The sequence below is a fragment of the Mustela erminea genome, chromosome 18, assembly GCF_009829155.1.
Source record: "Mustela erminea isolate mMusErm1 chromosome 18, mMusErm1.Pri, whole genome shotgun sequence".
NCBI lineage: Eukaryota > Metazoa > Chordata > Mammalia > Carnivora > Mustelidae > Mustela > Mustela erminea.
The window spans coordinates 51,664,526-51,736,614 of record NC_045631.1 but is presented as its reverse complement, the minus strand read 5'-3'; the positions used below and the strand labels follow the sequence as shown (position 1 = coordinate 51,736,614).

At 39.5% G+C, this 72,089-nt stretch overlaps 1 long non-coding RNA gene across 1 annotated transcript; it reads right to left on the bottom strand.

The window, feature by feature from the left end:
• Nucleotides 1–22,999: 22,999 nt before the first annotated feature.
• Nucleotides 23,000–66,825, bottom strand: LOC116578498. Its single transcript, XR_004280909.1, has 7 exons — nt 66,752–66,825; nt 65,432–65,434; nt 51,519–51,633; nt 48,140–48,235; nt 41,785–41,899; nt 35,662–35,870; nt 23,000–23,091 (listed from the first exon to the last, which is right to left on the bottom strand). It is a non-coding gene; the product is annotated as an uncharacterized LOC116578498 (long non-coding RNA).
• Nucleotides 66,826–72,089: the final 5,264 nt, after the last annotated feature.

Here is a 72,089-nt window from a genome sequence, read left to right as displayed (position 1 = left end):
TCTCCCGTTTTATTACAGATATCTGTCTTTGTATCGGTTTGGCTCATATTGTCATGAGGCTGCAAATCCTTAAAAAGAAAAATGACATTTAATACTCTTTTGCATAACTCCCTCTAGCAGAGGGTCCTGCAGAAATGACACCCACATGTGTGTACATATTAAAGAAAATGAACAGTGTTGCTGTTTTAAGCCTGACCTATCCTAAAGAGATTCCAAAGCTGCTGCTCTGATAAACACAGAGTGAAAAGGAAGGACAATTTTCATTTTTCAGATGGCATCTGCATGTTAACATATGCAGTTTCCATTAAGGATGATGGGTCACCCACTGAAACCCACTGCGGGCCCTCACTGGTGACACTTCCCCCTGTTTCTCTGCTGGATTTATTATTCATCTGGCTTTGGGTTTGCTTTAATTACCAGGTGTCTTGTTTCTTTCTGCCCACACCTGATTTCAGGATGCTGGGGTCACATGTCCCCCTTTTCAAGTTCCCCGCATCCCAACGTACCCTGTTTTGAACACCTGAAGTATATAAAATCTAAGGTTAACATGGGTTTTATGTTGTCCTTTGGGGCAGGAAAATATAAAACCTGAGCTCTGGGAATGGCCTACTTCCTGTTTTTATTGGTCATAAAGTTTTCATAGTGGGAGCAGGTGGCACAGAGACCCAGAACGGACTAACTCCCAGCAATTCTCTTGCCTAGATGGGAGGGCAATCTTCCTCTTCCATACTGAAGCCATACGAGAACACCTGCAGCGGGTTCTCAGCCTCATTTTATATGTGTAATTGGATGCTTTTTTCATAAATGCACCCAGTTGACAATCTGTCACTGTGATCCTAATTCAGAACATTTCTGTTACCCCAGTAAGATTCCCCCTAACCCTTTACAGTTAATCTTTGTTTCTGCCCCATCCCCAAGTATCCACTCATCATTTCTTTCTTTCTTTTTATTTCTTCCTTCTTTCTTTCTTTCTTTCTTTCTTTCTTTCTTTCTTTCTTTCTTTCTTTCCTTCTCTCATCTCTCTAAATTTGTATTTTCTGGGTATTTCATGTACGTGAAATCATACTGCAAGTGGTCTTGGGTGTCTGGCTTACTTCATTTTGAATAGTATTTTCGAAGTTCATCTACATTATAGGCTGTGTCAGTCCTTTCTCTTATTATTGCCAAACAGTATTTGCTGTATGGAAACATCTTTTTCTATTCAGTCTTTCACTAGTTAATGAACATTTGAGGGGTTTCCAGCTTTTGTCTGTCATGAATCATGTTGCTATGAACATGTATGTACGTGTTTTTTGTGTGGCCATCAGTTTTTATTTCTGTTGGGTTGAAACCTAGGAGTGGAAACCTAGGAGTGGAAACCTAGGAGTGGAAACCTAGGAATGGAATTTCTGGCTTATATGAGAAATTGACATTGAACTTCTTGAGCCATTTTACATTTCAGCAGCAATGTATGGGAGTTCCTGATTCTCTACACTTACTATTGTCTGGCTGTCTGTTTTTTGTCTTGTTTTGTTTTGTTTGTTTTGTTTTTCTAAGATTTTATTTATTTATTTGACAGACAGAAATCACAAGTAGGCAGAGAGGCAGGCAGAGAGAGAGAGAGAGAGAGAGGAGGAAGCAGGCTCCCTGCTGAGTGGAGAGCCCGATTTGGGGCTTGATCCCAGGACCCTGAGATCATGACCTGAGTCGAAGGCAGAGGCTTAACCCACTGAGCCACCCAGGCGCCACCCCCCCTTTTTCTGTTTTTTTAAATCACCATCCTGTAGGTGTGAAATAGTATCTCACTGTAGCTTAAACTTGCATTTCCCCAACGACTAATGACACTGAGAATCTTTTCACAGGCTTACTACCCATTCATATACTTTCTTGGTGCAATGTTTCACATGAGTTCGTTTCCTTTTAATGTAAGAATGGTCTCAATGCTTCTTCCTTCATTTGGAATTTATGCATGACCTGTTGATGTAAAACTCTCAAAGACTAAGCACTCTGCAAATAGAGAAGGACTTAAGAATATTAAGGCACCTGGGTGGCTCAGTTGGTTAACTGTCTTCCTTCAGCTCAGGTCATGATCCTCGGTCCTGGAATTGAGTCCCATGTCAGGCTCCCTGCTCAGTGGGGAGTCTGCTTCTCCCTCTGTCCTGTCACCTGCTTGTGCTCACTCTTGCTTTCTTTCAAATAAATAAATAAATAAATAAATAAAATCTTAAAAAAAATAGACTATTAATAGTAAATAAAGCAGTAAATACGCTTTTAGGAAACACAAGCTTCATTTTATAGTATATAATAAAAATGCTTCACTGCCCTAAAAGTTTTCCATTAATTAACTTAAATTTCAACTGGCACAGTTCACTTTTGTTACTTTTCCTTTACTTTCTCTGCCCCAGCCCTCCCAATTTGTCAGTATTGCTGTAAACCTAAACCTCATGGAAGGCTATTATAGCATCAGGAACAGATGGTGAAAGTTTCCATAAAACAGAAAGGGAAACAGACTTGTCAGAGTGAGGTAAGTAAACACAGAGCACATGAATGGTGAGAACTGAAATCAAGTGTTAAGTACAAATTAAAAATAGAAAGCATAACTGCTACACTTGTTTTGGAAAGAAGTGATCTTTTTATAATATGGCTATTAAAAAGCGTGCATAAACCCGACGTTATTTTTATTTATCTTTGGAACATGGCCATCCTCAAGTATTTGGGACAATAAGTCAAACATTCACCAACAGCAAAACAGAGTAGAAGAGATTATCTAGATAATTTAGTAACAATCTCAAACTTAATGGGGGAATGACTTCTGTTGTGTCTTTATGAAAATTTAAAAAAAAAGAAAAGAAAACTGTTCACTTGAATCAAATAGGGAGACAATTATCCTCTTCTCTAATTCTCTTCTCAGTCTATACTCCAGACAATGACCACTTCTTTGTCTCTGTGTTTCTTCTCTTACTAGAGAGAGAGTAGATTGAACAGTCACCATTTTGCCTTTCCTATAGGCTATTGCATTGGATTGAGCCAGAAGACTCCTACCTTGTTTGCTGCTATCCTTGTGGCTTCTGTTCTTTATTTGTTTTTCCTCACTTAATATCCATTTTGGGAAGGAAATGAAAAGACTTAAGACTGGCTCAAGCGCCCATTTCCTCTTCGCAAAATAGGATAGGGAAGAAAACATGAACTCTTCTCTTGATGATGGGAGGAAACTTTTTTTTTCATCTTTGGGGTCACGTGTTGTTTTTGTGCAACACATCAAAGTGTCTCCCTTGTGTGGATGTTCACAATAACTCGTAATGAATATGATGTAGGAGAAAAGGCAGGAGGAAACATGCATGTCAAATTTGCTCACAACAGTGTCTGCAATGCAGGCTCATTTCTTGGACACCATCAATATAGTCAGCAACTCATGAATATTTGTTGGTTAATTATATGACTAAATGAGAGATAGCTGAAGGTAAATTATTCTTGAAAAACTTAAATAAGTTAGTTCATGTTCGACTAAGTAGACATTTAATATTTAAAAATAATTTATTAGAGGGGCGCCTGGGTGGCTCAGTGGGTTAAGCCTCTGCCTTTGGCTCAGGTCATGATCTCAGGGTCCTGGGATCCAGCCCCACATCGAGCTCTCTGCTCAGCAGGTAGCCTGCTTCCCCCTCTCTCTCTGCCTGCCTCTCTGCCTACTTGTGATCTCTCTCTGTCAAATAAATAAATAAAATCTTTTTTAAAAAAATCCATTAGGGGACAAAAGAGAACAATACTTCCCAAATTTGAAATATTTAACTAGAAGACATAGAAGATCCCTTTGAAGTCATCGGTCTCTGTGCTATGATTCAAGGCCCTTCGTGTTAACTGACAACTGCTTATTATGTTTTTTGGTGGCTCAGTTGGTTGGGCAGCTGCCTTCGGCTCGGGTCATGATCCCAGCGTCCTGGGATCGAGTCCCGCATCGGGCTCCTTGCTCCGCGGGGAGCCTGCTTCTCCCTCTGACTCTGTCTTCCCCTCTATCTGCCTGTGCTCACTCTCGCTCGCTCTCTCTCTGACAAATAAATTAAAAAAAAAAAATCTTAAGATTTTATTTATTTGAGAGAGAGAGTGAACAAGCAAGAGGGCACAAGTAAAGGGAGTGGCAGAAAGAGAAGGAGAAGCCGGCTCCCCACTCAACAGGGAGCCCGATGTGGGGCTGGATCCTAGGACCCTGGGATCATGACCTGAGCTGAAGGCAGAAGCTTCACTAGCTGAGCCACCTAGGGGCCCTGACAACGGTCCATGAAACAATAGTTTTGCAAACATCTTGTACATCTCTGCTCCAATCTCCAGTCCCAGCCTTACCTCTACACACACAGTCTAGAATATGGTACTTTATACTAGACAATGTACAATGGGGAGTAGAGAACACACAGAGGACAAGTAACAGACAACTTGCAATTTTTCTGTGTCTTCTGAGAATCCTATCCCCTCTCCCCAAATCCATCCCTATACACAGAGCAATTACCAGTATACACAGTAGATGTCATAGAATGAAATGATAAATTATATATAACTACATATACAGTTAAATATAATTATAAACATGTATAGCTTACTTTGGCCCACTGTCAAATAGCAGCAAACAATGATACAGACTAATCTTTACATAATTCGATGCTAACAATATGCCCAGTATTCTACTAAATTAGATTTTCTAAAGCTCTGATTATTAGTCAGCTACTAATATGCATGTGATGTCCATTCATAGATGATCAATATTTAATTGCAATAAGAGTGGGAAGAAGTAGTGATGAATTCTAATTCCAGAAGAAAATAATTTTTCTACATGTCAGTTTGGCCTTGTCATATCCAGACTTTTTAGGCTCCCTAATTATTCAATTAAACTGATGATAAGAATGAGCACATAATCACATAACTGGGGTTGGAAAAGAAAATATTTTTAAAAATATAATAAAAAGGGTGTTAGCAACAATTTATAGTTTCTTTTTGAGTCACCAACTTGGATAATCGCAGGCTTCATAGAATAACAATACACGTCACGTGTACAGGGCATCCCAGTGATGTTACTATTATTATCTGTGGACTCTTTAATGTACTAAATGCTTTCACAGGCATTATCTCACAGAATGATATATACTGAATAATTACGAGAGTTCTTGTACCCACCTACAGATTACAAAACTGAGACTTGGCTCCATGAGGCAAGTACATACCACCATTTAGGGAGGGAAGAAAGGTTTAAACCTTGCTTTATTTGATTCTGAATGCCACAGGCTTCTGTGATACATCCTTTGGTTTCACAAGTAGGAGAGTGCTTCAGAAGACGTTTTAGATAAACAAATCAATACCAATTAGTCACGCTGAGGAAAACATTTACATAAAACAATTACATCTCTCTAAGAGGTGCGATTGAAGAGACATTTCTTGCAGATGTGTCTCTTCATTAATACTCCTTAGCTGTTAACAGAGTATTTTGAGACCAAAATCCAAGACACAAAGACAGTGAGACATAGTATTTTCACTTCCCAGCCCGAATGTGCCAATTCCTTCATTTATATCAGGGACTAGCAAACCTAGGGGAAATAGGGATGAATCACTGTATCTTAAACCTCCGACATGGTATAAGGACCTTGAAATTCCATAGTTTGGTTTATTTATCTTTGCCTTGGTTGAGGCACATTTTTCGATTCCACTCTTGGCCACACCATCTTCACCTGTGTGTGAGCAGCATGGGCACCGAGAGGCCATAGACCAAGCTTTCTTGGATGGGTATTATCTTCACCATCACCTCGAAGGTCCAACTCTAGCCACTTACTTTAGATGTCCCTGCTAGCAGTCAACACAGAAATCGAGGCTCCCACAGCATGGGCTAGAAATAGCTTAAAGACAGTGACATTGGCTTTATGACAGGACCCTTTGATGGAGCTTGGAATTGGGGGTGATGTCCATCCCACAATTTTCAGGTAAAAGGACCCACATCATCCTTGAGTCATGGAGCATCTAGTTGGCAGTATGGCGGAGTACGGTGGGCACAGACTTCTTTGGTCAGTCAACCCTAAGCTGGGGTCCCAGTTCTCCGACTTTGTGACTAGTTAATTAACCTGAGTAGAATCCCAGAAGGTGATTGTAAAAAATCAAATGGAAATTTTCTTTTGTGCAGTGGCTGTCATATTATCAATAAACATATTATCGATACCAGAAAAAGGTCCTTTTCTTGTGTAGGTAAAAATAAGATGTAAAATAAAATTTCAAGGATGATACATTTGAAAAGGAAAGGGAAAGGAGCCACAGAAAGGGCTAGAAGAGGCAGTTGCTACAACATGGAAGCTGGTGTCTCAGAGATCTCACACTTACTTACATAGGATAAACACTTGGAATCAAGTCCAGAGGTCTCAGCAAAGCCAACACAACCACGTGGTCTGGTCTCTGCTACCTTTCTCACTTCATCTTCTACCACTCACCCACACTGTCTGAGCCCCTTGCCTTCCTTTGCACGAGGATATTCCTCAGGACAGCAAGTTTAAGGACATCACTGTCTGGAAAATTCTACTTTCACTTATCCACATGGTCTCTCTCCGACTACATCTACATCTGCCCTCTGATCACAGAGTACCTCTTCAGAACAACTTTCTTCACTGTCCATTTAATATTGATATCTTTGACTTCGCTGACAGAGTCTTATTCCTCTCCCCTTTTCAGGTTTTTTAATGCATGTATAATAATAGCCTGATACTATATGTTTTACCATTTTTATACTATATATTTTTTTATTGGTTTATTATCTGTCACCTCCTCATTCTCTTGCCACTGCCCTCATATCCCAGCACTGAAAATAAACACCCTTTTGTTCAATTCTATATCTCTAGACCCAAACATAATGCCTTGCCCATAGTAGACACTCGGTATAAATTTCTTCAGTGAATGAATACATACCCACCTCTTCATTTCTGACTCAAAGAGAGGAGAAGTATGCATTTGGTCAAGATGGAACAACACCCTATAATGACATACAAGTGATGACATCTTGACATCTATATATATATACATATATACATATATATACATATACATATACATATATATACACACACACACATACATATACACATATAGATGACATCTATAATGACATACAAGTAATGCATCTTGAAACCCTACCTTGAAAGCAACTTCATGAAGTCTTATAAATATAAGGGAATACGGCCATGGGATCCTGGCACAAAACTAACATTGTGTTTCCATGTTGAAGGCCTTCCTGTGTGGTCACCAGCTTCTATGTTATCAGCCCACAGGAGTCGACACCTTTTTCCTTTGAGTCACTTCCTATAAGCTGCATACTTGATTACGGTAATTAAAGAAAATGTCTTCCTATGTGAAATAAGGTGAGAAAGAACAATCAAAAACAGTAAAATGGTGAGAACATTTCTTCGAGCAAAAGCCATTTCCCCTGTGAAAGAGCTCACCTATTTTGATCTCTGTGGAGGCATCTATTTTCAGGCTATTACTTCTCCCTGATGAAGAACAAAGTCATCTCAGGGAACCGAAACGCCGGGATAAGTCATAGTGACCACGGTTTTTCATCTTTGACAATCAAAAATGCATAAGATATCATGTCGTCAAAACAAACTCAGAATAGTAACTTCCAGGAAGCTACGAAGGTTCTTGAGGAAGAAGACAGTTTTCCTCCCTATTCATTGCATTATATTAGCAGCACAAAATACATATAAATACCTCGAGGTTCCTCAATCTTTTTCTTGGTGGGACTTAGCGTGGTAAGTTCCTGAAGACCCTACATCCAGAAATGTATATAATTTCCAAATGGCTCTATTCTCTCAGAATCATGTTCACTCATTCAACAGACATTTTCAGCCTTTTTATGTGCAGGACAAATTTTAATTCTAGTGTGATCGGTGATTTTGAGAGTGTCTTGCAAACAAAGCACACATCGAATGCAACGGGAGAAACAAATATGATCGAGTCATGGTCTCCTACTGCAAAAAAAACTACCCAGCCTAAGTTGCCTGGACCATCAGAGGATTTGTCATCTAGAGGGGGGCAGGGGTAAGTGAGTAATAAACGTCAGTGAATGCCCCAGAAAAAAAGGCTGAAAACTAGGGAAAATGAAAAAGATGGCACTTAACGCCATACTGGTAAGTGGTTTATCTTGATCATCATCCCGATCATTGATTGGAGGGAAAGAAATTCCTTTTATCCTTTGATCCTACTAGGCTTGCTTCAGTATAAACCATAAATCACTCTAGCTACTCTCTCTAGTGGTGTTTCATACCTGACTACCTCTTGCTTTGAGCACACAAATCAGTGATGTTACACAACAGTAGACACATGTGTGAGAAGTTCATTTGGTAGAGTTGTGTATGCAAGGTTAGTAGTAGATATATTCTCTGCTTTGTGGCCCATCAGTGACAAAAGTCCTTATGATCGAGGTGCATCACTGGACTGTGGAGAGAGCCAATCTTTTCACTTATTACATTGACATTTTGTTCTCCTCAAAGGACTTAAACCTGAAAGTATGTCAAAAGGTAGGGATACTGAAAAGTATGTCTCCATCCCCATTTCTTCATGAGAAAAGGGGCAGGGAGCATTGGTTGCACTTTGTGTCTTAGTAAAAGAGTATAAAGTCTGATTTCCTAGTGTATCTAATCACCCTTTTAATCTGGGGGGAAATCCTAGAATCCGTAGAGTAAGCATGTCATTTATCATCTGACTTAGTCTATTTGGGCTTCTGTCCCCAACATACCATAGGCTGGGTGGCTTAAACAACAAATACTGATTTCTCACAGTTCCAGAGGCTGGGGAGTCCAAAATCAAGGCGCTGGCATGTTTAGTGTCTGGTGAGAACCCACTTCCTGGCTCATAAAAGGCTGTCTCCTCACATAGCGGAAGAGAAAAAAGAATTCTCCGAGGTCTTCAAAAAAACAAATAAGGGCATTAATGTCATTCATGATTAGAGCTCTACCCTCATGACTTAATCATCTCCCAAAGGCCCTTCCTACCAATTCCACCACACCAGTGGGTTAGGACTTCAACCTATGAAAGGGGGTCGGGGGCAGCACAAACATTGAATCAATAACATCATCTAAATCTGGATACACTTTAGAATGAGCGGAGCACCATTCATCATCACATATCAGTGGCAGACTTAAATCATGACTGTTCCAGCAACCAGGACTCTGGTCACCTAAATGATAGGTTCGGGGAGGGGATTCCACTTTCAACCACAAAGCGAAAGGAGCATCCAATACAACCAGTCTTTGTCTCTTGGAAGCTGAACTCTGGAAAGGTTACTTAGTTCAGCCAACCAGATGCTGGGACCTGCACTTGGCCCATAAGTGGAAAACAACAGGAAGTGCAGGTAGAAAGTCAGAAAACTTGTGGGGATTCCAAAGGCATAGCAGTCAAGGTCTAGACGCAGAGCAGTACAACAGAGCAACAACCCATGTCCTAGGTGAAGCACTGTGCAGCCTTAACGAAGCTCACCTGGGGAACAATGATATACTGAAGTCCACATCAGGACTTCTTGGACATCAGGACATCTTGGAGGGACCTTTCCTCCCTTGACGTCTGCCCGAGCCTGGTTCTCTAGCTTGAACCCGAAAGCTATAACAAATCGAATGAACCATCATCTTTCTCCTGAAGTGAGTCAGAATTGGCTTATTCATTTCTGTTTTAACCAAGAACTGACTAGAACTTAGACAATATTATTTTCTGATGACGATGACCATTTTAGTGTGAGTCCCTTAATTACTAACTAGGGATCACATGAACAACATAACAGCATTCCCTTTAAAAAAAAAAAAAATCTCTAACTACATCTTTAGATTGTTAAATACTTTCTAAAAATAGCCCAAAATGTTGTAATCCAAATCCTTTCCCTTTCCAATCTCATGAAAAATCAATAGGGGCATTCATGTAAGTTCCATGAAAAAAGAGCCTGAGCTATTTTAAGAAGTCACATACTTCCCAATTGAAAGAAAATATGCCAGCCTTTTGAGGTCCTTGTCAAATTATTTACCTTCATTTTTAGATGTTGCAGCTGAAGTACCGAAATAAATATTCATTTGGGAGATTACAGATTGTGAATATCAATTGCTTTATATATCAAGTTATCATGGAGCTTTGAAATTATACTCAATGGGGTTCATAATTGCTAGAGGCCTAGGGGAGGGGATAAATGTAAAGGATGCTAGAAATCTGAGGAACACAGATATTTGTTGGGATGAAGGTGTATAAAGCACTCATTAAATTTTTCTAACGTAGGAGAACATGAAAGAAGAGCACATGGTCCTTTTCTATAGACTGCAGATACCTTAATAACAAAGCAAAAGTCACCCCCTTATACCAAGAACCAATCATCATAATGCCTCAACTGGATAGCAAGAATCAGAACTTACTTCCATTAGTTTGATTTATGGGTAAATAAATCATCAAAAATCACCCAACACTTGCAACAGCATGAAGGGAGATGGAACAGTACACGAGCAGGCTGTTTTTGAGGAGAGCAACACAACAAAACCCTGGACTTGGCTTTGGACCACCTCAGGATACATCCTGCCTATGCAGATGACAACTTAGGACCCACATCAACCTCTTGGCCTGGTGAATAGCTACTGAAGATGGGGGACCAAGAGCTGCCAACCCACAGTCCCAGATAAATTGCTCAACGTTCCTTCCATGGCATATCATATCCAGCTCTAGAGAGAAAGCCCAAACTATAAGACGAGATTTCTCTGAGATCGAGGATGGAAGACAAGAATGTAGAGTATTTGAAACTACTTGTTGCTTCCAATCCAATCCATTACAACTACACCAATAGGACTTTTTATTTATTTATTTATTTATTTATTTATTTAAGTGTTAAAAATGCTGAGTTTGGTCCATGAGTGGGGGGTTAAGAAAAAGTGGAAGAAATTATTTCCTTACCTACTTATTTCTGTAGTGAACTTAACTCCACTTGAAACTAGTTGGTGGTTACCATGTGATCACATACCTTTTCTGGACATAAATAAGAGTCACAAAAGTTAAGTAGTTAAAGTACTTCTTATCTTTCCAGAAAGAGTATAGTATATTATAGTGGTATACTAAGAAGAATACAGGGTTAGACTAGACAGACCTGCATTCCTGTCCTTGCTCTGCCTCATATTAGCCAGGTGTGTTGGACCCTCTTCTCTTCTCTTTACATTAATGTCTACATTTATAAAATGAAGTGTTTATTTTTCTCCAAATGACTCCTAAAGCTCTGTTTTCCTTTGTTTTGCTTATTGAAGTCATCAAAGATTCTTCCTATATGTTTATTTTTATTGGCATACTGCCACCAGACTCCGACCCCCCTTGAAGTAAAAAATTATGTCTATTTTCTCCCTCCCAGATATCCAGGACTCTTGCCAAGTATGCAAGAGGTACTCAGATTTTGTTAAATAAATGAATGGATTAAAGAATGGGAAATATATATATATATTCTAACTAGAAATCACAGAGATGTGTTATCTTTAAAAGATACTTATTTGATCATTTTCTCTTATTTGGGTTCTTCCAGAAGCTGACTCTGAGACATGGGTTAGACTTCAAGTTGTGTATTTGGAATGTGATCCCAGGAATACAGAAAGTACCAAAGTGAGAAGGAAAGGGGAACTAATAGAGTGTTACCAAGACAGTTATTACTTGGCCTATGGAGCTCGATCCAACTGGGAAAGTATAGAAAACAATAGGAAGCATGCACCTTTTGTTAGCCATCTGAGGAGCAAGGGATGTGGAATATGTGTATAATAATGTCTACCAGTCATAGGTCAAGGGAAGAATAGCCTGAGAGACCAAAGGAAAGCCCCCTTAGCTAAAGAGACCAAGGTGCTGGCAGGTGGAAGACAGACCAGCATGCACTGATATAGTAAAGGCTCAGTGGTTTATATCAACAGGGTCTCTATCATAGTCTTAAAACATTATCTCTCTTCCATGTAGTTATTTACCCATAATACAATGTCCATTTACTTATCTTTGTCCTTCACTGGCTCATCATCTTCTTTAAGGGAAAGAACCCAGCTCCTTTAAAACTATCTCCTCATTACCTAGCATAGCATATAGCTCAACTCTATTTGGAGAACGAATAATGAATCTATACTAAGGGCATAATACCACCAATTGTATAAGGTTGTCTCAGAAACAACTTAGATAATGTAGATGGAAATGTAGTGAGAAGCGTAAGGTGTTATCCATGTCTAATAAGATAGGCGTTATATGGAGAACACCAAATACCATCCCCAAGCTAACCAGGCAAGATAAGAGACTTTAATCTTTCCTCACCAACACAAAGTCTTTATCTGGCAGTAGGCCAACATGTCACCAAGACCTCAACATGCTGGAGAAAGATGGAGCATGGTGGTGAAGAAACAAGGGAGAGCTTCTGCCTGGTGGGGTCTTCCAGTTGAGAAACCCATGAAAAACCTGGGACCTGTGCAATTATTTATCCTGGAGGGCACAAGAGGGTGGACTGGACCAGAGGGGAAGTGGGACTATCCCACTATCCTTCTCTTAAACTCCCACTCCTTCCTTTTTAAAATGGTGAGAATAAATTAAGGTAAAACATGATGCCAAGGGAATAGGGGCTCGGATGCTGTCTGGATCCTTAACAAGCCTATTCATGAAACCAAAGGCCAAAGAACCAGACCAGTGTTTTTCTCAGTGATACGAAGAGTCATTCCCCAGTTTTTGGTGTTTTTCTTTCTCCCCCCCACCCACCCTTTTTTGACCACCAAGAATTGAATTCTTTCCATTTCCCACACCAGAACTGAGAAACCTCTCAATTTCCCAGCCCACTCCAAACAAGCTAGAAGATGCCTGCAAATGGTCGGGAGCTGAGAACACTCTGGAAGACAGTAAGATGTATCAGTAATAGTCTGCTTTACGAAGAGGGAATGGGTTTTAGGAAATTCAAATGGAATTTTACATAGTTTGTGGAGAATCCATGATGACCAGCTCTTAGACCATGAGGCAGGAACACTGGAGAAATAATCAGTCATGGACACTCCTTCTCTTGAAAATGCCTTAACGTTCAGTGGCACAGAGCCAGAACCACTTTACCCTTCCTTGACCCGAAGCATTCATCAGGGCTGTCCATCTTGGTCCAACCAGCTCATTTCACTATCTGGGAATCTCAAAGAGGAACTAAATCCTCAGTCCTTCCTTTTGTTACCAGGATACCTCTCTGTTTTTCTCACACAAATTTTCCACATAGCCCTACCCAACCCACAAGATTTCATGACACCTGTGGTTAGGAAAAGGTCATGTCCCCAGACAGCTCACATCTCTGTTTCATCAAAATCCAATGGTTTCTCCTCATAAGAACCATAGACTGATACCTGTATGAGTTGTACGCACATTTCTAGGAAATCTCTCAGATCAACAGGTACCACCCCTAAAGGCAGAAACCTGGATAGATTCCACACATGATGGTTACTTGAGATCAAAGTTCCAATCTTCACTGGGTACATCACCATACATGCTATCATTTTCTAATCTTCACAAAAATGTAGGAATTATTGTCAACTTCAGTTAATGAGGAATTCTGGGATGACGGTATTGGGGGCAGATATTTTAGCTTTAGAAAGTCATACAATTGTCCAAGGTTACACAGCCTGTAAGTGTCTTTCTCCTAAAACATAGCACTCAATGTTTTTTCTTCCATAGAATCTTTAATATAAAGAAGGTTTTAATATCTTTTTTAACCAGGGGGATGGATCCAAGAACCCTTAACCATTCTCTTCCTACCATGCTTTTATCACTCAGCTGGGTGGGCAGTCATCTGCTGATTAAAAAATAGGAAATTCTATAACCTTATCTTCTGGGTGTCTGCATGCAAGTCCTGTGATCTCATTTATAAATGTACAGGTTTTAATAGTATGTGCAATTATTTTCCTATGGAAAATGGCACACAATGAAGTCCTGACCTGATAAAGGAGAATCGACAGAAAGTAAGGACCATTTAAAGGGATGCGACATTAATAGAATTATAAACAGAGCTACTGTTATAAAACCTTGCCTTAAAGAATCACAGGATATAAATGATGAAAACTCTATTTTTGTATCAATGGTGGTACACATTGTGAGAATAATTCTCATTCTGTTTCCAATCCCATGTGTCTGTTTTGCAAAAGGAGAGGGTTTGGGGTTTAACTTGGTTGAGTTTTAGAATTTATGGAGTTTTTGTTTTTGTTTTTTTAGGACAAGGAACTATATCCCTATTTCTCCTTTCTGTGTGATTTTTCTTATTTTCTCTAGTTCCAGGAAGACAATGCATACATTATAGAAAAGACAACTGAAACCAACAACACGCCCAAGGTAAATAATGATCTCTCCTCTAGATCAGGGCAACTGCACAAGACTAAACATTGGAATTAGCTAGCACATTAGGCAAAACCAAACTCAAATTCATGTTTATCTTATTCCACAACCCTTAAAAAAAAAAGATTTTATTTATTTATTTGCGAGAGATAGAGACATAGATAGCAAGACAGAATGAGCAGGGAGCAGAGGGAGGAGACTTCCACTGGGCAGGGAGCCTGAGGCGGGGCTCAATCCCAGGACCCTGGGATCACGACCTGAACCGAAGGCAGAGGCTTCACCAATTGAGCCATCCAAGCGTCCCTTTTTCCACAAGTCTTATTTAAGGTTCATTTTTGTAGTGAGTAGAAATTTTAAAAATGGCTATGTTGAATACATGGCTTCTCCCTGACAGATTTCTTATCTCAGCAGGTAAAGATATCATGAGAGAGAAGCCACATGGTGAGAGATCACCATGACTGTTCATTGTGGCTTAGCCGTCTAGGATAAAACAAGATACTTAGCTCTGAAAATGAAGTGGTCTGCACTATACTGAGACCTGCCAGCCCTTTTCCATTACACAAAGAATGCGACAGATGAGCTGCTGGGTAATTCCACCTCCTTTGTAATTCTATGCATAACATTTGGGCATCCCTCAACCCCTTCCCCCAATATTCTAAGATCTTAGACTTGGAGCTTCATTGTGAAATCAGATTCACTGTAGTGCAGGGTATACCCTCTTGGGGTACAACTGAAGTGGTAGATAACACAGGAGACCCCCAGTTTTAAATTCCTATCTTTTTAAAAATATTTTATTTTTATTTATTCTAGGGAGAGAGAGCAAGAGAGCATGAGCAGGAGTGGGAGGGGCAGAAGGAGAGGGAGAAGCAGAGTCCCCACTGAGAACAGAGCCCCAATAGGGCGCCATCCTAGGACACTGAGGTCATGACCATGACCCCCACGAAGGGCAGCTCAACCTACTGAGTCACCTAGGCACCCCTAAATTGTTATGTTATGTGGCGCCTCAAGGTTTCTTTATAAATGTATAAGCTGTACTTTATGAGATGTAAAGTTAAAAAAAAGAAACTTTTCTCTCACATAATAGAATCTCATTCAAACAAGAAAGAGGGCCTCAAACATTTTCTGTAGCTATATGGCTATCTGCTTACAAACTGAAAATATGATTGAAAGACCCCACACTAGAAAAGGGCGTGTTGAGGGCTAAGGATTGGCTCAAGGCAATGAAATGGCAGACAAAGCTGGAGATCCCTGAGTGCTTTTAAATGTGTTCAATTTGGGGTCAAGCGGATGCTGAGGACCTGGCTTTCAGAGAAGTCGTTATTTCTGCCAAGAATTCCATTTCTTGTCTGGCTTGCTACTATCTTTCTCAGGAACATTTATGGCAGGCTGATTATATTCTGATTCCAAAGTGTTTAGACTTTTAAGTGCAGCTCAGACTTTTCTGCCACTCTCAGGTGAGGAAAGCATAACACCATTTCTATTGGGTAAATTCACCACCCTGATGATCATACCTTTTATATAGTATGATCCCAAAGAGATATGCCAAAGGCTTGTCTTTCAAAATCAGGATTAAAAAAAAGGAGGAAATTTGAAAATGACCCATAATGATCTATTTTTTTTAGACACGAACCAACTTGGACCTTCATAAAATGGTTCAATCCAGATTGCTCCCTGAACCTTTCTATTGAACAAGTTTTCAAAGCCAGCCCGTCCTAGTTCTTTATTCTACCCATGGAGAAATTGGTACCACGTAGGTAAACCTCCTTGCTCAAGGTTAAAGAGGAAATCTAAACTATGGACTAATCTACCTTTTATTACACAGTTCCCATCCGAAGTCAAACATGACATGAGATAAGACTCAAGGGGAGGAGTGAACACGCACGCATTCCTATGGCTCAGGCGTACAATTTTCCTCCCTTTGGCCAGTCAGTAGAATTTGTCAACATAAAATCAGCTCTTGTTAGCTTCCTCCTCATCCCTCACTTCCCTAATTCAGAGGAAGGAAACTGATTCGTGGTTTCTCAACTCCAAATTGGAAGTAGACATCCAGTAAATAAATGAAGAAACTTTGCAAAACAGAATCAAGATTATCTCGAGCCCTCTAGCATGAATACTTTTAGGTAACTTCCTAAACTCCTTTTGAAGATTCCTAGAGTAGAATTTGAGGCTAGAGAAAAGTGTTTGATGAGAAAATATTATTGTAGAAGGTGTTATTAAGAAGACAAATCATGGGGCGCTTGGGTGGCTCAGTGGGTTAAAGCCTCTGCCTTCGGCTCAGATCATGATCTCAGGGTCCTAGGATTGAGCCCCGCATAGGGCTCTCTGCTCAGCAGTGAGCCTGCTTCCCCCCTCCTCTCTGCCTGCCTCTCTGCCTACGTGTGATCTCTGTCTCTCCAATAAATAAACAAAATCTTAAAAAAAAAAAAAATGATAAATCATCAGAAAGGTGTGCCAGAAAGAATCAGATGGAAGAAATGGCGGGTCACAGACATTTGCAGAAAAAGGGTATTTGTTATCTACAATAACCACGGGATCAGCATGCAGCGGTTTCAAACCAGCCCGTGGCTAATTTTTCTAGGCCAATCATCATTAAATTGTAAACCACTTAATAATAAAACTTGATGGACAAAACTGATGTGAGGAAATTAATCCAAAGCTTTATTAAAGTCAAAATAGATCACATTTATCTCACATCCTTCGGCAACTGGGTCTGTCAGTCAGTCACAGAAGATTAGTATCATGCAGTTCCCGAAATTTAGAACTGGCAGAAACTCAGAGATTAGCCTGGATGCTTTGAACTTAACACAGTGCAAAGAGACAAGGAAAATGCCGTATCCATCAATGGAGCTGCTGTTGAGCAGGGCTTGGGAATGACTGCAACTAAGTAAGTTAGGGAACAAGGCAACTTTATAAAAGAGAATTAATTATGCTGTGATTCATAGTCACTGGCTGTGCTATAAATACTTTTATGGAAGTGTTTTTCTTTTCCTTTTTCCTTCCCCTTTTTCCAAAAAGGCTGCGTGGATAAGCAGGGCTTCCAGGACTCACATAATTGCACCTAAAAATCATAGAATGTTACAGCTGGAGGAATCGTTAAAGAGTTTGCTGAAGCTCCTTCAGGAGCATTTTACAGGTGAGGCAACTGGAGTCCCAGAGAGATGAAGACACTTTCTGGAGGTCACAGGGTCAATGCCTGGCCTGCTCGGCACTGGACTCCTGGTCTCTGGACCGCAATGATCCTAGAACATTCCACCACACCTTGTCATTTTCCAGTGTGGGCAAGGGAAGCGCCCTGGACAGGACACTGCTTCCTACAGTTAGACCTCCGCCCCAGGCTGTATATAGCCAGCAGACCTGAAGAATTTCTCTTCCCAGAGCTCACTGGTATTTCTGATCATTACTTTAATGAGAAGGTATTTTTACCTCTTCTCCTCCCTGGAGCATTCTTCCAGCTCATTTTCAGAGCTGTTCGGATCAAGCTTAGAGGCGAGAATAACTTACGTTATTTTTTTTTAATTAAAAAAAAATTCAATTCAATAATCTTTTAGCAAATGCCTTTAATGCATAAGGCATTGAACTAAGTGCTTTGTGGATAGAGACATGAATAAAACGGATCTCTATTTCTAAGTAAGTTACAAGCTATGGTAGAATAAAGAGCCATGGGCTTCATCAAGGAAGGAGATGTTAAGGACATGCTAGAAACAAGAAGGGGGCGCCCAGGCGGTCTCCATCGGTTAAGCATCCAACTCTTGGTTTCGGCTCACGATCTCAGGGTTATGAGATGAAGCCAGGCTCCTTCCTCCTCCTCTCTCTCTCTCTCTTTCATAAATTAATAAAATCTTAAAAAAAAAAAAAGAAATAAAAGAAAAGAAACAAGGAGAAGAAAAAGGCACTAGCATCAGACCTCATAAGAGACTTGATAGGTTCCAGATATTGCTTACTAGTAAGTCTCACTTGCTAGTTATGGGACAATGAAAAAGTTACTTAAATGCATTGTGTCTCAATGTTTCCTTCTGTAAAATGGAGTAACCAGTCCCTACTCTCCAGGGTTGTCATGAAGATTAAGTGAGATAATGCATGGAAAGCACTTGCCCAGGATACATGATAACATGAAACAATTAGTTATTTTACCATTATTATTGACATACGATGAGAATGAAAAGTTTCTCATCCATAGTCACCTTGATGCCCTGCCCTAAAGGGCTACCCTGTGCTTGTGAATTTAGGAGCCCAGGATGAGAAAAGATGCTCTCAACTGTCCCCATCAAGAGTTGCCAAGGAGACTGATAAATGTGGTGTCCCAGTGGGATCCTGGCACAGAAAAAGCACATTAGGAGAAAGTAAAGACATCTGAATAAAGTATAGACTTTAGTTAATAAAAAAGGATCAGTATTGTTTCATTAATTGTGACAAATGTACCATGTTTTAGTATATGTGCTGCCGAAGCGAGCACAAATGTACCATGTTAATAGAAGATGGTAATGATAGGAAGGGGTATGTGGTACAGAGGAGCCATCTGTACTATATCCATAATTTTCCTGTAGATCTACAATTATTCTAAAATTAGAAGTTTATTTTTAAAAAGGATGTAACATTTGAAAGAAAAAAAAAATAGTTCCTGGACAGACTTCTATTATCTTCATTAATTTGCTGGTCTGGTATACACTTACCAAAGGAAACACTCCAGAGTACTGTTTAACCATTTTTTTTTTTTTTTTTTTAATGAGGAGCATTTTAACATGAAGAAAAACACATAAAAAATATTATGAAACATACCTCATTGTAGCAAACTATCTGAGTACTCCCTTTATCCTTTTTTCAGAAGATTCTTTTATTTAACTGTTCTTAATTACATCCAGTTGTGTTGGCCCTATCAAGTTGCTTTTAATAGCACTTCTAGTAAACAGAGCTGCGGAGAAAAATCTTGTTGGTACAGGTCTTGATGGGAAGGGTGTTGGTCACAGGTATGGGCTGCTTGTGGCATGGGACGTAAACATTCATGGGGTCAGTGATGGGGGGACATGGGGTAAAACGGAAGCAGGAAAGACATCATAGCTCTATTAGATGAGAGGTTTTCAGTGGGGGGCTTGGAGGGGTGGGCAATGGCCCATCCCCTAGAGAAATTTGGTAACATCTGAAGACATTTTCGGTTGTCACAACCTGGGGAGGAGAGGGGGTGATGGCAGTTGGGGGAGGGCTACTGGAATCTGGTGGATAGAGAGGCTAGGGATATTCCCTTAGTGCACAAAGCAGCCCCTCTTCCAACAAAGAATTCCTATCTCACCGCAAATGGGTATAGTGCCAAGCTTTTAAGAGTCCACATGAGATAGAAGAGGGAAAACAAGGCATTTGCCTCCATTCCCTATCTCCCAAGAAAACAAATCATTATTTGAATTTGTAACCCCTTTTTACATTGTTTGGAGTTCTACTAAGGGCTAGCTATGAACCCGCTGCCATTACTGACCCACGGTTAGGGAACAAGCTTGAAGATCCCCCTTGGCCTGGACCTTAGGTTCTCTTGGCTCCTCTTCTGCTAGGACTCTGCTTCGGTAACCAGCTGCTATCTGCCAGCAGTGTAGCCCCCATAGCCTCCGGGTTCAGCTGCAATGAGTATCTCTCACTGTGTGCCCTGGGGCCTCTCCGACACCCACACAGCGGAGTGATTACAAGAACCTTCCGGCACATGTGCGTCCTGGAAGCTCCAAAGCATGACTGTTCCATAGATCAACACTTGAACCTCAGAGGAGGGAAGCTAGTAAACAAAAGTGCTCTTCTTCTTTCTTTCAAATGGGTAATTCAAAAATGCAGTTCTTCAGAGGAACCCCATGGGGACAGGCAACCAGGCTCCCAGCTCTGGGGAGAGCAGCTTGACAGCTCCTCCTACCTGGATTTCCTGACATCCTTGTTTTACTCTCTCCAGTCCTCCAACCCTCCTGTTTGAGATTTCTTCCCCAAATAATCTACCAGCACACAGCCCTGGCCTCAGGCTTTTCTTTCTCAGGAACCTACATGAACAACTAACACTTTAAAATTTTTGTCATATTTTCCTCTTGAGTAGATGTGAATTATTCTGGGTTCCCCAGAGTCCCTCAGCTCTAATTTCAAGTAATTATTATCATAATAAATATTAACAATTACAAAAGTAACGGTCGACGGTAGTCTTTCTTATGGCAAAGAGACTGAACCTTGTAGAAACACCTTCAAGGAAGCCAGGATTTGATCCCAGTCTGCCTGAGCTCCAGGCTCCCACCACCCACAAGGGCCAGGACTTTTCTTAGAAGTGTCCAGGTACAATGTTTGAAAATGACATATTTTATTCAGCAAACCCACCTGATCATGGTTTCCTAACCCATGGAACTTGCCATGGACGGAATACACAATACATTTAATAGAGCAAGCGATTTAAGATCCTGTTGAAACTGCAGGTCTGACTCACTCCCCTATCATTAACTATTGATTCTGAGTAGATTGTCTACACCCGCTGGAGGGCACCGACGTGGGTGCAAGCAAGAAGACAACATGGGTAAAACTGGTAAAACTGTGTGTGCATGTCTAATGTGTGTGTGTGTCTGTCTATGAGAGAGGGAGAGAGAAAAGAAGGAATGAGAAAGGGAGAGAGAGACAAAGAGGGATTTTGAACCTCTGGCCCTAAAGCCAAAAGCCAAATGACATTTGGGTTTTGTAGCTCATTGTTTTATATTTTCAAAGCTGCCACATTCCCTTTGTGTGGACACTGCAGAGCCCCTTCCAGCTGCTGATTCCAGGCCAGCGGTCCAGTGAGTGTGACTGTACAGAAAAGGAAATAGCTTTGCCTTTACAAAATTAGGAGATGTCTGTGCCCTCGCTGTACCTCTTTCCATATTCTGATGGTGGATATTGGTGGCTGTCTGCAAATAATGATGCTGCTGGAATTTTGTTTGCCTCTTTCTTGTTTGTTTGTTTGTTTTTCCGTGAAAGGACCATAGTATAAGGCTACCAGGGCACTCGTCTTTGAATCAGAAAAGCCGAACTTTAAGTTCTCTCAGTTTCTTACTGTAGGCGTAAGGAATAGTCATGGTGGTGAAAGTCATGGCAGTGCTAATGACCACAAACCATTATGGACTATATATTCTCCGTTAGGCATTCTGTGAAATGCATTAAATGTTACATGTTACCTCCCTGAAATTCCTTCAATTACACTATGGGGTAAATAGTATTATTATCACCATTTATAAGAGGATGTGTCAGATGAAATCAAGGGTAGAGCTGTTAACTCATCCAAAGTTGCCCAGCCAATGGATGGGAGATGAAAGACCCCCAATCAGTCTCCATGTTCCCAATCATTTCTTACTCGCCGCCCTACAGAAAAGGGAGCTACAGTTTTCTTGTCCATGAAATGGAGCTATTTTTACTTTCTCCATCTAGGGGTGGTTTGGTAGGAGTATTTGTGGTATTTGTTTGTTTGTTTGTTTTTATGGAGAGGGGGGAGGGGAAGAATAATAGGGGACATTAGACTGGAAACTGTTCCTTGAAATCCACAAACTAGGGGCACTTGGGTGGCTCAGTGGGTTAAAGCCTCTGCCTTCAGCTCAGGTCATGATCTCAGAGTCCTGGGATCGAGCCCCGCATCGGGCTCTCTGCTCAGCGGGGAACCTGCTTCCTTCTCTCTCTCTGCCTGCCTCTCTGCCTACTTGTGATCTCTTGTCTGTCCAATAAATAAATAAAATTAAAAAAAAAAAAAGAAAGAAATCCACAAACTACTCAGGGACTTTGGAACATTTTCTGTAACAGGTTAAAAATGCTAATGTAAGATATATGTGAAGCGTAGCAAATGATGCTCAAATTAATGACTTTTCACTACCTCAGGGAAAAATTAACTACCCAGCATGGCCGAAAGTCCCTGTGCTTTCTGGCTCCCATGTTCCCATGTCATCTACCATGACAGTCCTTCTTGTTTATTACTCCGTTCTAGGCTTACTGGCCTTTTTGATTTTTCTGAAATATCCCAATTTCAGTCACAGCTTAGGAGTTTCATGTTCAGAATCGTTGGGCTCTTTCCCAGCAAAAGGATTGGGAGACTTTTCGTAAAGTCAGATTGGTTGACTATCTTGAGGAGTACTCTCCAACGAGCCCAAGAGAGTGCCAAAGGGCAGGGGGAGCTGCGCTGGGATGTGTGGACTGGGGGACCTGCACATAAGCAGGGGGGAGGCTCCTCCCATCATGGAAGGCAGCCAGGGGTGTGAAGAGAAGGGGAAATGGGCCCATGGATGGGGTTGCCAGGGAGGAAGGCCAAAGGTCCAAGAATTCTAAACTCAAAGCAGGGCGCCTTGAGGTGGTTAGGAAGGATTATTTGTCAAGGTGGGTGGGTAGAAAATATTACACGAACTATTATACGAACAGTTTTCTAGCTCGGTTTATCATTGTTAAGTATTTCTATAGGGGGCACACGGCCTGCCGTTGGTACTACTGTCCCGGAACACAGAACAGGGTAGCGGAGAGCCCTGTCCTATTTACTTGCTTTTAATGCCTCTTCTCAACCTTCACAAAGGCAGGTTCCTTATTAGTCTTCAGATATCTGATAACTGTTGTATTCAGAAAGGCCATCTCTGACTCCCTTGCCCTAAATAGTTCTTGCAGTACACGCCAGCCACTCCCTGTTTCTCCCCTCTCTATTAGCCAGGGCACTCACATGATTTGCTTTCGGCTCTACGGTTCCTCCCTGCCAGGAGGTAAGCTCCCTGAAGCAAAGGTTCTGCTTTCCCTTCTCCACTGCCGCATTCTTAGTGCCTGGAAACACAAAATAAATATTCCCTAAATACCTGTTTGATGAGAGAATAACAGAAGATGTAATGCGATGAATAAACTGACAAATGAAACATACTGATTTCTAAGCACGTCTATTTCATTAATTAATTTTAGAGAGAGAGTAAGAGAGCCAGTGAGCATGAGTGGGGGTGGGGAGGGGTAGAGGGAGAGAGAGAATCTCAAGCAGACTCTGCGTTAAGTGCAGAGTCCCATGCATGGGGCTCGAACTCATGACCCTGAGATCATGACCTCAGCCAAAACCAAGAGTCTGATGTTTAACTGACTGAACCACCCAGGTATAGGGATGCGCGTTTATCTTAAATAAAACTACTAAACAGCTGTGCTGTGTCTGGGCTTTTCTAATGTCGGTGCATGATGCTCTCCCATTTCTTTTGGAGCCAGCTAATGATAAAGCTGACACAACTACACACTTACTGTGAGAAAGGAACAGGAGGAAGAGGCAGCAGATCCAGGAATAATCAGTTTGCTGTGCGTTAAACAAAGTTGTTGTCCTAACTGCCTTACCCACCCCTCTTCCAGCCCCTTCTGAATCTGAGGGAAAGAAATGGTGGCCGGGAAGTCAAACTTTATTTCCTCTTGGCCCCGCCAGAAGGTGTGATGGTTAAGGGGCCAAGTTTCTTACATTAATAATCTAAAGTTCATTTCTGAGAAAATATTGTTGAAGGTCTTAAAATAGTTTGGGTATTGAGAGGACCCTGTAATTACTGAATGTCGAGTTTAAATGCCTAAAATGATACTTGTGATACTTAGTATCGATAGTCCCATGAATTATATTTAGGTAGATAGATTTATTTTGACGGGAGAGGGATTTGGGATTTGGGATAGGTTTGATAATCTGGTTTTGTCTTCATTTATATAAAAATCTTCCATTTCAAAAAACAAAAAATCAAAAAACAAAAAAACCTTTCATTTCAAATCGCTGTGAAAAGATACACATGAAGCAAACGACCTATTAATTTCTTCTTTCGTCAAAATTTAAATAGTACGCAATTGTCAAAGCTTCAATTCTTACAAAACAGAGCTCTGAATATATACTAATTATCATCTGTGGAAAGGAAATTCACTGAGATTCAGTAAAGACGGCTTCACGTTCAGTAAGTTCCATCTCTTATCTTTTTAAAGATTCTATTTGTTTATTTCACAGACAGAGCTCACAAGCAGGCAGAGAGAGAGAGAGAGGAGGAAGCAGACTCCCTGCAGAGCAGAGAGCCCCATACGGGGCTCGATCCCAGGACCCTGGGATCATGACCTGAGCTGAAGGCAGAGGCTTTAACCCACTGAGCCACCCAGGCGCCCCCCATCTCTTATCTTAAATACACCCGCGTACACATGCTTCCCCCTTCCCCCCCTACCTACTCCACTCCACTCCCCTCTCCCTTTGAACTGCTGACCTGAGTTAGTAGCCAAACATAATAACACAGTGTTTGATCCTCTGTAAACCCATAAAATTATAAACCGGCAACCACCAGGATGTTGGCAGAATTTCTGTGGACAGCAACCAGCATGGTACTTTTTTTTTTTTTTTTTCTTTTTGAAATGAAGCAGTACATTGTGCTTGTTGATCCATTAGTGAGGACGGTAATGCCTTCCGTCATCTCTTGGTCCCTGACTGACTGAATTCATCTATTTAAAATATTAAAGTCTTCTCCCTTTCAACTTTTATTATTTAAAGTCGCTTCCTTTCATTCATTTTTAAATTTATTCTATTTGTATTAAGCACGAACGGATTTTTATAGCGCTGCGCTAAGTCCTACAAAGGATAAACACATAAATCAAACACACCCTCTCAATGCCTTCAAGAATAAAAAAAAAAAAATAATAGAAGCCAATAGGAACTTAAATTATAATGTGGATTAGGAACTCTCTTCCCACTACAACAGAAATATTTAACTCATCATATAAGTGATCCTCCAAAGAAAAAAAGGAAAAATCCACACCCACCCCGCCCCACGTTCCAGAAGTAGAGACAACTCAAGCAGGAAGCCTAAGCTGATATATAGATGACCTAGGAACCTCAGGAGCCACACCAGAACAGACTAGGGACTGATATTTTTCATTCATACACAGAAACAGGAGAGGCTGCATTGGACTTGAGTTAGAATGAGATTTAGAACTGAGAGCCTTACATCAGGTAGGGACTGGTCTAGCTTTCACCCTGCTATAAAGCTGGGCTACGTAAGTCCATACCCTGGCCTGGGTGTATGGCAATAAGCTTTTACATCTCTACCTCTGCCCCACCCCCTTTTTGGGGAAGATTATTTATTTATTTATTTATTTATTTGACAGACAGAGACCACAAGTAGGCAGAGAGGGAAGCAGAGAGAGAGAAGGAAGCAGGCTTCGCACTGAGCAGAGAGCCCACTGCAGGGTTCAATCCCAGGACCCTGAGATCATGACCTGAGCTGAAGGCAGAGGTTTTAACCCACTGAACCACCCAGGCGCCCCTACCTCTGTCCCTCTTAATGGTAGGAGACAATAAAGTCTTCTGTTGGAAATCAAGTAACTCAGACTAACACCACACATAGTCATGGAGCAAAATGTCCGTTACCGACATGGTGCTTCTATGCCTGAGATGATAAATCAGTGTAAAAACAGGTCACCACCCTTCAAAACCCTGGATACAAATGGCAGCGCAAACTAAAAGCACATAATTTCACTGAGGAAAAAAAAAAAAATCAACTTTGTTGAAGATGCTCTTACAATCACAAATGGTATACTGCCCAGATAATTCATCAGGCACGGCCAGCAGACAAGAGGATTACAGAAGACCTGAAATGACAGAATGACATGAAAAGCCAATAACACACTGATGTGTCCAATAATCAAGGATATAAAATGAAGAGTGGAAATATGAGGGAAAAAAAATAGGTAGATTTAGGGAGGGAAGGGAAAGACCGTAATTAAAACATGTAATCCAAGAAAGAAAAAGTATCACTGGACAAAATTAAACTGGTGTTGAAAGGAGAATTAGCAATGGAGGGTTGACAAAGAAATTATCCTGAATGCAGCACACAGAGAAAGGGAAATCAGAATGTAAGATAGGAGAGAACAAAGAGATAGAATAAAAAAAGTTTAAAACTGTCTGCTAGGAATTACAAAAGGATAAAATAGGAGAGAAAATAAAAGATCTATTTAAAAGGAGTAGCTTGAAAAATTTCCAGAATTGTTGAGGGAGAGACATTGAATTCTTTCATTTTTAAAAGCATAGTCTGACATACGGTTCTCAGAAGAGATTCAGGGAGTCCTGAGCCCAGTAATGGAACGGACTAATATTTTTGCAGATGACAATTACAAATCGAGCAAAATATAAAAGCAGTTTGAAGACACCACAGAATGATGGAAAAGAGCAGAAACTCAGAGGCACTGGATCTTTTTTTTTTTTTTTAAAGATTTTATTTATTTGACAGAGAGAGATCACAAGTAAGCAGAGAGGCAGGCAGAGAGGGGTGGGGAAAGCAGGCTCCCCATCGAGCCGAGAGCCCGATGCAGGACCTGATCCCAGGACCCCGAGACCATGACCTGAGCTGAAGGCAGAGGCTTAACCCACTGAGCCACCCAGGTGGCCAGCACTGGATCTTTGAAAGAAGGAATTTACATGGGGTGAGACCCCCATGAACAGAACACCTTTCCTCAAGAAAACTAGGACTCATCACATTATATACAAAAATTCATGAGGCGCCTGGGTGGCTCAGTGGGTTCAAGCCTCTGCCTTTGGCTCAGGTCATGATCCCAGGGCTCAGGTCATGACCCCCATTGGGCTCTCTGCTCAGCGGGGAGCCTGCTTCCCCTCTCTCTCTGCCTGCCTCTCTGCGTACTTGTGATCTCTGTCTGTCCAATAAATAAATAAAATCTTAAAAAAAAAAAAAGAATTAATTCAAGGTAAAATACAGACATGAATGTAAAAACTAAATTTAAAACACCTCTAGAGGAAGGTGCAGGAGATCATCCTCTCCACCTTAGAGTAGACAACACAGGATGCAAAAACACGCACCATCAAAGAAAAAATACTTGAAAAACTGGACTTCGCCAAAAGGAAAAATATTCTGTTCAGACAGCATGAGGGAAAAAAATGAAAAAGAAAGCCACGATTCGGGGGAAAACATGCATAATTCATTTATCTGAAAGAAAACGCTGTGTAAATGCAGAATATATAAAGAACTACATCCATACAGATTTTTTCCTATTCTGTCTTATCTTAGCGTTGGTGGTCTGCACCTTTCAAGGAATTTTTCCAATTTACCTAAGTTGTCGGATTTATTGCCCCTATTTCATGATATTCCATGATCATCCCTTATGATTTCCCCTTGCATCTGACAATTGCACAATATTTCCAAGTACCCGTGAACTATTTACCAGATAAACTATATACTGGACCCACACGAGCCAAATATTACATGCAGGGTCATAAAATTAGTTTTAATAACTTTCAAAGGTTTGAAATCATACTTTGCATGTTCTGTGGCCACAATTAAACCAAACTGAAAGCAATAACCATAAAATATGTAGAGGTCTAGAGAAATCAAATATTTGTAATTAATCAACAGTGTTTTAAGTAGCCCATGGATCCAATAAGGAAAACTAGAAAATATCTTGAATGGATCATAAAGAAAGCATATAATCAAAATATGTTAATATATCATCAAAATATGATAATATATCAAAAATCAACAGATGCAGCTGAAGAAGTTCTTAGAGAGTCATGCATACCTTTGAATGCTTAAAATTGAGGTTTAAGGACTTAATACTTAAAACCAATGTGTAAGCATTGAAATATTTAAAATCAGTCATCTAGCTCCCAGCTTAAGAATCTAGAAAAACAAGAGTTAATATAAGACAAGGTCAGTAGAAAAAGGAAATAATATAAGGATAAAGATCAATGAAATATGAAAAAAGAAAGAAAATAGACATATCCAAAAGCTGGTTCTTTGAAAAACGCAATAAAATTAATAAACCTCTACTAACCATGTATCTATTAAAAATTGAATTCCTAACCAAAAATATTCCCATAAAAAAAATCTCTAGGATCAAGTCATTTTATTTATCAGTTGTGAATAGAGAATTATTCTATTTTAATGCATGGGGAGGTTTAAGATTGTTAAAATGTCAATTTTCTACTCAGTTAATACATAGATTCCAATGCGATCTCAATATAAACACCAGTAGATTTTTCCGAGAAATTGAAAAACTGATTCTAAAATTTATACAGGCATGAAAAGAATAATAATAATAATAGAATAATAAGCAAAAAAAAAGGGGGGAGAAGAAAAAAAATAAGTTCAACTATTTAAATTACCAGATTGTATGTCTTACTATAAAGCTACAATAATTCAGATAATGTGTTATTGCCATAAAGACAAAGAGATTAACAGAACAGAGAGTACAGAAATAGATCAATAGATTGATTTTCTGCAAATAAACCCAGGTAATTCACTGGAGGAAAAAAAATGCTCTTTCTCACGAATTATGCTGGAACAAGCAATTATCTATATAAAAACAAAAAGGAAGACAGAAAGAGAAGCCCAAGGCTTCCTCCGCATCAGATGCAAAAATGACTCAAAATAGATCACATACAGTTATATCTTCCACTATCTTTTTATTTTTTTAATATTTTATTTATTTATTTGAGAGAGAGCATGAGCGAGGAAAAGGTCAGAGGGAGAAGCAGACTCCCCATGGAACTGGGAACCCGATGTGGGACTCAATCTCGGGATTCCAGGATCATGACCTGAGCTGAAGGCAGTTGTTTAACCAACTGAGCTACCCAGGTGCCCCTATCCTCCACTACCTTTTGTCACATTCTGACGCTAACCTGCTGTTCAGCTCTATCTCCTGACACCTTGTGCCTTGTAAAACTATTCCATTACCCACTAAATACACTATGCATTTCTTGCCCTGACATGCTGCTGTCTATTGAAAAAGTTGTCCTTTTCACAATCTTCCAACCTCCTTAGGCAGACCAAGTGGCTCTCTCTATTCACATAATATTGGTATGACTATTTCAAATGGTAGGACTCATCACACTATATCTTAATCACTGCTTCTCTGCCCCTTTTCTGATAGAATCTGAGCTCACCATAGACAACATCTAAATCTCACTTAACATTGATTAACAATTCTGAGCACAGTGCAGGGGCATAATCAGTACTCAACACATGTTGCATAAATTAATTACAAAAGAATGATTTAGGCAACAAATCTTTTTATTACCTTGCTAGAGGAATCTCATCTTCAGAGTCAAAAATGGTTTTCCTGCCACTAACTTTGAAGATCAAACCCACTGAGATGCTTCCACGGATGAAGGGCTTTAGAAGTTTCATTGTCATGGAAAAGAGAAGGTAATTAACATTTATTTTACCTTCTGTGGACAGGCCATTATGCTAGATGATTGGCATACATTTACTTCATTGGGTCCCACAGCCACCGGTTCAGATTATCAGTATCTTCAAAATAGTTCCTGAATTAGGTTAAATTTGGTCTTGAGGTTCAGAAGATGAAACAATGGCTTGGTTCATCATCACCTCAAGATCTTTTGATCTTGCTATACCACCCATTCTCAGTATCTCCCTTGGTCCAAGATGTTGTTCCAGCTCTGGGAGGAGGGAAATGAGAAGAGAGAAAGAATAGGGCTCGTCCTTCTAGGGGCCACATGAAATGTGTCTATTGGGACACATGAACTGCAGGGAAATCTTGGAAAGGGAGTGTTCTTCTAGATGTGTGTGAGCCTGGAAAAAAACAACTGTACAGAGGTTTTATTTCTACAGAATTAGGAAAAAAAAAACATATTTTTTGGTGGTTAAATTATAGCATCTGCCCTGGTAAGGCCAACATTAAGACACATATCTGTCAGACTTTGGAACAATGCTTCAAAGTTGGTGGTCCATGGTGATCTTCACTTTCCTCTTCAATTCCTAGACATCCCATTTTGCCAAGCCTTTTCTTTTTTTGTTGAATTGTGGATATTTACTTTAATCTGTATGTTTCAGATCCCCATACATTTAGCACATGAGAATATTTATGAGGTCAGGGATACAGAAAGCCCCAAAACCTTGAGTTAATTTTATAAACATTTTTCATCTTTAACGCATGAGATCTCTCTTTGCAATATTTTTTTAAAGTCACAAAATTAAAGAATCTGACAGTTTAAAGGTCCTCAAGTGTCTCCCTCAGGATGAGAGAAACTGGTAATTGGCTAGGAAATTACATATGAAACCTATGTAATTGGGATTTTATTGTGAAGCTTTCATCTTTTTGTGGATTCTTTACAGAAAAGTAAAATAGCAAGATGCCTCATGGTTCTCATCTGCTTTGTTCCAAATCACTACTTAGAAAAACTAAGATCAAAAAAGCAAAAACTGGTTGATATTCCCCCAAACCAGGAAATCCTTTCATAGGTGAAACACATCAAACCTGCAAAGCTAGGTTTTCCCCTAGACTTAGAGGGCCTTGAAATTCTTGCAGGAACGGTGTTAGATCAGTTTATCAGTGTTGACACAAAGAAATAGTGTTTCCACATGTGAATAAACCCAAGGACATGGCTTAGATCGAGAACAGAATGGAGCTTGTGGCCAAGCATCTTGTTTTGGTGGTGACGTTACTTAGGATGAGCTGCCTGAGAAGGAGGAGACTAGATAACCAGTTCTAGGCTGTCTGTATCCCTCTGTCTGATGGACTGTTTACTTCTTTGAAGGGTGACCTACATGGGAAGTGTCTTACGATGTCTTGGATAAGGGCACCTGGGTGGCTCAGCTGCTTAAGTGATGATCTTCCGTTCAGGTCATGATCCCGGAGTCCTGAGATTGAGTCCCACGTCGGGCTCCCTTCTCAACAGGGAGTCTGGTTCTCCCTCTAACCCTCCGCCTTCTCATGGTCTCTCTCTCACTCTCTCTCTCTCAAATAAATAAATAAAAATCTTAAAAAAAAATAAGTATCTTGTACAGTATAAAATAATGGGTGCTCATGAAGCCAGTCAACATGCAGACACTATTTTTAACTTTACCTGTGTGGTTAGAATTAGGATTTTGACTAATTCTACAGGTTATCACAGGGTGTGGCTATTTTTAGGAGTGGCCATTTTTATTTATTTATTTTTTTATGATTTTGCTTATTTATTTGAGAGAGAAGGGGACAGGGAGAGAGAAAGCATGCACACAAGCCAGGGTGGGAGTGGGGGTGGAGAGGCAGAGAGAGAGGGCAAAGCAGACTCCCTGCTGAGCAGGAAGCCCAATGTTGGGCTCCATCACAGGACCTGAGATCATAACCTGAACTGAAGGTAGATGCTTAACCAACTGAGCCACCCAGGTGGCCTTGGAGTGGCAACCTTTACCCTTATTGTCATCAGAATAAATGTACTTCCAACATGGCTATGTCCTAATCCCCAGAATCGGTAAGTATGTGACATTCATGGCAAAGGAAAGTTAGGAGAACAAAAGGAATTAAGGTTGTTCATCAGTTCATTACCCCAGGGCATCCAGGTGGGCTTATGGTCATCAGAATGTCCTTAAAATATGGAAGAGAAGGCAGAAGAGTCAGCATCAGAGCGATATGATGCGAAAAGGACTTGATTTGCCATTGTTGGCTTTGAAAATAGGGGGCCCCAAGACTAGGAATGCAGGTGGCCTCTGGAAATTGAAAAGGCAAGAAGACATGATCCCCTACAGCCTCCAGAGAAGAATGCAGCCCTACAAACGACTTGATTTTAGCCCAGAGGACCCCATTGCAGACTTGATCTCCTAAATTGTAAGATAATAAATCTATGTTGTTTTAAGCCACTGGGTTTGTAATAATTTGTTACAGAAATTAATAAATCCCGTTGATGTTTTTATCAATCCCTGGACACACTCTCATCTAGGATGGAAAGATTCCTTCTTGCACGTCCTTTCTCAATGTTCTAGAAAACTCCTAATTCCAGTACACTCCCTATCTGTCACATATTTATGGTCTATTCCGAAAAGACAGAAGGCTCTTCCCTAGTGTCCTTAGTGGACACGTCTCACTCCTCCAAGTTACTTTCAAATGAATAAATTATTGTTTATCACCTTAAATTTTACTAAGTGAGAATACCAATTAGTTTCCAGAACCTCAATGTATAGAGGACACAACGAGCTCTTTCAAATTATGAATCAGAACAATACTAGAAATGACTGAGACCACTGAATTGATATTGTTTTCATACTATTTTTTGATGCTTTCAACATTGACTTTAATTACTAGTTGAAATTCAGCTGAATTTGGAAGTTTGCAGTAACTGGTACGTAAACAAGTTGAAGACAAATATTTTTGACTCTACTGATATGAAATCAACATTGCTGAGTGGAGGATAAATTCTACACATTTAAGCTAATGAGTCCCCAGGGCCTCCAAGAATGTTAGGGACATGGTAGACACTGAAAAAATATTTGCTGAATTAAGTAAGGGAAGTACGAGCCTTTGTCTCTGGAGACCTGGGGATTTATTGATCATCACCGAGTTGAAGAAATAAAACAATCAGAGGTGCATAAGGCAGGAGCTACAGAAAATAGGCATAAGAAATAGAGTCCAATAAAAGCACGCAGAAAAATCCCCCCAAATGGGCACTTTGGCTCAGAATGATACATTTAATGAAGAAGCAAGCCCAGTGTACTTCTGCAGTTCCTAGTATTATCATCTCTTTGGGGAACATGTTAGCAGACCCTATGTGACTAGATTTCTACTCCAGTTTGGAAAAGAGATACTGTAGAATTAGTCTGTAGTGGAATTATTTATATATAATTTTTAAAAACTTTATCTGAGAGAGTGAGAGAGAGCAAGCATGAACAAGCAGGGGCAGGAGGGACAGAGAGAGAGAGAGAGGGAGAAGCAGACTCCCCACTGGGCGGGGAGCCCAATGCGGGGCTCGATCCCAGGATGCTGAAATCAAACCTGAGCTGAAGGTAGACGCTTAACAGACCGAGCCATCCCAGTGCCCCTATATAATATTATTTTTAGTTCACACATGCTCCTTGTAAAATTCACTCTCTGTGGCACAGTTCTATGGGATTTGAAGCAGAGTGGTTTTAGCCCTTCCCCAAATTCCCTCACACTGTCCCTTTGCAATCACTTTCTCCCCACTCCAAACCCCAGGCTACCACCAATCTGTTCTTCCTTATCCATCTAATGACACGGTATGCATGTAGCCTTCTGGGACTCCTTTCCTTCACATGGGAAACTGGATTTGGGGTTCATCAGTGTTGTTGAGTAAATCAACTCAACTGCCTGAATGGACCACAGTCTGCTTATCCTGTCACTAAATGAGAAGCCTCTGGGTTCCATCCAGGTTTTGGCAATTATGAATAAAGCTTCTATTCCCATTCATGTATAGGTTTTTATAGAAACCTAAGTTTTCATTTTTCTTTAGTAAATAATGAGCAAAATGTCTGGGTCATACAGTAAGTGTGTGTTTTGTTTTTTAAATAATTATTATTATTATTTTATTTTCAGCATAATAGTATTCATTATTTTTGCACCACACCCAGTGCTCCATGCAATCCGTGCCCTCTATAATACCCACCACCTGGTACCCTGACCTCCTACCCCCCGCCTCTTCAAAACCCTCAGATTGTTTTTCAGAGTCCATAGTCTCTCCTGGTTCACCTCACCTTCCAATTTCCCCCAACTCCCTTCTCCTCTCCATCTCCCCAGGTCCTCCATGCTAATTGTTATGCTCCACAAATAAGTGAGACCATATGATAATTGACTCTCTCTGCTTGACTTATTTCACTCAGCATAATCTCTTCCAGTCCCACCCATGTTGCTACAAAAGTTGGGTATTCATCCTTTCTGATGGAGGCATAATTCTCCATAGTGTATACGGACCACATTTTCCTTATCCATTCGTCCGTTGAAGGGCATCTTGGTTCTTTCCACAGTTTGGCGACCGTGGACATTGCTGCTATAAACATTGGGGTACAGGTGGCCCTTCTTTTCACGACATTTGTATCTTTGGGGTAAATACCCAGGAGTGTAATTGCAGGGTCACAGGGAAGGTCTATTTTTAATTTCTTGAGGAATCTCCACACTGTTCTCCAAAGAGGCTGCACCAACCTGCATTCCCACCAACAGTGGAAGAGGGTTCCCCTTTCTCCACATCCCCTCCAACACATGTTGTTTCCTGTCTTGTTAATTTTGGCCATTCTAACTGGTGTAAGGTGATATCTCAATGTGGTTTTAATTTGAATCTCCCTGATGGCTAGTGATGATATACATTTTTTCATGTGTCTGATAGCCATTTGTATGTCTTCATTAGAGAAGTGTCTGTTCATATCTTCTGCCCATTTTTTGATATGATGACAAGAAACTGCCAAACTATTTCCCAAAGTGACTGTATCGTTTTGCATTCCCACTGGCAATACAGTACGTTGCTACCATCCCACAGCCTTACCATGCCTCCATATTACCAGTTTATGTTTACATGTTTCATTATGTGGGCCATTCTAATAATCAGAGTGGTGGGGGCATTTTTTTTTCAGATATTTCCAAATAAAAATAAGTTAGCTGATTCTCAGATGCCTTGCAAGATCATCCAGGCTTGGATTCAGAGAGAAATCATATCTCAAAGACATGTCTCAAATGACTAGATCTAACACCCTACTTATGGCTACAGTTTTACCCTCAACTATATTTCAGGCAGGACACAGGCCTTTAGAAATACTTCCTGATTTTAGTAACAAGTCCAAATTGCACTTGACTGGTGATCAAAATCATGGATTTGGTTCTTGGATGGTCAAGTCCCATCTCTTTGTCCTTTGGCATAGCCCTGAACCTGGTCTCCTATTTGCAAATACATCCTTTTGTTATCAGGGACATTAGGAAGGTCCTCCAATCGTTCTTGGGAAAACCGGTCCATTATTTGAGAAAAACAGGCTCAAAGTCACCTTCCTATTCATTGTGGTATTCTCTTAATATATGAGGAACAGCAACACTGAAAACGAGAATGGTCGAAGGCTTTAAGAAAATGGAACATTTTTAAGTGCCAAGCATGATCACAAGGCATTTAGGGCATTTAAATTTCCATCCAACACAATTCACTTAATACTACATAGTCAATCCCACATGAATTACCCTTCAGTTCTTTCTCTTGTAAGGCCTATCTCAATTAGGTCGTTTTCCCCTACTTTGAACTTTTAAGGCAAAAGAGAAAGATAAAATCTGTGGGTTAATTTTGTAACAAGTTATGTTCTTTCTCAATGAATTTTCCATGACATCTGTTTAGGAAAATCTCCGAATATACCAAAATGAGATAATGATGGGGTTTTATATTTATCAAAGGCTGCCTTACCCCCACGCACAAATAAGCTAACTCCCCATTGCCCGGGAGGACACTTTTGCCTGCCCAGAGGCACAGTCAGTGAAAGGGGGAAACTAAGAAAGGGAAGCTGGTTCTGGTGAAAAAGACCTCCCCGCATCCTCCCCCAAAGCTGGATCCATCTGAACTTGGCATTTCTGACATTGTCATCAAGGTCAAAAGCCACCACTCTCCTCTGGATAGACAAGCTGCCATTTGCCCTTGACACTTACTTGCTTTTCTTGTTCTAGTTCCAGGCTGGGCTTGAAAATACATTTTAGATAGTTCTTGAAGAGGAGGTATTTTCAGAGGAGGTCTCATGATTAGAATGGTGAGACTTTTCTTTGGACTCTTTCATGGATGGTCCCAAGTAGGAGCGGACTCAGGTGGAGCTCATCTCCATCAGGAAGAAAGTGCTGAGGACCTTTTACGTCAAGAGTGCCTGCGGGGGAAAAATAGTCATGATCTGATGTGTGCTTTTCTCTCTAGATGTTTTCAAATGCTACTGAATTTATTATTGTGATAATTAAGAGGAAGAAAATCCATTTCCACATTTACCATCACCATAGCAAGAAATTATTTGATCTTAAATTTAACTGTAAGGGCTCTGGAAAAGAGGGGTTATAGTTGTGGCCATTGGTCATATTTTGAGATATTTATGTGTGTCTTTCTCTCACCTCTGCTTAAGAAGACATTATATCTAGGGTGAACTTGAGGCTATCCAATGCTTCTTGAGAAGAGAGTGCATTTTTTTTTTTCCCTCCAACCTCTGTCCTATGTTTATTTCTGTAATTCTCCGAATGTTCTCATTTACACCCTCACCATTAATGTTCTCCTTCTGGTAATGCCCAACACTTACCTAAATCTATGCCTCAACTCTGTCATTTTACTTTTAATTCCATCCTGAATTTCTGTTTGTCTTGAATATCTACTGAGCCTAAAGATGTTTGTCCTGCTGGCATGACAGACATGTGTAAACCCAGACTCTCCATCACCTGCCATTACACAACTGCTTCCTTCTGATTCACTTCTTCTTGTATGGGATATTACATCATTTCAGCCACTTAGAGAGCCCACCTCCTGTCCTTTTAACCTCTCTCAACATCTAGCCTAGGAAATGTCTTTAGGCTACGTGGCTTTGCCCCACCCTCACCCCAACACACACACACAATGTATTTATTTTGCTTTACTCCTTTCCTTTCTGAGCACCCAGTATCACTGAGTGGTATTTTACATGACTGGGCAACAAAAGCCTCCCTTAAGTAAGCTCTTCTCGATCTATCCACATCCCAGCCATCCAAATGGCTACCAGACTAACTTGCTTAAAATTCTACTTTAACAGGCTATTTTCCTATCCAAAACAAACAAACAAACAAACAGGTCCATGTAAATGTCCCATAAATTCCAGTGTCCTAAGACCTTTTCTCAAGGCTCAATAAAAGTGGGCCTATACTTTTTTTTTTAATTGAAGTATAGTTGAAACACAATATTATATACATTTGGGGTGTACAACATAGTTATTCAGCAACTCTATACCTTATGCTGCACTCACCAGAAGCACAGCCACCATCTGTGACTATACAATGCTATCAGACTACCATTGGGTATATTCCCTACGCTGTACCTTTTATCCCTGACCTGTATCTTATCAAGACCTGTGTTTGTATCTTGCCATTTCCCTATATACACCCTACACGCCTACTAAATATTTTCTTTCAAACCCCCAGAATGGCTTATCTTTGGATACCACGCCTTTGTCCATAGTCTTTCCATCTTGAATTGTTGTTCAACATATTCACCTATTGTAATCTAACCATTCTTTTTTGAATTTGTTCTCAACTTTAGTGAACATCCGGAAAAACTAAAATGATGAATTTAAAAAATTGTAGTTTCTTGTCCAATCTCAGAATTTTGATTGAATAGATCCATGACAGAACTCAGGAATCTGTATTTAAACAACTTCTCATGGGAAAAAAACAGAATACATAAAGACTTCTGTGAGGGTACTTGTTGAACATACTTGACTTTCCCTGGAATCCATTAAGCATCTTGATTCTATCTGTAGAAGAGTGGGTCTTCTGTCACACAGCAGCCTGTATTAGCATCCGGATTCCATCACTATCGAGTTATGCAGCCTAGGGCAGATCACTTAATGTCTCACACGTCTCTTTCTAATATGCAAATGAATCAAATAATAGCATCCACCTAATAACATTGCTTTGACTTATGAGAAGCAGTGGTTCCAGGTTCTGGCACAGAGTAAATAATTACACATTAGCTAGTATTGTATTTCTTACATGGTTTCTAGATCACAATGACTTTATATGGCTTTGGACTCTCGTCCCTACCTCCTTTATCACCCACTGTTAAACATCAAGTGTTTTGTGAATTTGGCCTCTCTCTTTAATAGATCATAAGTCCCTTAAAAAAAAAAAAAAAAGCTCAATGACTATGTTACTTTATTCTGTTTATAGTATACACTTAACTCTGCATAGAGCAAATGTTCAATAAGTATTCTGGATGGAATGGGTTAATTCAGAAGTGTTGTGAAAATATGCTAGTAGAGGTACGTCTATTTTGAGCAAGTTAAAATACAAGTACACATTAGAAACTCTGAAAACTGTGTGAGTTACTATAATAATGATACAGTTTTCTACTGTCAGTTGGTGGCAGAACTGGGACTGAAAGACAAGTCTCCAGACCCTGGTCCTAGTACCTCGGCCCCAAGTGCCAGCAGCCCTTTCCAACCATGAGTTTGAAAGTCAGACTGAAACATTTGTAAATGTCCTCTGAAGATGCTCATACACAGAATACGATGTGCACATTTACTCTCCTGGGTAACTCACTGAGTGCCGGTAGAAGAAAGAAGACATATAGGTTCCCTATAAACTTCATGAGAAGGTACATAAAGTCAAATATACAGAGCACAGCTTAGAACAAAGGATGCTTAAGAAGAGCACCCGGGCCAGGTTCCTTCTTCCTTTAAAACTCAGAATTGCTTTGTCAATAGAGTAGCAGATTTTTAGACTTGACATGCTGTGCCCTACTTTCTTCATAGCACAAGAAGTAGACTAAGAAACTATATGGGGCCCAAGGGTTGGCAAACAAACAAACAACATGACTCTATGTCTAGAAATGGGTTTCAAACTCTAAAGTCCTTGGTCCATCCAGGATATCTTGTGTCTGTAATGTCAAAACTAATATGAGAAAAGAATGTAGACAAAGCCCAGAAGTCTGGCAACTGCCTATTTCCTATTTGAAGCTATGATAATTCCTATCTGCATGATTAAAACAAATGTTTGAGAGCTCTCAGTGATATCTCATTGATCAGACACCACTAAGCAAATATTGACACCAGAAATGATGAAATAGTCCCATGATTTAGCCATAACAAGCCTTCAGAATTATTGACTCAATCCCACAGCATTTTCATCCACAAGGCACTATTGGATATCCAGCCAAAGTTCCTTTTAATTATCTCTAAAAATCAAACACTTCATACTTCCTTGAGTGTTTATTCCACAATCTCACATACTTGCCCTTAGGTTTTCCTTGTAGAGAGCCTGCTCTTTAAAAATGTGAGCTTTATCCAATATTCATACTTATTTTGCTTTCTTCTACCATGTTATCACACTCTCATTTAATATTACAACCTTTGCTGCTACATTGTTGCTTTTTTCCACCAAAAACAGATGTGAATTATGACATCATGAAACACAGCCATCAGCCCCGAGATTCTGTTACAAAGATACATGGCTTGGATTTTCCCAACTACATATACCTGTCTTCTTGAAAACAGTCAGAGAGAAAGCAGGGAGTCAATGCCCTAGATCTTCTGCAACAGCCAATATTTGTCATGTCAGGACTCTGGGAAGATTTTTTTCAGCAAACATGGATTATCAACTTGACTCTTCTTACTGGGGGAACTCTAGAAGGCAGAAGACGACCCTCAGGAAACACTGAATTATCACATGGGAGAACTGCTACATTCACTGGCAAAGAGTCTTTTTTTCCCCCTCGTTCTTTCCACAATAATTTTTTGATTACCCCTTATGTGCAAACCCCTGTGTCCATAAAACTTAAATTCTTTGGGTGATATATCTGCCAGAGTCCCAGCGAGAAAAAATGTCACACTCAATTTACAGTAATTCGAGAAGGACTTATTAGCAAAGTTGTAGGGAAAGTTCAGAGAAAATACACAGACACACACACACACAAGCAGGCTAGTGCCTCAGGGTTAGCAACATTCAAATTGTTTTTATCTATGCCTAAATGGATAAGGGATGAGAAAAGTTACTGAATACTGGTAGAAGCTCCATGTAGAGGGACTGCCAGCAGAAGAGAGGATGATGTTGGGGGGTGGAGGCGGGGAGGGACACAGGCAGCCAGACCAATCCCATAGAGAGGGCACTCAGGGATAGATAAAGTGAGCACACTCTGCTCTCTTCAGCCTTGCTGTGGCCTCCCATTGACTGAACACAACTGGAGTTCGGAAGACTCCAAATTTTGGTTTGGGTCCCAGGACCTTGGCTATAAATCCCAGATTATCCGACTCTACCACTTCTCCTTCCTTACTCTTCCCAGGGCACAGAGCAACATGGAGTGGGATGGATCGTGATTGAAGAAGGGGTCCACAAGAGAACTGGGCTGAGTGGCAACACTCATGGTGCCTACTCCCTGTCATTCCTTGTTTGAAGGAGAGTAGTAAGGTCAGACACCCAGTTTGGGCTTATGAATAGAATATTCTGCATATTTGGTACTTTGGGATGTGACATATTCTATGTTTGTATGATGTGCCAGTTTCTAAGGTAGGAACTGCTAGAAAAAGAGAGAGGGGAGAACAATGCTGAAGTATGTATCCTAGGAACTGAAGATACGTTCAGATCTGTATATTTAATCTTCAAAGACCTAAAAATGAAGAGCTCTGTGGACATGGTCTAAGGCAGCCCCGTGACCCTTGCTTTTAGGTATGAAATCTCCTTCCCTTGGGTAAGGACAGGATCTGTGACTTGGTTCTAACCACAGAAAATGCAGAAGATGGATGTCATTTTTATGACAATTACGACAAAGGCGATGAAGTCACTGCCGTGAATACACGATATAGAACTGTCCCCATGGCAGACTCTTGCTAAAGACCTTCTCACTTGCTGGTTTGGGAGGAGGAGTTCTGTGAAAAAGCCACATGGCAAGAACTGTGGCCATCTCTTGGAGCTAAGAGCAGTCTCTGGAAAATGGCCAATGAGTCCCAAAGGACCTTGGACCTCCAAGCATGAAGAGATGAATCCTGCCAACAACCTGAGTGAGTTTGATAGCAAACCCATCCCTAATCAAGCCCCTAGATGAGAACTCAGCTCTGGCTGACACCTTGATTTTAGCTTTCCAGAGAACCCAGCTAAGTAAGCCATGCCTAGACTCCTGAAACAGAACCTGTGAGATAATAAATGTGTAAGAATTGTGACCATTTGTTATGCAGTGGTAGAAAACTAACATAAATAGGTATTTCATTTTTCTGTATCGTATTATTTATTAACTCTTTATAATACCTCCCAAATTTCCTACAACTTGAGTCTTGTGGCTCAGTCACTATTTTAATCAACATCAATGTAGGCTTTACCATTTATAAGATTTATAAGCTATTCCTGTAAGTATCAAATCAACTGTTCATTGAGATAAGCCAATGTTAGTGGTCTCAGATAAGAGACAAGGAAACAGTCTATGAGGTATGAACTGACTTACCCAAGGTTAACCAAGTACTAAATGGCAAATTTTGGTTTTGGTCCCAGGACCTTGGCTATAAACCCCAGATTATCCGACTCTATCACTTCTCCTTCCTTACTTCAGGCTTAGATAATTAGAGTGCAAATAAGCCATCCTTGATATTTTTATATTAATTAATTAATTAATATTAATTCTGTTCCCCATGATGGCAAAATGCCTTCCTTTTACCTCAAAAATGCATGTGTTGCTGGCCCATGAGTAAAAATGTATGCCAATAGGAAGAAGCCCATGGAAAATTCAAAGGCCTCCTTCTACTAATCATGGCTCAGTAGCAGCATCCTTATCTAAAATCAGGTTTTAAATTGCAGATAGGCGTGTTATTATCATCAGTAGCAAAGGCATAAGGCCAACATTTGAAAACACATTCTACAATGTCTACCCAGGCTTAACTTTTTTTTTTTTTTTTAAATACCTGAAAATAAAAGGGTTTTGGCAAACACATTATGATAAGGCTTAAACTCTAAACTTGAGTCATAACCAAAGCAGGTGGCAATATTAACAAATAGATTTAAAAAAAAAAAAAACTGTTTTCTGTTGAGAGAAATATTTGGAAGGAAGGCAAAGGACTTACAATTTACCTCTTTATGAATGGCCAATGGTGGAATTCTATCTGTGAGGTCTGTTGCCGGTTTGATCCAAAGGCCAACAAATGGGGCACAAGGCAATCTCTTTTGAAATGGAGCAGAGCCTTTTCTACAGTGGAGATCAAAGACAAGAGTACAAGTCATCAACGTGGGCACCTGTAATAATATAAGTGAGTGATTAAAGTGGTCCCACCCTTGTGTTTCACATTAGTCCGTTTGAATAGTGGTTATTAACATTTTCCCTCACATTTGTCTCTTTACTTAAACCTATTAGTATCCCTGAAGCTGTGGGAGCTTAAGAATAATTGTATAACAAATAAAGGATCGTTTAATGTTTGCCAAACATTTAATAAGCTTCTAGAAAATATCCTGTGTTAGTTCAGCTCAGAATTTGGCCCAAGATGAGAGGGTTTTGTATGATTGTTGGTTGCTTATTTTTCTGAACCTACATTTTAAATGACAGCAGGTTTGGAAATAAATGTGATTCAACCTTGGAATGTTCTTGCTATGTGTCTGCGTGTCTTTTATCAGGGCTCTTGATTAGAAGGAGAAGAGAAAGGAGTCTTTTTTGTTCCATTTCTCCCTGTTATTATATTCATTATGAATCTTTCCCTTTCTTTCCGCCAATTAGGACCTGTCCCAATATGGCGGGACCTCCAGAGTACTAGTGCTGCCTCACATGCATGACTCTTTCCAGAAATCACTTGGCTTGAAATTCAATCCCCCCCACACTTTTTTTTTTTTTTTTCAAATAAGGAAACACAGTTCCACTGAATTCCAAAGCATTTATATTTAGAGATTGTATGACTTCAGGATTTAGTACCAAGAGAAAATGAAAAAGGTCCCATTTTCACCCTTTGTTAAAAAACAGCCTCCCTGGGGGCCAAAATACTTGAAATAATTAGCCCTTGCTTCTTGTCCAACAGAGACGCTTCTTTCAAGAGCCTCGGTTCAGGAGGATAAAGCAGATGGTATGGACTTGGATTCTAATCCTGACTCCACCGGTAACTAGCTCTGTGGGTTTTGATATATCAAATAACCTCTTCAAGTCTATTTCCTAATCTGTAATAGAGGCATACTAATCATGGCTTCTTGAGGTCAATGAAAAGGTTGGAAGAATAGTATCCAAGGCTTTATCTACACCACCCCCCACCCTAATCAGGAACATGGCGAGTTATTTAAAAGAGCTATTATTTCAGGACTGAAAACTGCATGCTTTCCTCTGATTCCCTTTTCCAATGGTTCCATCAACTCTCTTTGGCTTGCTCTCATTATTGTTTGATTGGCTCCATGCTAAACGTATTGGGGGGGGCGGGAGGTTCTGTCTACATAGAATCAGAGGAGATGTAAAGAGCTGAAGAGGGACCAGCTTATTCTGGTCATCTATTTGCTTTGAAACATAGATGTGTGTTTACTGGTCTTCCCACATTTACCTTCCAAATAATATTGAGGTTTGCTGTCAGAGCAGAGGGCAAGTTGATAAACAACTTTATGCATTCTTTTATTTTTTTTTAAAGATTTAAAAAAAAAATTGTTTTAAGTAATCTCTATACCTAATTTGGGGCTCATACGCATGACCATGAGATCAAAAGTCACACACTCTTCTTTTTTTTTTTTTTTTAAAGATTTTATATATTTATTTGACAGAGAGAGATCACAAGTAGACAGAGAGGCAGGCAGAGAGAGAGAGGAGGAAGCAGACTCCTGCTGAGCAGAGAGCCCGATGCGGGACTCGATCCCAGGACCCTGAGATCATGACCTGAGCCTAAGGCAGCGGCTTACCCACTGAGCCACCCAGGCGCCCCGTCACACACTCTTCTGACTGAGCCCGCCAAATGCCCCTAACTTTGTTCATTCTTGAAGAGTGTTTCTACAAAGCATTTGATACATAAAGCATTTCACGCATTTTTGTTCATGAAATGAATAAGAAACTGAAATGGTCACATTTAATTAAAAATTATGATGACTGGCACATTAAATCATTACATTTTTATTAAAAAGTATTTTACAACTAATCATGCCCATTTAAATTAAACGTTCTAGCTTTATTATTCAAAGGTCAGCAAGTTGGCAATCTGAGGACATTTCTGCTGTCACCATTGCAATTTAGGAAGAAGTGACATCTCTATAATATTGTTTCTTCTAATGAATGAACCTGTTATACTTTTCCATTCATTTAGATCTTCTTTATTATCTCTCAATGAAATTTTAAATTTTGCTCTTAGACATTATTTTGTCTATTATTGAAAACTTTATATATATTTTTTCAATCATAAGATAATCTTTGTTAAATAGACTTTTGATTTTGGAATACTTTCAGATTTCCAGAAAAGTTGCAAAGATAGTACAGAGAGTTCTGATAAACCTCACAGTTTCAGTGCCCATAAAGCTATCATCTTACATTACTTGGGTATATTTTGTCAAAACGAAGAAATCAACATTGGAACATTACTATTAACTAAACTCCAGACTATATTCAGGTTTCAGCAGCTGTTTGTTTTTTCTATTAATGTCCTTGTTCTGTTCTGGGATCTCATCCAGAATAACACATTGTATTTAATTGTCATATCCCCTTACTCTCCTCTGGTCTATGACAGTTTCTCAGCTTTTTAAAATTTTTTATGACCTTGACAGTTTTGAGGAGTATTGGTCAAGTAATTTGTAGAATGTTCTAGAGTTTAGCTTTACCCAGTGTTTCTTAACGTAACTGGACTTGGGCTATGAGGTTTAGAAAGAATACCACAGAGATTAAAGAAGAAAAAAAAAAAAGTACCCTTATCATCAAGTAATATTATTGGGTCCATGAATTCCACATGACATCACCATCATGTTAACCTTGATCATCTGGCCAACGAAGTGTAAAATTAATATTTTTCCCTCTCATGCTCTATTCTTTAGAAATCAGCCTGTAAGGTTTATCTCCTGGAGGGGAGAGTATCTACATGTGATATTTGGAATTATTTTATAAGGAAAATTTTGTCTTTTCTCCATTTATTATTTTTTTACATCTTTGATTTATAGCAGAATGGATTCATGTACATTTATTTTATACTCTGGGCTATAATTCAACACCATGTTACATATTTTGTGGCTCAACTCATTCCAACTTTGGCCATTACCCATATAATCATTAGCTTTTTTTAAAGTCGTTTTAACAGGTGTGTAGTCATATCTCATTGAGATTTAATGTGCACTTTTCTAATAGTAATGATGACAAATATCCCTTCATGCATTTATTTACTAGCGATATTTCCTTTTTGATAAAATTTCTCTTCATTGCATTTGCACATCTCCTAAGTGAATTTTTTTTTATTGATGGGGTTTGAGAGTTTTTTTTTTTTTAATATATCTAAATACAAGTTCTATGTTGGATATTGGTTTTTCCTTAACTAATTTTTTTTTTTTTTAAGAGAGAGAGAGACAGAGAGAGGGAGAGAGCACAGGGAAGGGGCAGAGGGAGAAGGAGAGGAGGACTACCAAGCAGGCTCCACTCTCAGGGGCACAGAGCCAGACGCTGGGCTCAATCTCACCACCCTGAGTTCATGACCTAAGCTAAAGCCAAGTCAGATGCTTCACTGACTAAGCCACCCAGGTGCCCCCATATTGAATATTTGTTACTTGAGAATATTTTCCCCTAGTCTTTAGATTAAATGTTCATCCTCTTCACATACTTTTTCACAGAGCAAAAACTTTTAATTTTGATGAAATCCAATATAATTATTTTCTTTTATGGATCATGCTTTTGGTGTCATGTCTCAGAACTCTTGATTTAGCCCTACATTCTAAAATTTTTCATCTATGAACTTTGAATTAATTTTTCTATAAAGCCTTAGGTTGAGATTAACATTCATTATTTGCTTTTTGATGTTTGTTTTAGCACCACCTATTGAAAAGACTGACCTTTGATTGAACTGCTTTTGCAACTTTTTTAAAAAAATCAGTTGACATATTTGTTGAGTTCTGGGTTCTCTCTTCTGTTGCATTGATCCTTCAATACCACAGTCTTTTATTATTGTAAACATACAGTAAGTCTTAACTTTGGGCAAAATGATCCCTCTAAGTTTATTTTTTTTTTTCAAAATTATTTTTAGCTATTCTTGGGCCTGTCCTTTGCCATATAAATTTTAGAATGAGCTTCTCCATATCTGCAGAAAATATTACTAGAGTCTTGAATATGAATCACATTAACCCTATAGGTCAGATTTAGGAGAAGTGGCATTTTTACTAGTTGAGTCCTTTCCTTCATATGATTGTCTCACCATATATTTCAATGTTCTTTGATTTTTATCAGTGTTTTATAATTTTTAGCATGCATTTAACATTTTCAGGGATTTACATTTTTCAGGTCCAGTACAGATATTGCTAGATTTTTCAAAATTCTTTTCTTTTTTTTTTTTTTTTTTGAGTAGTTGTAAATAGCCTTGTATTTTAATTTTGGTTTTCATATATTCTTTGCAAATATATAGAAATAACAGTTGCTTTTTGTGTGATTTTGTATCCTGTGATCTTGCTAAACTCATTATTAGTTTGAGGGTTGTTTTTGTTTGTTTTGCAGGTCCTTTGGCATTTTCTATGTATACAATATCAAAATTTGAAAATAGGAATAGTTTAATTTTTTAAATTATTTTTAAAGATTTTATTTATTTATTTGACAGAGAGAGATCACAACTAGGGAGGCAGGGTCCCTGCTGAGCAGAGAGCCCGATGCAGGGCTCAAACTTGGGACCCCAAGATCATGTCCTGAGCTGAAGGCAGAGTTTTAACCCACTGAGCCACCCAGCGTCCCAGTAACAGTTTAAATATTTCCTCTCCAGTCTAGAATGTGTGTGTCTCTCTCCCTTTTTTCCTTGACTTATTGTGGATAGAACTTCCAGCGCCCTATTGAATAAGAATGGTTGGAGCAAACATTGTTGCCTTGTTCCTGATCTTAAGAAAACTCATTCAACTTTTCACCATTAAGTATGATGCTAGCTCTTTGATTTTTATACATGCTCTTTAGTAAATTGAGGTTATTCCCCCTCTATCTCTTATTTATGGAGAATATGTGTATATTCTCTTATAACCTACCAATTGCTACGGTCATGTAATTTTTGTTTCTTAGCTTATTGATAGAGACCAAATATATGACAAAATTTAACACTCATTTATTATGTACTTATATTATATGTAAAAAGAGAATATATATATATATATATATATATATATATATATATATATACACTCTCCCAAATTAAGAAATAGAGGGGAACATCCTCATAAAATAAGTTACTGTGTATAAATCTAAATCTATCTATATATTTATATATATATACACATATATAGGCCTTATGATTTAAAAACTTCTGAAAATGGTAAATGTATGCTAAACATTATAAAATATTGGTAAAAGCAAAGGACATCTAAATAAATGGAGAGGAAACTACATCAACAGGAAGATTCAACATAGTAAAAAGCTGGTTCTTTGAAATTTGATCTATAGAGTTAATGTACTGATTTTTAAAATATTTAACTAGCACAGTATAACTGGAATAAACCCCACTTGGCTATGGTATGTAATTCTTTTTATATATATATATTGCTGGATTCAAGTTGCAAACTTTTTTTTTTTCTTTAGGAATTTTAGGTCTAAGTTCACATGAGATACTGTCAGTAGGTTTTGTTTTGTTTTTGCTTACACTGTCTAGCTATGATATCAAGGTAATTTTGGCCTCATTAAACAAGTCAGAAAGTCCTCCATCTTCTGTTTTCTGGACAAGGTTGTGAAGAATCACTTTAATTCTTAATTGATGGAGAGAACCCTAATTATTAGGGTGACCTATATCTCAGTCATACAACTTTAAATCATAAAAGCAGGGGATGAGGAAAAGTACAGTGACTTTATTCGATGGTTATGTTCAGGTTATCAAACTCTTCAATCATATAGTCTAAAAGGAATTTCAGTATGTGGAGATTTCACTAAAAAGATAAGATTCAGGGACAACTGCTTCAGCAAATAAATTCTCCTGAATTCAGAAAATCCAAATAATTAATCTGTGGGCCAAATTCCATGTTCACATATTTTTTTCTTTCAAATGTAGGTTAAATATAACACTTGTGAGATGACGAAGAAGGGAACTTGGCCCAGAGAAAGCTGCTGCATTAAGTTAACATTCCTTCTTAGATTGAAACTTGGTTTGCGTTCTGACTAACGTACCCAGGACAACACAGGTCATTGGGAAATTTCCTAAAATCAGATCTTTCACATGATACATTCCCCCAGAGTGAATAATGGTTGGCCTCCAGAGCCAGATTTTTCCAGGATGACTTTTTCTAACACATCATAAACATGCAACCCCATCTTCTTACATACCTTGAATACCTTCCTTGCCATATACATAGCTTTGTTTCCACTATATCGCTTTCTTGACTATTCTCTGAGTGAATTTTCTCATCAAGATCAATATGCCTATAGAATGAGAGGGAGAAAATAAAGTGTTGGGAGAAGAAGACAGGAAACCTGTCCCAGTGAGGTACTCGTTGGGCTGGCTCTTGGAAACAGCTATATGTAAGGCTGAACTATGAGCAACCATATTGAAAAGTGGTGATAGAAGCATATACAAAGTTAGCCCACAACATACTGTTCCCTGGCTGAGATCGGAGATCCCCTGCATGATATGGAGAAGGTAAAAATGATTTCTATCAACCATGAACAGGCAGCCCATACATTAAAATCAATTTCCAAAATAGATGCATGTCTTGCCTATTGCAAGAATTATAAGACAGGGAAGAAAAGTATTTTTAAGCTAATCCTCAGTTTCTTTGAGGAGACCAAAGAGCTTAGAGAACTGTATATGAAAGACACAATATATATTCATCTATACTAAATATATAGATATGACTGAAATAATACAGTCTCTAACACAGTCTATATCTAGATAGATAGATAGATAGATAGATAGATATTCATATCCTAGGAAATATCTTAAGCCTTGGAAGTATTAATGTCTTTCTGTTTGGTTTGGTTTTAACTTTTTGTTTTGTTTTGTTTTTCCGAAGACTTACAGCAATTCTTCTCAACCAAGGGCAGTTTGTCCCCAGGGGCCCCGTGGCAAGGTCTAGAGACATTTGTTGTTATATTAGTTGGGGAGGGGGCTCCTGGCATCTACAGGGTAAAAGCCAAGGATGCTATTGAACATATCACCATACACGGGGCACCTGTCCCTTCAGTAAAATATTATCAACCCAAAATATCAACAGAGCCAAGGTTGAGAAAACTTGATTTAGAATAAATCAGCACACCAATGAACATTTAACAAGTCTTAGGTCTCTAACTGAGTATATCTGGGAGCACATATCAGACACTGGCAGCCACCTCACTTCTTTAACACCTCAGTCAGTACATTCCAGTGTCACCATTGCTACCTCATAAGAGAAATTCGTGTTTATTCCCTTTCTGGATGAGTGAGAACAAGAAAATTGCAAGCTGTTCCAGTAATTTCCAGAGGATCCCAGGAACGAGGACATTATACCCCAAGTCTGAGAAAAGTCCACAAACATTTCAGGGAAGTTCCCTTCTTTGGCAAAACTGAAAGGCTACAAACACACTGACTTTCAACTTGATATTTAAGGGCATGTTATGAATCTCTTAGATGTCTCTCCAAGTCTTGCTGTAGTTACTATGATGAAAAACTGTAAACTTAGTTGCAATAAAGTAGATATTATTTTTAATTATTTCCTCTCAGGCATTGTCACACATATGTAGGGGGGGGATCTGTGAGGAAAATCAGTATTTACAGTTCCAAACAGTTTTCACACTGTCATCAGTCTATATCCTAAGGTGTTTCTGCATTGAAAGGAAATATATTAGCAGAGAAGTATGAGGGAAGAAAAACTAAAAAGTACCAGATGGTCTTCAAATGTTGGAACAGATCATTTATATCTTTGTAACTTCATTGCTTCCAGGTATTATTATTATTATCCATGTGTAAGATTAGACCAGAAGAGCTCGTCTCCAACTCTGAAGGTCACTGTCAACCTTACCACATCCAGGATATCTGAACATTGAGGCTCCATCAAGAATAGTTCCAGGAACTCATCCAATTTGATTTGCCATTCCAAGATTAAAATTTGGATAATAATAAAAAAAAAACCAGAACATGCCAATCTCTATAAATCAGCATGAAGAAGTTGAGAACTGGCTATTTGACACTAAGTATCTGATGATGCTGAGCATACCCAAGTGGGCCAAATCTCCCTATGTACGATATTTTGTAAATAGTCCTCTGGCTGGACTGCTTCTTTTTAACAATTAGTTATCTGGATTCTACCTAGACTGCTGGTACTCCAAACCTATATGTCACATTTGAATTTACTTAATCAGAATGAGGACACTGCACTTTATCTGATTGACTATACTAATAGAAATTATCTGAAGAGCCCATTATCAACCACTACATTCACAATAGCAGTACTGGAGTATGAATTCAACTGTAAAGACAAGAGGTGCCTGGGTGGTTCAGTTGGCTTGGAGTCTGCCTTTGGCTCGGGTCATGATCCTAGGGTCCTGGGATCAAGCCCTATGTCAGGCTCCCTGCTTAGTGGGAAGCCTGCTTCTTCCTCTCCCTCTGCCTGCTGCTCCCTCTGCTTGTGTTCTCTGTCAAATATATAAATAAAATATTTTTTAAAAATTTTAACTGTAAAGACAAGTTAAGAAATTTTACTGCTCTAAAGGAATGGAAATTGGAGCAATTCAGGGTTCCAAAGCTATAAGACCTGCTATCATGTCTTCTCTGCTTTCATCTAAAAAACAAACAAACAAACAAACAAAAAACTGCTAGAATGAAATGATATAACCAAATAAAGTAGACAAATAATTGCCTATTTTCTGGCATTGTTATTTATTTTTTTAATCCGTGTGTTATTTTTATTTTTTTTTATTTATTTATTTTTAAGATTTTATTTATTTATTTGACAGAGAGAAATCACAAGTAGATGGAGAGGCAGGCAGAGAGAGAGAGGGAAGCAGGCTCCCTGCTGAGCAGAGAGCCCGATGCGGGACTCAATCCCAGGACCCTGAGATCATGACCTGAGCCGAAGGCAGCGGCTTAACCCACTGAGCCACCCAGGCGCCCCCCGTGTGTTATTTTTAAAAATGATACTCTGAGCCGGGTGACAGGTATTAAGGAGGGCACATGTTGGGATGAACACTGGATGTTATACACAAATAATAAATCATTAAACACTATATCAAAAACCAATGATGTACTATATGGTGGCTAAGTGAACATAATTTTTAAAAAATGATACTCTGTTCCTTGTTTGCCTTCTAAGTGAAGTATAGATAATACCACATCTTAAAATATGTGAAAAGTATTTTATAATGATTATGTCATTTTCATTCAGATTTCAAAACAGAGCACAAAACCAGATCCTTCCAAGGTTGGGACAAAATCAGGTTTATCATTAAGGGATAATAATAAAAAAAATTCATGACCGAAACATGATAGAATATGAAAGTGAACCTTTGTGTTGGAATTTTTCAAAAACAGAAAGATCCTATTCACAGTTATTATTATTAATTATTTCTATGCGACCTTCCCTGTATAATTTGCAAACTGCTTACTGATTTTAAGCCAACTAAAAAGTAACTGAAATAAATTTTGCAGGAATCATGCATATGAGAGGCAAAAAATATAATAATTCCTTTTTAGGATGACCTCCATTCAAAGACATGTTGACTTGACACTTACCCCACATGTGACCTGTAACATCTTCCTCAAAAATGTGTCTTTGGCCTCAAGGTACAACCACAAGGAGCATCATGTTGAGTATATATGAATCCTTCATCCAAAACACATTTGACTCCTGGAAAAACGATCAAAATCACACATCATGGGATGTGCCATCATCTCTGTGTAAGAACAATAGCACGTCAATCTGATATTGAAACAGGTGACACTTAGCGAATCCCTTTCCTGCAGGTGCATGCTAACTAGAAGAGAACAGGTCAGACTTGCACTTATCAACCTAAAAAGAAAAAATAAAACATCTTGGGACACACATGATTGTATCAAAGACATTGGACAGGATTCATCCCCTTTAAGAGCTGTAATGAGCTAATCAGTAAATACACTTGTACCAAGCTGCATTGGGAAAACAAATAATTCATGCAAGGCCAATATGTACTATCCCAGGAAAAGCAAAAACAGGGAATTCATATCATCAAGGAAAAAGAATGTAGGCACATCAAAGGGCTAAGGTGTCTTTGCTCTGCTAAAAAAAAATATGTCAGGAGGACAGGGGTCCTTCCTTCTCATCCAATAATAATTAATTTTTATTGTATTTTCCATAATGGACTTTAAGTCAGCATCTACTATGTTCTAGGCACTTGTGAATAATTTATCTCACTAAATTGTCAGATCCTCCCTGCCAGGTAGGCATCTGCATCATCATACAAATGAGGAAGTCAAGGATCTGCCAGGTAAAAGATAACGGGCTAAGTCTAGGGTTAGAATCGCATGGCTATGGCTGTTCCCTCTATTCTCCAGTGGCTTTCTGATAGGTTCAATTCACCCTACTAAGTTCTTTCTATTCTTCTTGAAGGAGAACAGTTTCTCTATAGTTATTGACCTCGTATGCTCTTCCTTTGTGCAATCCATGGTATTTACAATGGTACCATGAAAATCTTATAAAATGTTCTCCCATTCATGGAAATGTTGATGATTTAAACACCTAAACATCATCTAATTATAGATGAGATCATGGCGTGTGATTATAAAATATTGAGGAGAAAAGGAATCTCTTGGGGTTTACTCATTATTCTCCTGTAGGACTTTTTTTTTTTTTCTCTCCCTCCAGGAATCCAATAATAGAATGCAGTCTTTCATCACAAAGTCCCCATTACACCGCTAGTACTTATTCTTTACCAAGGAACGACCATTAAGAATAATAAAATAGGACCAAATGTTCTTCCTAAAAAGGTCCTGGAGACAATATCAGTGCTCCCTCAGATTCATGCCACTTTAAGCAAAGAATAGGGGGAAATTTTCAATTAGTTGTCTTCAGAAGGTTAAAGAGATATTAAGACAGTCATTAGAACAGAATAAGGCTCATCAATGCCTATAGCTACAGCTTAAAATTCTAATAAAAACGATCTTTATCATGTTGGATAAGCGAATGTTAATCTCACAAATGTTCTTGATGTATGTCTAAATAAAAATAGAAGGATTCTAGAAAAAAAAATCCACCCAGAATTAATAGCTCTCCTAAAACATTTTTAATTTTTTCCATCTGGTCACTTCCAAGAAAAACTCTTCAGGATTTCCAAGTAATGAAGAAGCAAACTAGGTAAGGTCTGCTCAGAGAATTTCAGAAAGACTACCTAAGGGAATAAAAAATGGTCTTAAATTTCAAAGACATGAGTTTTTCTCCACCAACTCTAACACATTTCATGACCTTCTAACTGAGGTCATGCTAGGAGATGGTCCACCAGAATGAATGATCACAATAGCTTTGCAGAGTCTCTAAGTTTTTGTTTTGTTTTGTTTTGTTTTTTAAAGATTTTATTTTATTTATTTATTTGACAGACAGAGACCACAGGTAGGCAGAGAGGCAGGCAGAGAGAGAGGAGGAAGCAGGCTCCCTGCTGAGCAGAGAGCCCGATGCGGGACTCGATCCCAGGACCCTGGGATCATGACCTGAGCCGAAGGCAGAGGCTTTAACCCACTGAGCCACCCAGGCATCCCTGTTTTGCTTTTTAAATGTGGTATCTCTAGTTAGGCTGTATGTCAATAAGAAAGAACAGAATTTTCGTATGACTACTTTTCAATCGTATCCAGACTCTGTTACTTGGTCAAGAACAAATGTTCAAGCAGTAAATGATTTCCCTTCTCATTTATATTCTTCCGAGAATTAGAGACCGTTGTTTTACAAGAAAAAAGAATGCATCTCCGCGATTCTGTCTTATCAGCTTAAACTCTGGGAATCAGCAAGAAATAAGAAACGTTTGTGCAAATACACAATGGAATTCCCTCTCTCGAAAACTGTCCTTTACCCTCCTCCGCTCACACCTACAGCTGGTGGCACTGCCATAGCTAACAGGGTATCAGGGGGAGATGAAGCCAGAGGCTTTCCTTCACAACCAGACAATCAGCACAGTTTCCAGTCCAGGGTCCAGCTTGGCTCCAACAGCCTGGGGTGAAGGCAGAGAGGTAGACAACCATAGGGTTCAGTGGAGTCACATCAGCTGTTACAAGCCTCCTCTTCACTAATGATCCGTTTTCGATTCACTCCCATTAAGTCAAATTTCTAGGCTGTACATTGACCTTCTAGGGGATTTAGACCCCCTCAAATGTAGCTAAAGGATTAAATCCCCTTACTTGCATAAATTCCTAGAGTAGAATAAAATATTAGACTTCTCTTTATTGATACCCATCATGTAATAGTGTCTCACTTCCACAAGTCACCGCTTTGTCCTTTTGTTCATGCAGACTTACTGCTCTCCTGCATCTCAGCTGGGACAAGTTAGAAATCTGGCAATCACAAGCAGAAATTCCCAGGGTAGGAAGGAATAAAAGGTGGTCACCTTTCCTGAATGGTTCATTCCTCTTTCTCTTCAAGGGTATGGATGGGCCAACTTGTCACAGGAACATCTCTGACTTATATAATCTTTTTTGAAGCATGAGAGAGCCAAATAAATCCAACCCATAGAATATACTAAGCAATACTATGCTATTGCAGAATTAATAAAAAAAAGGGGGGGGTCCAGAAACTGATACATGCATACACAAAAGCTAACTCTCAACATTCATTCTGGGGTCATAGGATCTGGAATAAAAATGTTTTTAATGGGCTTCAGAGAAAGATATCCTCTTATTTCTGTCCTTCTGATTATTAAACTTACCCCTGGTAGACTGTTTAAAGAGTCACCTAAATATTGTCAGGAACAAAGGCCACAATGATAATAGTCAAAACCAAATGCTCAGTACTTAAATGCCCATGTAATGAAAAAAAAAAAAATCCAAAAAAGTTTTCCTAAAAAAAAAATGTTCCCCCCAAATCATAAGCTTTATTTTTACAGTAATTTTAGACTCTCAGCAAAACTGAGAGGAAAGCATGATGACTGCCCCCATACCCCCTGTCCCCACAAAAACACAGTCTCCCCCACTGAATCATCTCCAGAAGAATGTTGCATTTGTTACAACCAATGAACCTGCACTGACACAGTCATTAACGGAAGCCCATACTTTACATTAGAGTCTACTCTTGATGTGTACATTTTACTGGTTTTGACAAATGTACCTACCATTACAGTATCATGCAGATTATTTTCAGGGCCCTAACTATTCTGCTTAATTTTTCATTTATTTACTTAGTTATTTTTATGAAAGACTCTTGCTCCTATGTGTTAAACCCTCTGCTAGACCCTTAGAATCTTTAAAATGAAGTTTAAAAAAAGAAAATCTAACAGCCTTTCCTTTATTTTGTCTCTCTCTTTTTGCATCTTACTAAGTAAAAGCAGAAAGAAGAAACCAGGTGGCAATTTCAACATCCTGGTTGGAAATATTCTTAGCTAGATCATCCAGAAGATGAGATAATACATGTTTGTTGTTTGAGGTTGCTAAGTTTTATAGTAATTTGTTACACAGCAATGCCTAACTAGCACATATATTAATATTAAGAGTGGGACATTGCCAAAATACAAACCCAGAGTTTGGCGGTGGCTTTGGAACGAGGCAGTGGGCTTTGAGAAAAGTGTTAGTGACAGCCTGAGCACCTTGGAGAAACTGCCAGTAGAAGACTTGTGGTCCTTTGGAAAGCTTCAGGTGACGGCTGGCAGGCAAATAAGGTGAATATTATTGGACACTAGAAGAAGGATCTTTATTATATTATGGCTGAAAGTTTAGTTAACACTGCTGCTAAAGGTTATATGAAACGTAGAAAATGCACCCAATAAGCCAGGTGATCAATAAAGATGTAGATATTGTAGATACATGTACTTCTTTAAATAAATAACAGAAAGTTATTGTTGTTGTTACCTAGAAGATGGAATCTGGAAGTCTAGGAGAGACAAAAAGACAGCTTCTGGGGTGTCTTTTCTTATTCTTCAAAATACTTATTGGCTTATACTGAGGTGCTCCTCTCTGAGGAAGAATGTTACTCCTCTATCCTGGACTCCAACGTGGATATGTGCCTTGAACTAGCCAATGAACTAGGAGCGGTGGAGGCATGGATCCCTTCCAGACAGAAGTTTTAGGAGCTAGCACATGCTTCACCGTTTTTATTTTGCCCATGGTGCAACATCACAGATAGCTACTCCATCAGTCTGGGCCTTCCAATGAAGAAATCCAAAGTCAACCAGCAGTGGATGTAGATTGCGAGGTCATAAGACACATAAGTGAGACATAAATGCTTACAGATATGGGTCATTGAGTTCTTGTCTTGTTTTCTAGCAAAAAATTGATTGACATACCATCAGACTCAAATCTCTAAAATGCTGAAATATCAACAAGCAACTATCCCAACTCTGTGCTCATTTAAAAACTAACTGACCACAATTTTTCAGCCAAAACTCACCATCTTTTCTTTAAATAATTAAAGATCAATGTAAGAGATTTCTTAAGTATTTTGTTTGACATGCTTTTATTTAGAGTTTATTTTTGATCGTTTATCCTTGTGTATCTTGTCATTGTTCAAACTTCCCATCAAATGGGAAAATATGAATTTCCTTATTATTGATTGGGCAAATTTACTGATTCTTACTAGAAGTAGCTGCACAAACCTATGCAAACAGCCAATATGTAAAAGTTAGTTTCCCTTAGTCTTAAAGAGACCAGCTTAGGTTAATCAATTATATGTTCCTGGGTCCAGGTTCTAGTCCAAAATCCACTCAGCTAAGGCCTTTTAAGTTTTCAATGTTTTCATCTTTTTAAAATGCTATTTAATGTGGGTTTTCTTAGTTTGAAATAAGGCATGTCATGTTTTTATTAGGGCAAATATCAGTAAAGAAAGGCATGAAAAGTATAGGGAAAGAGTTTATTTGCAAACTTTCAGAAGTAGCTTAATACCCAAGATATACGCAGATTACAGCCCAGATAATGAGGGAATAAATAAACTATAGTAAAAATCATTGAAATGTCTGCCAAGATATATTCTCTTATTTGAACTAAACCCTACTTCAGGAAATTGTAATTCTCCGTCTTTTATCAAGTGACCACAAACTGGATATTAGCCTTGGTTTGTTTCTAAAATGTTTTGAGGGGGTGTTTATCACTTTGCCATAACGGACTGGGAAGATAGCAAGGTGAACCACTGTGGCATACAGCTGAATTCTAAGGGAGTGATACCCACACCATCAAAGCCTTCTAGAGAATGCCGACTGATTGGAATGAGCAAACTCTTTTGCACCCTGGTTATCTCAGTCTGGGGAGATACGTCCACGAAGTGTGAGGAAGCCTTTACTTGGTGCAGGCTCTTATCCAAGGATTGTCCTTAGAGAGTCTGTGGGCTGACATCCCCAATATATTGGCCCTCTACTGCTTGGTATCTTTGAATCTGTTTTTAATCCTGGAGGTAATATAACATCACTAAAGGAAGATTATAAAAAAAAAAAAAAAGTAAAAGAGATATCATCCTCTTAACCTCACTCCTGTTCTCATTTCTGTGTGTCCTCTCCAGGATTTTAATAGAGCCTTTTGAGTAATTAGTAAGCACCCAGAACACGAGGTTTGCATTAGCTCATGTAATTCTCATGGCAACGGTAAGTGCTTTTCTCTTTGCAGAGAGAAGAGTTGAAGGTTTTGAATAACCTTCTCAGGGTTATCAAAGTACAAGTCACAGAGGCAGATTAGAAAACTAGTTGTTTGATTTCCTAGCCCAACCTCTTAATAAGTAACTTACGTAGTCGTAAACACGGTATGAATAGGATTCTGTGTCCTGCATTTTTCACTTCATGTTGAACTCGAATTCTCCTTTCCCAGGAGAACACAGTCTGTTACCATTATTTTCATAGCATGGTTTCTCTTAACATAGATATACTCCAACTTCCTTAACCATTTTCCTGTTATGGGACATTGGAATACATCCAAATTACCATTTTGAAATTTTATGGTGTTATAATTAACACTATAATGGCTATCTCAATGCATACACCTTTTACATGACTTGGGGGTTTATTTCTGCTACACTTTAAAATGCTTGGAAAATCTTGAAAAATTATTTTATATGTGCAAAATCTAAGTGGGCCTCCTTCCATTGTTTCAATGCTGGCGGGGATATCAACACTGAAAAGCTGTGTGACAAATACTCCTCCTTTGTATAAAACAATGACTCTCTTTAGAGAGGATCATTTATACATGACCTACAAAGGGGGTTGCAAAAAACAGGTCAGCTCTTCCTAACCTATCGCCCACCTACCTTCTACTGTACAACACAAGATAGGAATGCATTAGGCAGATCGATAATGTTTTAGAACAGTTTGTCAGTAAGTCTGACATTTCTCCTGCCCTCCTCTATGCTTGCTTGCTTGCTTCTTTCGAGAGGGAGAGAGAGAGAGAGAGAAAGGGAGCGTACATGTGTGCACCTGAGCAGCAGGGGTTGGGGAGTGAGGCAGAGGGAGAGTATCCATGCTGGGCATGGAGCCCAATACAGGGCTCAGTCTTCCACCCTGAAATCATGACATGAGCCAAAATCAAGAGTTAGGTGCTTACCAGCTGAGCCATACAGATGCCCCCTCTCCTCTAGGCCTTCTTAACCAACTGTAGGCCAAATGAGGAAATTTGAAGAATTTGAGGTGTGAGGGATTTAAAAAAACAAAGAGGTTGGCTCCCACCTGAAAATTCTAAATGCAAGAGGTTGTCACACATGGCCAACCCGTTGGGGCCTGGCTCAAGTCAGTGGATAGTTTCAATGTCAGTTTTCATTGGGTTATTTGGAGAACCCAGGAGGTACCCCCCAGGCAGAAAGACCAGCATTTAGGTTATCTGAATCTACCATATAGCACCTGTCCCAGATGACCATTTCACCAATTGATAAATAACTTTTTAAGCCCCAATTTCTCCCAGCTCCAAATCACCAAGGAGGGGCCAAGAAAACTACACGGTAAGAAGCAAAGAATGGAAGAATAGGGTGGAAAATAATATCCACCTTCTTTAAAAGAAGTATCTGCCTTCTTTCCTCAAGGTTCTCAAGCCTCAAGTCAGGAGTCCAGGGGAGAAGCTTAAAATGGGATTACACAGGGACATCTGGGTGGCTCAGTCAGTTAAGGATCTGACTCTCCATTTCACCTCAGGTCATAATCTAAGGGTCATAAGACAAGGCCCACATTGGGCTCTGCCCTCTGGGAGGGGGTGGGGAGAAAGAAGGGAGTCTGCCTGAAAATCTCTCTCCCTCTCTTTCTGCCCCTCCCCCCCAACCCCTGCTCCTTCTCTTTCTCTCAAATAAATAAATAGATAGATAGATAGAAAAATTAAATCTTTAAAAAAATTATAGGGGCACCTGTGTGACTCAGTTGGTTAAGCCTCTGCCTTCAGCTCAAGTCATGATCTCAGGGTCCTGGGATTAAGCCCCACCATTGGGCTCTCTGCTTAGCAGGGAGTCTGCTTCTCTCTCTCTCTCTCTCTCTCTCTGTGCTCACTCTCTCTTTCAAATAAATAAAATCTTAAAAAAATATATATAAAACATTGGGAGAAGGGGGTGGGATTATGGACATTGGGGAGGGTATGTGCTTTGGTGAGTGCTGTGAAGTGTGTAAACCTGGTGATTCACAGACCTATACCCCTGGGATAAAAATATATGTTTATAAAAAATAAAAAATTAAAAAAAAAAAATATATATATATATAAAACAAAAGATTCTCTCTCCCTCTACCCCTCCCCACACTGCACACATGTGCCCTCGCTCTCTCTCTTTAAAAAAGCTGTGTGTGGGGCGGGGAGGGGGTTACATAATGAAGGATTTGTGTTTTGTTTTGTTTTGTTTCTTAAGCTCAACTTGGACTTTTGAACACCTGAGAATGAGTTTACAAGAAGTTCCTGTCCAGGGTCACAAAACATTAACAAGCTATTGTGGAAGAAAAACAGAATTATTTCATAATTTCACACCTCTAAACTCAGTTCATTCAATCACCAAACACAAAAAAATTTCAAGCTGCCTTCCAAAACATTTTTACAAATTTACATCATCAGCAATGAAGGAAAATCAGTACCATAATGTTCTTGCTAGCTTTAACAATTTTCCTTTGATGTTTATTTTAATTTAACATGTGCAATATGATCTCAAGTAAATGATTTTTATTAGCATAATTGACCATTTTTCATTTGTATATCTATGATTTCTATTTGTTCACTTAAAAATTAACTAGAACATTGACCAGTATATCTAATATATATAATTAGTTAATTATTTTCTTATAAATTTGCATGCAGCCTTAAGAGACAAACTCCTTCCCCTGTTTGAGGCAGCTATTGTGGTCATCTATAATTTGTCTTTCAGTGTAAAATAATTTATTTTTACATATGAAATTTTAAATCTGTATTAAAACTCCAACTGTCAACTTCTTCCTTTTAATTTCTCCCCTTTGGAAATTTAGAAGGAAAACTTATTTTTTTCTTTATTCTTTTGTCATGGGATCTCTAATGTTTAAATATTTGACTGTTTCTCCCATCTGGAGCTCATTTGTATAAGGCTCAGAATCTGATAAGCATGAGTTGAGTCTAAGAAGTTGGCTGGGAAAAGACTGTTGTTTGTATGGATATATCACTTCCAGCCGTATTCCTATTCTAGTTTAAAACACAACAATTGTTCTCACTCTCTAGTAAAGACTGAAGAGACTTTCACAATAAATTTTCCTGTCAAGAAGAATCCAGAATTTCCCTTTTATAAATATTAAGCTGCCTGAGCTCAACTCTTTTTTTTTTTTTTTTCCCTGCCACTGTGTCCCCCAACTCTCCGCTCCCAGAATTGACACAACATCCATTGTCAGGGACACAAACTGCTCTACACTTTGTTAATATCCAAGAAAGGCCATCACCTCTGAATCACTTTTTCCCCAAACATCAATCCTTGGGCCAACGGAGAAAAGTGGTATTTTTCCATCTCCATAATTCCTGTTATTTTAAGTCTATCCTTTAACCAAAGTGGCTGTGTGTTTCTTTTTCCTTGATAACTCACAGGTTCAAATGTAAAATTTATTATTACAAGGAACAATTATGAGGTTCAAAGCATCGTGTGTGCATTCCAGGCTTCCAGCTTCTGGTACTGATCTATGGAATGAAATGCTTGTGGTTGTCTACTCGCATGAAGTGGACGGGCTCCAACCGCTGGTGGTGAAGGCCTTAATGAATATCTGCCTTCGTCAGACCCAAAAGGGACCTAACATCATGGGAGGTTGCCCAAGTGCCATATTGCAGGCATCTCAAAAACAAACTTTGGATCATTTACTTATTCATTGCAGCTCCTCTTCAACGTCAACAATGGCAACCACCAAAAGGTTTTGCTGATTTCCTTAGTTGGAACCTGCTTCTAGATTTTTAAGATTTCAGGATCTCTACTTCAAAACACTGAACTAGAAAAAATGACTGACCTTTTTGAACACCTTTTTTTTTTTACTTCTTCAGTGAGACATGTTTCACATTTTGATAACCCACTGCTCGGAGTCCTGCTTTTTTAATGAGGTAGGATATTTATATGGCAAAGCAAGAAACCCAAACAGAAAATTCTTAATAATTGTTGGCTTTTCCTTCACTGACCCTGTTTACTTTTTTGTAAGACCAGGACATCACAGTTCCTTTTTTCTGAGGCCCTATAGCACATTTATAATCTTATTATAGAAAAAAGAGTATTTTAATCACATGTGTACATGCTTGTCTCACCTAGAATACAGAGAGCTTTTTTTTTTTTAATTTTTTATTTTTTATAAACATATATTTTTATCCCCAGGGGTACAGGTCTGTGAATCAACAGGTTTACACATTTCACAGCACTCACCAAAGCACATACCCTCCCCAATGAGGAAGTGGTGATGCAACATGGGGGCTTAAGTGGTTACAGAGAGCTTTTTGAGGACAATAATTTATCCTTTGATCTCCATCTGCCTGACACCTAACCCAATACCTGATATTTGGTGAGTACCAATAATTTACTTGTGGTAAATGATAAACTCATCTATGGTACTTGAAACACCTCAAGATTTTTAAATCATTTGCACATCAAGGTCATGCTATCAACAGTGCCTTTGCTGCTAAATGTTCAATAACTATGAATAATAGTTCATAAAGCCCTAAACAATGCTAGCTAACAGAGTTCGGCTGACTTTTGGTGTACTCATGGACTCAAATCTGTGTTCTTCGCTGTGACAGAGACTGCATATATGCACCGAACCCATTACCTTTCCCCACTGGAAACACACACAGCAGGAATATATTTCCTACCACCCTTTGCAGTCAGATGTGGCCATAGGACTTAATTCTGACCACTAGAATGTGGGTAAACGTGATGTCCACCCTTTTCCAGTTCAGCGTACAACAAAATCCCACAAGTGATCCCTGCTCTCTTTTCCCCAACGTTCCTGAGATGTGAAAGATCTGAGAATCTATAATAAGGTAGATTTACAATATGGAAGGAACTTGAGGCATTGAGTGACCACATGCTAGACTGCCTGACCAGAGGTAGCCACTGACGGGCCATGATATGAGCTAGAAATAGATCCTCATAGGGCTAAAGATCTGAGATTACAAGGTTTGTTTCTTGTAGTACCTACTGTTACCTGAACTAATTCTGAAATTGACATTTTGGAGTCAACCTGGTATACACCTGAAATTCATCCTTGGCTTACAGGTCAGTCAGCAAAAAGGAGAGGAACCAATAGATGAAGGTGGAGAGTCAGAGGACCAGTTCACGGTATTCCACAGTATTCCTTTTGTTTCCATTACCAAAACATAGGGTAGAACTAAGTAATTAGGAAGGCAGTCGACCTCATGCAACTATTAAGCTTGTAGTTCTTACATAGAAGACTAAAAAGAATGAGAGTAACAGGGTCCATTTTCTACTATTGTCTACTCTTAGCAATGTATAACAAGAAAGTGTTTAAGGACAAATTAAAAACTAGCTTTTTTTAAAAAATAAATTAATTAATTTATTTTCAGAAAAACAGCATTCATTATTTTTTCACCACACCCGGTGCTCCATGCAATCCATGCCCTCTATAATACCCACCACCTGGTTTTGAAGCAGAAATCAAGGTGGATAGGTAGGCAGAGATCACCAACTTTTAGGGCTGGAAAATCAGCTAATAGAGATAAATGGAAAAAGGCTCTGAATGACAAAAGTACAGCAAGATTCTTGGGAAACACACACAGATGTATAGCCATGAGATGAAGATCAGATCAAGGGTATGACCTTCAAGCATATTCTTTCCCATAGCTTGGAGGATGCAGAGACCTGCTTCGAGGGAGGGAAGAGGAAACAAATGAATAAAGCAGACTTGAGGAAATAGCTATGAAGAAATTTCAGATGCAGTTATTAGCAGTTGGAAAGGTCTGGAAACAAAGGGTTAAAGGACGTAGGAATTTTGGATTAGAGAGTATCACTAAAGGCACTATGACCTGGACTAAAAAGACTGACTTTTTGAGCTTTAGGATTAGTTCTACATCCCCTGACTTTCACCAGGCCAAGTATAGGCCCCAAGACCTACTTCATTCAGGCCCTGGTGGATAGTGGGTGAAGAAGGAGCTCCTGGGGCAGGAATCTGGGGCAGAAACCATCAAGAAGACAAGGGAAGTTCCACAGAGCACAGTTCTGGACTAAAGGAAGACCTTTCCCTACCCAAAGAGTAGGCCTTTCATAATATGTGTCTAGAAGGATGTCAGAATTACTGTGGACTGGTGATAGCTACACATATCTCACTGGTTTTTTTGTTTGTTTGTTTGTTTGTTTCATGTTTTGTTTTGTTTCCAAACAAGAGTTTAAGATATGGTTTTCCTGTATATATATATCACCACTAGATACTGTGTGTGTAAGATAGTTCGTAAGCTCAAGGATTCTCCTTTGGTCCTGATTTAGAGGTCTGAACTTCACCCAAGGATTTGGACTTCAGCTTGATGCAGTGACTGGTGGTGACCTTGCATCTTCTTCTTTCAGGAAGGACAAATGTCTTCCATGTAGTAGGAGAACAAAATGAATGCTGGGTGATGGGGGCTGGACTGGGCAGAGTTTGGTTATCTTGTCATCAGATACATTTCTTTTTTCTCAGTCACATAGATAAGAACAACAGCCTGGGTGTAGCCACCTAATGGAGAGTCGCCAAAGGAATATGGATGGAAATAATGTTCACCATTTCCAGGACCAACCCATAAAATGGCATACACAAGAGCCTCTCTCTCCTTCCCCACCTATTAACTGAATGGAGAAGACCATGAAACACAATGGAAGAAGCCTGGCTCCCTCACTGGTCACTTGGACGAATGACCCACCACGGCGATGATGCCTTGCAAAGACATCTGGAACTGATGGATATATTAGAACATGGCAGAGGGAAATTAAGGATCCAGATGGAATCTGGGTTACTTGTCAACTGACCTTAAACAGGGAGATGATTCTGGATTCCATGGGTGGGCTTAATATAATCACAAGAGTCTTTAAATGTGGAAGGGACAGAAAAAGAAGGCATAGTGATCCAATGTTAGAGGCTGATTCCCTCCTGCTGGCTTTGAAGTTGGAGGAAGGGATACAAACCAAGGGATGGGAGTGGCTTCTAGAATCTGGAAAGAAGCAAGGAAATGGATTCTCCCCTAGAGCCTCTAGAAGGGATTGCAGCCCTGACAATATCTTGATGTTAGTCCAGTGAAACCCATTTCCGATTGCTAACCTACAGACCTGTAAGATAATACATTTGTGTTATCTAAGTTTGTGGTAATTTGCTACAGCACCAGAAGAAAAATCATGCACAGTCACTAACATTATGTTATTAACTTTGAATTAGAGGACACTGAAAAAAATTCCTCATGTGTCTCCTCCCTACCCAAAACTACTCTCAGATTGTTCGTGCATACTATATATAAGAGCCTAAAAATCTCATATTTATGGATACCTCCCAGAAAGATTTGAACCTTAGAGGTGAATAAAGTCTGACAGTTAATGCATAACTCTCTACCAGATGAATTTCAGTGAAATATGGAGAGTGAGAGAATTATTATTTTGACCCATAGAATGACTATATGGAGTTTTCCTAGGTCATTTCCCAAAGTTCCTTTTCCTGATTTCAGATGACCATTAAAGAGTTAGAAAGTGCCAAAATGAGGAACTGAGCTCTAAGCTATACCAGATACTAGTATCAGACTCAAAAAAAAAAAAAAAAAATTAACTTCACCACTCCAACTTGGGATTCTTTCCCCAAAATGAAAGGAATCAGCTAGGCTAATTAACTTTCCAATCCCTCTTTGTTCTAAGCTGCTATGTATCAAATGAGTATTTCTCTAATGACTCTCATGCGAATTAGTTCATTAGTAAATATAAATTGTTGCATGTTTGAATCTTTCCCATTGTAGTGGTTCCTGTGACTAATGTGCAACAGACAAGGAAAATGAAAACAGTGGTTATGTCAGAATAACCACTTGGGAATTACACTTTCTCCACTTAATTGTGAAGTGGTTTGGAGACGTGGGATAACTTTCTTTTTTGACTCAGGGAGAAACTGACCAGAGGATCTTAAATTTGAAGTTTCATCAGCAGACATCAGATGGAGTTGAAACCCCACAGATGTGGAGCAGAAGTCAGGAAGGATGGAGAAAGGGTAAGAGTTCTGAAAAGAAACCGGAGGACAATATCTCCATCACCAGGTGGAAGAGAAGAGTTTTCTCTGTTTAGTTGATGGTCATCAAATTCTGAAGGAATTCTGTTTCTCAGCTATTAAAAGAGCATAGAAATACAACTGGGGCCAATGACTGAGAAGCATCTGTTTCTTCTCCACATTGATAATATGGGAGGAATTGGTTTGGCCACGAAGTAAAAGGGTTTAATTCAAAGAAAAATTGCTAAAGGGGCGGGGGGCATAATTAGACAACAGACTAGGAAACGAAGAAATCAAAAAATCTGCTTTCCTGAAAGTTGCAAAGCAATCAAAATTTTCTCTGGTTGGTATGCTGTCTGAAGACAGAAAGAAGTCCCAGTTAATCTCTTGCACTGTCTTGTGGGGACCATTCTGATGTCAATCTCATGTCTTATATGTTTCTCCTCCCGATATAAGCATATATGTGCGGTTCACACATCCCTTTACAGTAAGTATCTGCTACAGGCCGACATGAACAGAAAGCTAGAAGGATGCCAGCGTGGGTCCCAAATGCTCTACCTCCGATGCAGGAGGTCTCCACGGAAGACAAAGATGAAATATGCAACTTTCAAATCACATTCACAAAGGCTTCCCTTTGGTCCCTATTCCCGGTTAGAACTCACGGACCAGGACTAGGATTAGATAGATCTACGCTCTCTGCAGGATCCCTGAGGCCCCAGGCAACAAGACGTGAGAGATTTTTTCACCGAGGGCAGTGAGCGTGAGGAGACAGGTAGGTCCAGTCGCTCCGAATGGCCACATTTTTATAGCAGGCTGTAGGGACAGCCGAAGCTCAGGCAACAGCCCCCTTCTGCTCTTTTTGACCTACTTGCTTACTTCCTACCAAAGGAAAGCACTTTGCTTCTGTCCAGATTAACAACCAAACCCCAAATTCACGGGTTAAAGGAAACAGCTTTGTAAACGGATAGGACAGACACCTCAATACATTGATTGGAAACATGCTATTTAAATTCAGACTAGTTAAACAGGATGCCCTTTGTCACTGACCAAATTGTTAAATTGGGGCCTTGGCAGGAGCCTTCTGTACGTCTCTGAAGATTCCCTGGATCCAGACCTCTGTGGTATTAAAACAAACAGAGTAAATATTTTCCTTGCAGTTTACATCCCAGATCTAAATATTTCCAAGCACGTCAAACTCACTTTTCTCCACCGCTCCCTGCAGGGGCCGGGTAGATTTCAGCTGCCAAGGAACCCAGTTGAACTTGCCTTGCTTGGGAGGGGCCGTCCCTGAAGACAGGCAAAGCTCAGAGCAGCCTGCCGGAAGCAGTGTCTCACAGCTGTTGCCACTGTGCCTGGCAGAGGGGGCTCACCAAGCAGGAGGTGTGCTTGCTATCTGCTGATTTCCACTGGCACGGAGGGAGGATCGCTTCCCTCGCTGAACATCTGCACCTATTCCCCGAGACGTGCCAAGCACCTGCCCTGGGAAACCTGGGTTTCCTTTCATTAGCTTTTTTTTTTTTTAGGATTTTATTTATTTATTTGACAGACGGAGATCACAAGCAGGCAGAGAAGCAGGCTCCCTGCTGAGCAGAGAGCCCAAAGTGGGGCTCGATCCCAGAACCCTGAGATCATGACCTGAGCTAAAGACAGAGGCTTTAACCCACTGAGCCACCCAGGCGCCCCCCCAACTTTCATTAGCTTTTAATGGGTAAGTCTGTCTCCCAGTTTCATCACTTTGGGCTTCACTTAAGCCAGTTACATCTCTGCAAGAAGGTGACAGCCTCCCTCCCTGCTTTTGGATGGCTGTGTTTTGGGTCCTGAACATTGTCGAAGCTCTCTTAGAAAAAGACAGCAAACATCACAATTGAGTATGATGCCATTTTACAGGGTGTTTCTTCAGACTGTGTAGTATCTTGGGGACTTACCCTGGAAGTGTCCTAATACGATGGCAAAAGCAGTGCTCTACTTTTGAAAAACTGTTTCTTTTGTAGCTGCTGACAGCACATTCTCAAGCGACCATAACAAATTCAATTTAATTGAACTCCACCAAGAAGTAATGAGTATAGCTGTGGGCATCGACATCCTTGTCTCTGGCCTCAGAAAGGTAATCCAAAGTAGGGGAGAGGGATAACGCTCACCTTTATTATTATTTCTTAACCGGTGAAGTTTTTATTAAATCCACATAAGGAAAAACCGTATCATGAGGGGTTGTGGAGGTGGGGTCACCAAGAAGTAGGAGCCAGGCCACCAGATGGGGCCTTGGGCATGGGGAGTGGATAACTCCCACCTTTAAAACACAAATTCCCATCAACTTGGAGTTACTTAGTGTGAGTGAGCCCTGGGCTTCTGAGGGTTCTGCCAGCTGATGGCCGTAAACCATGAGCCCTTCAAGAATTGCCTCAGGACAAATGCTCTCTCATCTAAAATCACATCCATTCCTCAGTGGCCCACATCCAGTAACTGATCGATGAGGAAGTGCATGGGCCTGTCCACAACCACCCAACTTGAGAGAACTCCAAAGGGTCACTCTAGATCCAGAGTTCCCTAAGAGATCCAAAAGGCTATTTTGGGGAGTCTACTGTAGCTCAACATTTCCCTCTCCCCAGTCTGCCGCCTTCTCCTCTCTCCATAGGTATTGATCCCAAGGGCATACCTTAATAAACATCCTGACCACTCTGCTTCCCAGAGAACCCAACTTGGGACACATAGGCTCCAACACAATCCATGTTGGGGAGTCATTTCTGTGTTTGATGCGAGCATTCAGTCAGTCATGTTTGATAAATGAGTGCAGTATTTTAAGCAGCATCCATAAGAAACTCCAAAAACAATATGGCGAACATCTACCTTGGCAAGAGTTTACAGTCTAAAGTCTGTCGTTGGGCAGATAGTATAGATATATAAAAAGATACTCCATAATATTATATAAAAAATGATAATTATCAAAAGAGTAGGTGACACTGGGATTTATCACAAGGGAGGACTAGTTTTAAGGACAAAATAGCAGCTGGTTGTTTGGAGAGTGACGGGCTTATGGTAATCCTCCATTATCTGCAGGCTATTCTTCTGTGAAAGTCAACAGTTCCATATGTAAGAGTCCTCACCCGGCCAATGAGCTTGATTCCAAATAACCTTTCATAAATACTCTTGCTCTGAGATTTGCCCTACTTGACCCCATTGTTCCTTGTTGCTTAGGTTCCCAGAGTTTCTCATCTCCCCTCATCCAAGCTCCAAGGCATTGGCATCTGGAGATGGTGCCCTGCCCTTCTTGCTGGGCTGGTTTGTGGGCTCCGTCTTGCCAATTCAAATCCCTAAAGCTAGGTTTTACTCATGTTCCTATCCATCTTGTTTTTGCAGAGATTTCCTCACTTGACCTTGCTTTTCCTGGCACTCTCATTGCCTCCACGTCTACCTGGAAATTCTCATCTCCATTTTGCTTCCCTAGATTCTGTCACTGTCCGTGATCTCCAGCTTCTATCTCCAGCTAACTAGATTTGCTCCTTGTACAAAACCACAGTCCAAGACTCAGTAACTTATGTTTAACTGTGACCTAGGGCAAGTCATTTAACACTGCTCATCTTTCAGTAGTTTTAATTGTAAAATGAGGATACTAATTCCTATCTCTCAGAGATGATAACGGTAATGACTAATGAACTGGCTTGGAATCAAGAGTCTCCTGGGAAGAAGTAAAAACAAAACACAAACACAAAATCCTAGCAAAAATCATTATCATTTATCAAACACTTACTATATGCCAGGTACCACACAAAGCACGTTATCGTAATGCATAATTTTTCAGGAGAAATTCCAGGGAACTAGATGGTAAGTCCTGCCAGTTGGTACTCAAAATGTGACTGCAATTTTGCTACTCTCACTTCATGCCAGAAATAGAGTCTGGAATCACTCTCTGTCCATTTTTGCACATGATCTTTGCTTTTCCTCCTGTCTTTCATTTCTACTCTTACTGCCTCCTAGGTTAAGCCCAAGATCTTTGGAGCCAGGTAGGGAGAGTTTCAGGGGGCAGGGTCTCCTGCCAGAACAGAGATCTTGCCCTCCACAGTGGAGTCAACAAGATCTGCAGTGGTATGCTGAAGCAAGTCCACTGTTCAAGCCATGATAAAACACAGGATGGTTGATCTGAAGAGGATATACAATGCAGCACAGGGTCTGAGATCCTGAAGCAAAATGTGTGCAAAAACAGGGAGGACTAATGAACAAATAATATCTAAGTACATATGAAAAAGGTTAAGATAGAGCTGTTTCAAAACAATGGTAGATATATGGTTTCATTAAAGTTATTTTTTTTAATTGAGATGTAATCCATATACCATAAAATACATTATTTCCAAACATACAATTCAGGGGTGTTTAGTGCATTGAGAAAGTTGTGCCACCATCGGCACTGTCTAAATCCAGAACTTTCTCATCACCACAGAAGGCAACCCCATACCCATTAGCAGTCACTTCCATACCCTCTCCTCCCATTCCTGGCAACCACTAATCTACTTTCTGTCTCTGTGTTTTGCCTATTATGGGCCATGTATTTCAACCCCTGGTTGGCATTGTTCTGTTGAATGTATTTAAAGATATTGATGGAGCATGGAGCTTCCTGGATACCACCATTATTTAATTCTCACATTGTTACATTGATTCTGTTATTGTTCTCCATCAAGATTTTCATGCCCTCTTCTCTTCCTTTCCCCCTTCCCTCTGACAATGGTCTGCATAGTGGAGTCCGAATTCCTTCATTTGAGTTTAGGATCCTTCAGTCTAAATTCCATCCTCCCAATAATTTTGCATTTTCTTCCTCCACATTTTTGTTCACATGGACCCTTTAATAAGAACCCCAATCTTTTGTTGTCTTTAAGACCAGATCCAATACCACCTCATTCATTGCATTTCCCTAGATTAATCCAAGAAGTTAAACCTTCTCCTCTTATGCCATCTGGCTCTTGGTGTACCCCATACCACTCCTTATAACTATGCATTCACCAGTGTGCCATGGTTGTTTCCTCTCTTCGACTGCAAGCTCCCTGATTGATACCATGTCTCTTTGCCACCCACAGTGCCTGCCTGGCACACTGTAAGCACACAGTGTTTGCTGAACGCATATATGAATGAAAAGGAGTTTGGACTCAAGGTAATTCCAACTCTGATAACCATTACATAGAGTTCCGAAACTAAGGACCAAAATTAAACTGTCTGCAGTATTATAAATACAGTAGGTAGTTCTAAACTTTGGGTATGATAATAAATGCTAGGGAGGTCTATAAATTGTTGGAAATATACTTAAAGACCCTTAAGTTAATAGGGAACTGGTAACTTAAATATAATCATTTGTTTTATTTATTTTTTTATTTTTTAAAAAATCATTGGTTTTAAAACAAATGAAGACCATTTGCTCAGTGAAGTCAGATTATTGAGTCTCCTGAGATTTCAATGTTGATTGATCTTTGGAATGAGGAATTTGGATTCAATAAATTCTCCTTTCTTGGCAAGCTATTATCTTCAACACTGCTATTCTTATCCCTTCCTGTGAAGGATTTATGATAATAAATCACCAAAGTCTTTATTTCTAGACACACAGGGAGATCCACTTATAACTTACCAGGCTTCCTGCTGTCCCAGCCAGTTTGCTTTGAAAGTGAGGATTTCATTCAAATGAACTTCTTTCTTTTGACATACATCTTGAAGTTTATTAACTCACTGTGCAAACATTTTATGAACATTCTACCATATGTAAGCTACAGTGTTCTACAAAAATTGATACTCTAAGGCCTCTGTCTTCACAGATCTCATGGTTTGGTAATGGATAAAGATAGGTAAACATAAGTTAAAAGGACTGCATGCAGAAAGGGAGTTTGGAGAAGAGTAAGACAGTTAAAGGACTGATTAAAAGTGTTTTTTTGAGGGGAGCTTAGGTGGCTCAGTCACTTGAGTGTCTGACTCTTGGTTTCAGCTCAGATCATGATCTCAGGGTCATGGTATCCAGCCCCAGGTGGGGCTCCCAGCTCAGCAGGGATTCTGCTTGAAGATTCTCTCCCTCCACCTCTTCCCCAGCTCGCCTGTGCACGCTCACTCTGTCTCTCTCGAAAATAAAAAATAAATAAAATCTTTTTTAAAAAGTGGGGTTTTTTGACTTGCTAGTTTTTATCTGATAAGCCCTATGAATGTCATACCTGATCATTTTTCCCTTTTTGGTCTATTTACTGGGATGATCAGAACCAATTTTTGTGGTCCACCTCTAGCCATATTATACTTTGAGTTACTCACTTAGAAATTTATAGTATAAATTTGATGATCTATAAAGGTTTTATAGAGGTACTAGGTACTATAAAGGTACTATAAAGTACCATAGGTACTTTATAGTAAAAGGTACTATATAGGTACTTTATAGTAAAAAGTACTATAAAGGTACTATAAATTACCTCCGACTTTTTCTCACTTTGCCACTTTTATTTTCTCTTCATCTACTCTTTCTTTTTTATTCTTATTTTTAAAAGATTTTATTTATGTATGTATTAATGTATTTATTTATTTG